This window comes from Crinia signifera, chromosome 3 (genome assembly GCF_055691185.1).
Source record: "Crinia signifera chromosome 3, ASM5569118v1, whole genome shotgun sequence".
Classification (NCBI taxonomy): Eukaryota; Metazoa; Chordata; class Amphibia; order Anura; family Myobatrachidae; genus Crinia; species Crinia signifera.
The window spans coordinates 242,116,187-242,188,275 of record NC_139219.1 but is presented as its reverse complement, the minus strand read 5'-3'; the positions used below and the strand labels follow the sequence as shown (position 1 = coordinate 242,188,275).

Here is a 72,089-nt window from a genome sequence, read left to right as displayed (position 1 = left end):
TCACAGTGAAGCCAGTGCAGTCTCACAGACTGCATCTGGCTTCACTACAGTGGCGGATTGTCCCACACAGAAGCCTAATCCCTCCCTACTGAAAGTTTAATCTCTTTGGGCCAGATGTATCAAGCTTTAAAAAGTGCTAAAGTGGAGACTGATATACAACCAGCCAATCAGCACATATTTTTCAAACCCATCATGTAACATGACAGTTGGGAGCTGATTGTCTGGTTGTTATCGCACTCCACTTTATCACTTTTTTGAAGCTTGACACATCTGTCCGTTGGTGTTCAATGGGATCAAGGAGTGCACAAGCCTGTGAGTATATGGCACTGCTGTCATTAAATGCCCTCTGAGTTCTTTCTCAGGCCAGTAAATGTCATACCTTTAATTTGATTCCCCCAGGTATTTCGCCTGTTAATTGACTGTAAAGCTTGTATGTATATATTGCATTTGGATTCCTAAATATGGTTTTTAATACGTATTGAGCGCAAGTGCTTTTTGTTTTTAAGAATGGTTCTGTAATTTTGGTCTATTTTCAGAATCACTGTTAAATTCAGCTGAATGTTCTGAGAGAGCGGCTGCTCCTGGTGGCAGAGAAGGTGAAGGCAATTGCTTGAGATGAAGTGTAGGTCAGTAGATACTAAAAAAAAACACTAGATGGCCTTGGGGAGTCATACCTGTTTGTGAACATATCTGCATGTGGCACCCCTCACTTGTATACAAGTTCTAAAATATCCCCAGATTAGGAAGTTCATATGTTTCTAACTACATATAATAACCCTTGGGTACACAATCCGGCGACTATACAAAGGGGTCGCACACGCTCTCAACTTGCTGCTTGCTGATTACCAGTCTGGAAAAAGAGGGGGTTTGAGGGAGGTCTGCACTAGGTGGGGTTAAATAATTCAAAGGAGAGATGATTGTATGCAGTAGATAACGGATTAAAGATATAACTGACTAATATGATAGAATGACTTCTAAAATTATCATTACAGTCAGACTAATGGCAAATAGCCTTTGTCTGGTTAATGTAATGGTCAGTGGTGCACCCCCGAGTTGGGTATAAGTTTAACAAGAAAAATAAAAGGAAAAGAAACTCGGGTGGGGTGCACTCTTATTATCTTAATCACAAAAAGTTGCTCAATAAAGATAATTTGAAGTTTAAAGTATTTTTTAGTGTGATTTTTTATATATGACTTGCTGAGTGTTGGGTTTAGTAACCAAAGTTACTGTTAATAAAGTTATTTAATCTATATTGGCGATTTATTTGGTCCTCTACAGGGTTAGGTATAGCTGGTGTGTGTGAATAAGCCTTTAATTAGGAGAGCTGACCATCATGTATCCTTAGTGCCTTTAACCAATAGGCAGTGTAAATGTAATCTCAATTGATATTTGAGATAAGGACTATAATCATGGGTCAGCATAACTCAAAATTTCAAGGGAATAAACAATAATTCACACATAACAGCAATCAAAATATTATTTACATATGTGCAATTCTGGTTTTTATAATAACAATTTTGAATTCAGGCAGCTTCCCTAGCTAGATTTTGATACATTCAATAATGTGATTCCCTCTTGGGTTTTGAAGTAGCAATAACTCTACTATGTGGCAGACCTGCTGTCACATATAGTAGCAGAAGGTTTTTTAATATTCTTTTAAACCAAAACGATACATGGGTTGATTAACCTGGCTACAATGTGAGTTGGTGTTTCAAAGTGCTAATAAGCTTGTGGAATATCCACACATCATATAGCATATGATAGCATGTGCATTCAGCGTTCCCAGGCAGTTTTAATCATATGTGGCAGGTGTAATTGGCGTAGAATTCACAGAGTCACATAAGTCCTATGTGTCAGACCTACTGACACATGTAGTATCAATCAAATATAAATATAAATGACCAATGAATGCAGCTGAGTTGTAATTTATTATGCGCTGATAGGTTAGCGTGGCACAGATTAGTATTGTGCCTATGACCCACAGATAGCTGTGGTGCACCTATCCACACACACCTGTGTGGTCATGTGATGCAGGTGAAAGCCCACACCACTCAGTGTCGCACTCAATTAGAAGCAAATATGCCTAAAGTAATAGTACTCGTGGCACCTTGTAATGTGCTCAAATGACCAAACTGCTCAGGTGCATAGCGCTATGTTATCCTGCAAAATTATGCGCTGCTTCACATTGATATTATCACAGAGAAAGAGTCCCTGTCATATAGACTGCACTTGTGGTTATATATACTTATGTGACAGAGTTATCAAGACGCTGAAAACACAGCGCTACAGTATATGTAGCCTCATATAAATGCACTGATTGGTATGCAAAGAATTGTCGGGAAAAGAAGAGGCTTAATTGGCACAAAAGTAAAGGCACAATACACTGTCGGGCAATAGGCTCGATTGACACAAATATTACCACACAATACACTGCCGGGCAATAAGCTCAATAAACACAACTGTTGTCACACAATGAACTGCCACGCAATAAATCAACAAAAATGTTACCGCTTGGCTGCTGTATCAATTAGAAGCAAGGGGAGGGAAAAAGTACCAACCGATGCATGGGGGAGGATTGCCAGAATCAAACAAGTGAATGCACAGATAAATAAATGAATGAATTGAAGGGCCGCTGCCCCGTGTCTGAGGCCAAGCCACTGGCCGGCACGATAGTGCTGCACGGGGAAGGGGTCCCTTGTTACCTATCCTGTAGGAAGCGAGGTCTCCGAGAGCCGCTGGTGGGTGCTTGCAGATTTTTGTGCACGGAGACGCTCCGGTGGTTCACGTGTGCACACGTGACCAGGTCTGACGCGCGTTTCGCTAAGGCTTGATCACATAGGCTGCCTATGTGATCAAGCCTTGGCGAAACGCGCGTCAGACCTGGTCACGTGTGCACACGTGAACCACCGGAGCGTCTCCGTGCACAAAAATCTGCAAGCACCCACCAGCGGCTCTCGGAGACCTCGCTTCCTACAGGATAGGTAACAAGGGACCCCTTCCCCGTGCAGCACTATCGTGCCGGCCAGTGGCTTGGCCTCAGACACGGGGCAGCGGCCCTTCAATTCATTCATTTATTTATCTGTGCATTCACTTGTTTGATTCTGGCAATCCTCCCCCATGCATCGGTTGGTACTTTTTCCCTCCCCTTGCTTCTAATTGATACAGCAGCCAAGCGGTAACATTTTTGTTGATTTATTGCGTGGCAGTTCATTGTGTGACAACAGTTGTGTTTATTGAGCTTATTGCCCGGCAGTGTATTGTGTGGTAATATTTGTGTCAATCGAGCCTATTGCCCGACAGTGTATTGTGCGGTTACTTTTGTGCCAATTAAGCCTCTTCTTTTCCCGACAATTCTTTGCATACCAATCAGTGCATTTATATGAGGCTACATATACTGTAGCGCTGTGTTTTCAGCGTCTTGATAACTCTGTCACATAAGTATATATAACCACAAGTGCAGTCTATATGACAGGGACTCTTTCTCTGTGATAATATCAATGTGAAGCAGCGCATAATTTTGCAGGATAACATAGCGCTATGCACCTGAGCAGTTTGGTCATTTGAGCACATTACAAGGTGCCACGAGTACTATTACTTTAGGCATATTTGCTTCTAATTGAGTGCGACACTGAGTGGTGTGGGCTTTCACCTGCATCACATGACCACACAGGTGTGTGTGGATAGGTGCACCACAGCTATCTGTGGGTCATAGGCACAATACTAATCTGTGCCACGCTAACCTATCAGCGCATAATAAATTACAACTCAGCTGCATTCATTGGTCATTTATATTTATATTTGATTGATACTACATGTGTCAGTAGGTCTGACACATAGGACTTATGTGACTCTGTGAATTCTACGCCAATTACACCTGCCACATATGATTAAAACTGCCTGGGAACGCTGAATGCACATGCTATCATATGCTATATGATGTGTGGATATTCCACAAGCTTATTAGCACTTTGAAACACCAACTCACATTGTAGCCAGGTTAATCAACCCATGTATCGTTTTGGTTTAAAAGAATATTAAAAAACCTTCTGCTACTATATGTGACAGCAGGTTTGCCACATAGTAGAGTTATTGCTACTTCAAAACCCAAGAGGGAATCACATTATTGAATGTATCAAAATCTAGCTAGGGAAGCTGCCTGAATTCAAAATTGTTATTATTACAGGGCAGCACGGATGGTGTAATGGTTAGCATTACTGCCTCACAGCGCTGAGGTCATGGGTTCGATCCCCACCATGGCTCTAACTGTGCGGAGTTTGTATATTCTCCCCGTGCTTGCGTGGGTTTACTCCGGGTACTCCGGTTTCCTCCCACAATCCAAAAATATACAGATAGGTTAATTGGCTTCCAACAAAATTAACCCTAGAATGTCTGTGTGTGCGTGTACATGTGGTAGGGAATGTAGATTGTAAGCTCCAGCGGGGCAGGGACTGATGTGAATGTTCAAATATTCTCTGTAAAGCGCTGCGTAATATGTATGCGCTATATAAGAAACTGTTAATAAATAATAATAATAAATATTATAAAAAACAGAATTGCACATATGTAAATAATATTTTGATTGCTGTTATGTGTGAATTATTGTTTATTCCCTTGAAATTTTGAGTTATGCTGACCCATGATTATAGTCCTTATCTCAAATATCAATTGAGATTACATTTACACTGCCTATTGGTTAAAGGCACTAAGGATATATGATGGTCAGCTCTCCTAATTAAAGGCTTATTCACACACACCAGCTATACCTAACCCTGTAGAGGACCAAATAAATCGCCAATATAGATTAAATAACTTTATTAACAGTAACTTTGGTTACTAAACCCAACACTCAGCAAGTCATATATAAAAAATCACACTAAAAAATACTTTAAACTTCAAATTATCTTTATTGAGCAACTTTTTGTGATTAAGATATTAAGAGTGCACCCCACCCGAGTTTCTTTTCCTTTTATTTTGCTTGCTGATTACCACCTGTGGTGTCGTCACTGATGCTTCCTGTCCTCGTTGCTCAGTGGCAACCCACGTTTTGTGCAGTTTATTCCATTATTTATTTTTTTACTTTTGGATTCCCCACAATCGCAACACAGATGCCGGTAAGAGTAGCGGTGACTGCTGCCCCTGGGCTGCAGCACCAAAGCCAGCCATTTAACATACACATAAAAGTAAGCTATGTTCTGGCAGCCTTACCAGGGATCAGCAGCCGCAGGACACTGGCTTACAGAGCTCAACCTATCCATAAGCTCTCTCCCCAACTCCCATTGGCTAATTTCACAGGAGTCAGGGGCTGGCTTATTGATGTAGACAGTCTTAATGCTGTAAATTGAACTAAAGTTCTAGAGTAATTACCAGGCGTGTAAATATTATTTTCTTTAGCTCCAAAGCATTATAATTTCCATAATAACATTGACCAAACCTAATTCAAATTAAGGGGGTAAATTTATCAATGGTAGCATTTGCAATGTGATCTGGGTGCAATATTAACACCTATGATCCCACTGCAGAATGTTATCATATTGGGTGAATGTTTCACCTGGCACAGACAGTTACAGGGGCCCCAGAAGGAGCCCATCTTTGTGATGTGCTGAATGCGCGCTTGAGGTTGCTGAGCATGTGCAGTTAGCCTGACCACCAAGCACAGTAGTTATATTTCCAGCGGAGGGTTCCTAGGGGAACCTTCCACAATTACCGGTGGACAGTGAAGGGCAGGCGGCGGGGACCGAAGGTGAGCTCCATCGTTAGGGGGTGCGCGAGCGTCTCGTGCGTCCGTCCCCTTCCGGAGGCTGGCGTTTGGAGATCCAACCACCAGATCCCTGCTAGATCTGGTGGTTGGATCTGTACATTGCAGGGATACATAATACTTACAGCTACCCCCTGATAACGTGTGGTTTCGGGGACTTAAGCCACAAATATTGTCAGATAACTGGGCCCCTTAATGTTCATTGAACTGAATAGAGCTGAACAATAACATTTACCAGATCCATATCTGCAAAATGCCATTCCAGCAGATTTGTACGAGCACACCCTAGCTTGCAGTGATTATCTCGTATTTCTGGAAATTATCGCACAACAGAAAGCAAGAAATATCACATTGTTGGCTTACTAACACTGGTTTAACTTGGTAACCTTTTGACAATACACTTTTGAAGAAAACAGCATAAAAAAGAGTAGATTATGATAAAACCTTCATTTATAATTGCAAACATGACTAAATAAATGGATTGTTACAAAAACGACCATGGCTAATTAAGTGTGGGTAAAGCTAGCCATATATCTTTGTGGCTATGTCGCGGGCTAAACATCACTGCTTTATTTTAGGTTTTGGTACAGATAATAGTCTGTACCATAGACACTGTACGTTTTTAACTAGATTCCATCGCATGTAGTGTAAAACTAGGTGCCATGCAGTCTAATTCAAAAAGTACGGACAGCACATACGTTATGTGCTGTGCAATGGGATGTGCGCAGGAGCGCGCATCTCATTGCACCCTTACATCGCGCAGTGTATGGCCGGCATTACATTGATCAAGGTACAGCGGTTTGTCAGTTTGTTTCTGAGAGGTTTTATGTCATTGTATAGACACAGTGATTTCTTGATAGCTGTGTAGTGTTAACATGAACACTTTACATAGGACTTTCTTTTTATAGGTTTGTCTGGAATTCTGTTCTATGCAAACAGAATATAAGCCCAAAACTTGAATCAGAGAAATGCTAAACTTTTTATTTGGGCAACCATTGTATTGGTATATCATCTTCTTATATGGGAGAACAGGAGGGGAGTGTGATTCAGGAACGCTCGTAGTGAACCAAATTTGGCCCCGGCCCCGATGGTTGGGGTCTGCGCATGCGCATTTCTGTGCATGTTACCTAGTGGATTCAGCGGCTGGGGGCGGCGGTTGGCCGGACGGCATTAAGCTGCTCGATAAGCAGCGAGCAACAGCTGCTTAGTGAACGGTAATGAATTATCCCCAGAGTTATATTAACATTAAGTAATTCAGATACATCTGATCAGATCTATGATGGATCTCTGACAGCTTCAGATCAAACTGATCTTTTGTGCAGTGCCGAAGATTTTTTTTGTCAGATGGATCTGGGGCAAAGCCACACATCTGATCTGAGGGATCTCAGATTTGTCCTGTTTTCTTCAGATTGGTTTGTCAGATCCATCTGAATCTGAATACTATGGAAGGTATGTGTAGACCTGGGAAAGTTCAGACTAGAAGGGAAAGTACTGTACATAAAAAAGATATATGTCAAAATTTTACAGGATTGCCATGTTTTTATAAGTTTCAGTATCTGCTAAGAGAATGTTTACAGTTACACAAGAAAATAATACACGTTTGAAGAATAAGAAAAACTTTTAGAATTGTGCCTTAGGGGTATAGTTACTATAAGTTCATTTTGATTAATTTCAAGTCTATTAAAATCTATCTTAATTGATGCTGGACTTCCAGGGTTAAAAAGCACATTAACTAACATTTAAAAATTTATATAAAAATTCAAATAAACTATTAGTCCATGTGTGTTTTAACTCTGGAAGCCTAACATAGAATACCATTGTTTTTCTTTGATCTGAAATCAATCAAAATTGACCTGCCGTAAGTATATCATTTAGAGTTTTGATCCCTGTGGTGCAGCTTTGTTGCTCATATATGTGTGCATCATTATACTCTGCAGCCATTTATTCAGCATGACTGCAGCTAGTAAAGACACACTTCTGCAGCTCTACAGAGTCCACTAGTGATTTGCACACAGATTACATGGTGTCAGAAGTCGAGTTGTGAGAGCACAAGGTCTCCAACTCATAGATCCACTAGTTTCCAACAAATACACCATGGATGAATCGGCCCAAGTTCAAGAAGGAATGTCACGTATACTGCTGTGTCGGACTCTCAGACGTATCAAAAAGGGTACAGGTATATACCTTGCTATGCCTAGTTGGGTATGAGGCTGTTGCTTTTGAGTGTGAAGGGAGACAATCAAAAGGATCCAAACACACTTATAAAAAAGTTATATGAGACATGTCTTTCAGTGAGAAATTGTCAGCACTGGCAAAACCTGTGTTCCCCACTGTGACCTTGGTGGGCCAGTGGATCGCACTGAAAATTGGAAACTTGGGGGTTTAATGAATCAGGATGACATATACTGAATAGCAGACAGTGGCACACAAGGGAGCAGCTGGAACAGAGGGTTGGTGGAGACCAGGAACATGGGCGCAGAGTCTAACCCACCGCTGGTCTTCGCCATGGAGCCCCGCAAGGAGCTTTGGATGAGCAGGTCAAGGCCCCCAGCATTGGTCCTCTGAACACAGCTGGCTGGCACAAGGGAAGTGAAGATCTTGAGAGTAGAAACAACGATGGAGAAGTAATCTGTATACTTGTGTTCAGCAGTTGTCGGTCTGGGAACTTATCTGGCCTGGGAGCCAGGAGGGTAAGTTGGATCTGAGAGCCAGAAGGGTACATTGGCCGGGGAGCCAATGAAGACTTCGGTCTGGGAACCGATGATATAATCTTCAGCCTGGAGCTGGGGATGCTGGTATACTTCAGCTTGGGAGGGAGCCAGGGATGCTGGTATACTTTGGCCTGGGAGCCGGAGATGCTGGTGTAATGGTCAAGGAACTGATGGTGAAGCATCCGGTCAGGGAATGGGTGATGGAACAATTGGTCTGGGAACCGATGGTGGAACGATTGGTCTGGGAACCGATAGTAAGTTGTTAGCCTAGGAGTCAATAGTGACCTCTGCTGGCCAGAGTTGGATGTGACACAGGTTACTTCAGTAGGAGGCTTGAGATGTTATAAGATAGTCTAGCAGGTGGAGGGATTTCAGGGAGCTGGATAGCAGCAGCAGCAGGTCACAGGTGCACAGGTAATGCTGGAGCAAGGATTGCCTGGAGCCTTAGAATGCTGACTCTTCAGAGTAACACACAGGGAACAGACTAGTTGTTCAAGAAAACTTGGGATGCTGGGAGCCTGATTTCTATCCCCCGTGCTTGCATGTGATTGGCTGCAAGCCACAGAATCAATTACAATAGGTAGTACCTGTGCACACCTTGATCGTATGATCAAGAACAAAGATCAGAGAATTAATGCTTGCAGGGAGACTACCTGATGTCAAGAAGCATAAACCAAGGGGAAATGATCTGCGCTAGACATAGATATTGTAACATGTGCTGTAAATAAAAGCACACTTTAATAAGAATAATATAACATAATGGAAGTAGATTTGGAATATATCATGCAATACAGTCATATAGTATATTCTATATTCACTCAATTTAGGTTCCTGTTAAATGTGTGTCCCTAACTATAATGCCTCACTATGAGATGTTCTAAATTGAAGAAAGCCTAGATTGAGAGCTTCACTTGATAGATAAGGAAGTGGAACTCTCCTACCATGTATGGCTCCAAAGTGGATGAAGATTTCCTGGTTAATGTCTGGAAAATGTCCAATGGATCGGCTGTAGTGGGAAAAACAAGTTTCTTCAGAGGCTGGTCCACTCACTTAAGGTGGTGCAGGAGGGTATACAATGGGTGGGGAATCTGCATGAATCATATACACCAATGCGTTTCGCTGTCCCAGCAGCTTTTATCAAAATGATTATCATAGTGCTGTATATGGGTTTATATACCATTGGAGATAAATGACCGAGTGTGATTTCCTACGTAATGTAATTGTTGACTTTAATTGTCATTGTCATTCTTAAACCTTGTGGCATTTGCTGAAGGTTTACAAGCCCGCATAAAACTGTAGTTATGAAATTTACATTAAGTGATGATATGCACATATCACATGTGTTTAGATGAGGCTGTTTCTTGCTGTGTATCTGGACAAATGACAGAGATGCCAAATATACAGATCTGGATGTCAGATGTGGATTTGAGCAGATCACATTGGACATGGACAAAACTAATAGTGTATGACCTTAGTGTACATTGTATTAGACCCAAACAGGAGGACTCTCAATCTCAAAAAAATAATATTATTTTAAAAATAATTAGAAAGACATACCTGTAGATGGGTAAACTCCAATCCAGACCTGGGGTGAAATATAATATGATGAGAGATTCAGAAATCTCCAGTTTTTTTTAAAGAGGCAATCATTTACACTGCAAAACCAGTTTGATTTTGCAGTGTAAATGATTGCTGCTTTAAAAAACATTGAGATTTCTTACCAAATCTCTCACTTTCTGAATCTTTCATCCTATTACATTTCACCCCAGGTGTACAGTCTGCAGCCTCAGATGGCTCCAGCAGGATGGTGTCTAACATATACAGTAAGTCTGTTTTTTTGTGTATCCAAAGGCTGTATAAATGCATTTCCCAGGTAAAATCCACCACTGTTCTCTGCCTATGAAGCCAGACACTGCGCATGCGCTGGACTCGGGAACCTGATTAAGCCTCCGGGGGCTGCTGCAAAGGTATGCATGAAGTTACTGAGCATGCGCATGCCCCGTGCAGGGTACCGGCGGCAGGGACTGGCAACGGGGAGCACAGCAGCAGCAGCAGAGGGCCGCCACTGAGTACTACCAATGGTGCAACAAACCGAGACGTGCAGAATGTGTGTCTAGGGCCAATGGTAGGGTTTTTGGAACACCCCCTGAAAACTATAATGCTTTTATTTTAGAATTACTGTGCAGACTAAGGTGCTAGTTTCATCTACCCATTACATGTGGTGGAACTCAGTTCCACTCATTCCCCCCACTTTAACCCCTGGCGGTAGCTCATTGTAGTTACACATCACAGATATAGTTCTGGAGGGTTCCCTCAAAAATGGCCGCTGCACATGCACAGTTAGTGGGACCCTGAATGCATAGAAGCCTTCAAAATTCCTTAGAGCACTTTGCAGGGATGTTCCTGTGGGTGCATGTTTATACATTTTCCCATGCAATTTGCATGCAGCAATGCAATCCTTGGTGCTAATATTGCACCCAGATAGCATTATATGAGATTAATATTAAATGGGCCCCTTAATGTTTACTGCTTTTGTGAAAGCTATGTTATACAAATGACACAGCTGCAACAAGCAGTAACCATTTAGTTTAATATTTACAGTTGACAAATCTGCTTGATATTTACTAAGATGAGACGTATTCTGGGCACAATTTAACTGTTTACCTTTTACTTAAGAAGCGTTTAGTTGTATAATCCATCGCTGATTGTGTTTATGCCTGATATTTAATGAAATGGCTAGTTAAAGCATTGCCCTTTTAAATATCAGGCATACACATGTTCAGAAGACCCAGGATTACAAACCCCTTGATCATTATCCCTGGTTGCGTTTGTACTGACAGAAACATAATGGTGCTGGTCTTGACAAGCTTGGATTGAGTCATCATGGCTATCGATGATTAAACTCATTGATCATTGCAATGTCTTTAAACTGAGCTGATGTGTTTCCATTTAGCCAAATCTGACAATTTACTGCAGCCACACTGTAAGCAATGAACCTGCCCCATAAAGTGCAAATATAACTGTAGTGCAGTGTAAATGAGTTTTACTTTTGTTAAATGACAGGTGTTGAAGTACAGTAAGTATTACTGTATGTAGCCTTAATGGCATGAAGAAGACAGTCCTGTGAAAGCATTATTAATAAACGCACAGGCACTAATACAGTACAGGCATTGTTGGATCATAGTTCTTGCTTAACTGGTTTTGTTCAGGGATGTTTGGATTACAAGACCAAATCCAAGAATCTGGAAATTTGCATATTTTTGGCATATCTGAATATCCCTATTATCCTACTGCTGCATAGTGTACATTGAACATTTTGTATATTTTTAGAGATCTAATGTATCCTTCACTTCAATCTGCTAAAATACAGGGTTTTCCAGTGTGCATGCGAGCCAGGGATCATGCTTTCTGGGTTCTCATTTGGTTCTGAGCTGTTACTTTGCTTGCGTTACTTTCATTATAAAACCAATAGCTCACCGTATTTATGGTGCACTTCCACTGGTTCCAGCAGTTATGTGCTGCAGGAGTTCACACTTTAGCGATATTTGTATTTGCAACAAACAAAAAAGAATCTAAAGTAGTCACAGTTTTATTTTGTAGCAAAAATTCCGTGTATAAAAATACAAATATAAAGTCACAAAATCTTATTGATAACAAATGGCAACAATGTTAAAGTACATTAGCTCTAAAATGATAAAGTGATTCATATGTGATCATTGTATAATTTTTTTCTATTTTACAAATTGAGGAAAGTCTGATTTAAGGTGTCCATGCAAGGAGCGATGTTCTCCATACTTTTTGTACTAGTGCATCAAGTACAAAAAGCATGCGATGTGCTACAACAGCATTGTTTTTGTACTAGATTCGATGCGATCTAGGACAAAAAGTATGGGCTGCGCTTACTTTCTGTGCTGTTTGATGCGATGTGCGCGGGGGTGCGCATCGCACCCAAAAACGCACCTTGTATTGGCACCTTTCATGACATCCATTAGTGAGCATTATTTTGCACGGTATAATACATTTATACAAATAATGATGTTCAGCAAATTGAAGGAGAGTGTGGTTTCTGTCTCAGGCAGAGCATTGGTTAGTCACACCCCTAATCAAAAGGTATAGAATATTTTACATATGTAGTATAACTGTGAATTGTACAAGAAGCTTTTATGTGTTTGTTTGTTTTGTTTATTTATATATAAAAAAAATGATTTATACAATAATTACAGTGAAATTTCTGTCTGTGTGGCTGATTCAGAGATGGACACGTTATGCACAGCAGTTATATCTTTGTATGCTACTGACACCTTCTTGTGTAAAGAAATGCCAACTTCTGTGATCACTGCTGCATCGGATCACTTGTGAGAACATCTGAGTAATCCTCATATTACTCAGGATGGAGGGTCCAGTACTGTATATCTAAACGCTCCCCGCCACACATGCAATATAAATCCTGCACATGCACAAATCTCTAAACATCTCTGAATCTGATCCTGTGTTAATACAGAGTATTTAATATTCTTAATATAAGAAAATATCATTTCCATAGGAAATAATAATAGTAATGCCATTCATCAATGGAAGATGAATGCTCACAGTTGGATAACATTCTTAAAATATTATCATATGAGTTTCACTGGAAAGAGGAAGATCATTCCCAATGGCTAACTGTAGATTTAGGAAAACAGTTCCTTGTCCAGTCCTTTGGAAGCCAGATGTCCTAGGAATGTTAGACAGCAGATACTGATGGCAAATGTATTTCATTAAGAGCAGAAATACACATTCCTAATGTTATTGGGAGGTGCAATAGAATTTGATATATCTATTGAGCACCAAATAAAAATGGATATACTTTTTATTTTAATATGATGTCATGGCAGAATGTGTTAGCAACCAGTGCTACTACAGGAAATTCCTGAGCTGATATCTCCCCATTCGCTTCCTTATATATAGTGCTGTGTTATTATTGCACCTCATTTCTGGTATCAGTATATTGCAGAAATAGAGTGGTGTACAGATGGCGTTATTGCAATTAACAGTGTCATGTGAATAAAAATGAATGGGAATCTGTGCTAACATCTTCAAATGTAAATACTTTAACAGTGAAAGAATTAGGATATTGAAGTGAATTATTTGCAATGATGCAATAAGCCTGCTTCGCCTGTATGTGGGGGATGATTTTAGCATCTGCTTCAGCACATTCAATATTTATCCGCACATAATCAGATTTCCACTTTTGAAGCTTAAGTATCTTTTTTCATGCTTTTTTTCCATTTTCTGTTCAATTTACCAGGAACGCCCCCCAAAAAGTTGCTTTTTCATCCATATCAATAATACTTATATCACTCACTGTCACAAATATTCGATCCCCTTCATACAGCTGAAAAACTCCACCTTGGTAAATGGAATGAAGTCCATATTCTGCGCTTTTTGACCAACAAGTTGTCTTCACGTTTTTCATCAGTACCAAGGGATCTGTGTATCTTGTTGTTGCTTTATAAACATACTGGACAAGCTGTTTCACTCTGGCTTCCTCTGTATCCTGGTGACGGAAATATGTCTGTGCGTAGATGTAATATAGGCCACTATTTTGTATAAGCATCTCTCCACCTTGTACTCTGATGTTGCTGAAAAATGATGGCGTATTTTCATTCCATTCAGTTATTTTATGTCCACTGTACTTTACATGTAAAGGTCCTGTAAAGAGGGGAAAATATAGGGACATGTTTGTCAAATGTTTCCATGCTTTTATTAAGACATTAAATATATATGCTTATAATAATATTAAGGCTGATACTACAAGAATAAAGGTGGCCATACACACGCAGATTTATCTGCAGATCTGGCTGGTTGGAACAAAAACATGGTTATGGATGAGAGCAAATGACAGTTGACCATTTGCTCGGAAATGTTGGAAAACTGACAAACTGTCACTCATCCATAACCATGTTTATGTTCCAACCAGCCAGATCTGCAGATAAATCTTACTAGTGTATGGGCACCTTAAGTTACAAATTATTCACAGGGAAGATTTAAAAAAAAGGTACTCTTTACTTAGAAGGGCGCCCATCATGGCCATCTCGGGCATTGAATGCACTAAAAAATCGGGTGCGATGCGACCGACGAGATGCCCGAGATTTCCCATAGGGAACAATGTTAAATGTCTCAATTGACCCGATTTTCCTGTTCAATGCCTCAATTGACACAATTTTTCCATAGGAAACAATGTAAAATGGGCCACAGAGGCCAAATAGGCACCCTGAAGTGTATAATGGCCACCCGAATTGTTAACGCCACCCCACGATCAACGTCAACCCGAAGCGTGGCGAGCGCAGCGAGCCCGCGAGGGGTGGCGGTAAGCGTCCTACGACCTTTTCATACCCCCACTATCCACGTCGGCGTGGAGTTGAGAATAGAAAGTGTGGCGAGCGCAGCGAGCCACCGAGCCCGAAGCGTGGCGAGCGCAGCGAGCCCCGCGAGGGGACGCGGATACCTTCACAGGTATCCGCGTCCCCTCGCGGGCTTCACAGCTGACCGCGTCCCCTCGCGGGGCTCGCTGCGCTCGCCACGCTTCGGGCTCGGTGGCTCGCTGCGCTCGCCACACTTTCTATTCTCAACTCCACGCCGACGTGGATAGTGGGGGTATGAAAAGGTCGTAGGACGCGTACCGCCGCCCCTCGCGGGCTCGCTGCGCTCGCCACGCTTCGGGTTGACGTTGATCGTGGGGTGGCGTTAACAATTCGGGTGGCCATTATACACTTCAGGGTGCCTATTTGGCCTCTGTGGCCCATTTAACATTGTTTCCTATGGAAAAATCGGGTCAATTGAGGCATTGAACAGGAAAATTGGGTCAATTGAGACATTTAACATTGTTCCCTATGGGAAATCGCGGGCATCTCGTCGGTCGCATCGCACCCGATTTTTTAGTGCATTCAATGCCCGAGATGGCCGAGATTTTTTACTAACGATGCCCACGATCAAAATCGTGGGCGCCGTTCTAAGTAAAAAGTACCAAAAAAAAATGATATTTAAAGTGGTCCTGTCACACAAAGTCATAGGCATGTATTCAATGCCAGTGCGAGCGGCCGGCGAGGGGGTTAAACTGCGAGGATCACAGAAAACCAGCGATCCTCGCAGTTTAACCCCCGCACCGGCCGCTCGCACTATGCAACGTTCCGGGGGAATCCTCGCCGTCACAGAACTGCGAGGATTCCCCTAAACTGCGAGAGCCGCGGCTAGTGCAGCAAACTCGCTGTAATTAGCCTCGATTCTCGCAGCTTTTGGAGGCACATACGCAAATTCCCCCTCGCTCAAAAAACGGAGCGAGGGGGAATTTGCGTATGAGGGGGGTCAGTTGAATACTGACAGGGTGAGCAGTGACTGCGAGCAAAAAGTCCTGCTCGCAGTCACCGCTCGCCCACGGCATTGAATATATGCCATAGAAGGTAGATGTGTAAGAACGTATAGAAAATAGGGAGGACCATGCTCATGAATATGAAGCATACAGTATAGTGGACTATCCTGATTTGTAATAATAACCTAGTAACATCATAATGTACAGTATACACATAACTACTGGACCATTTAATCTATCAATAAAAAATGATAAAGAATAGAGCCAGTACAGAATACTTTGGTACGCCACAGATTGCAGTTCATTCAGTCTGTAAACAGTATATTGCATTTATTCTATTCATCTTTAGACTGTAAGCTGTCATGGGTAGGGCCCTGCCAGTACTAGGTGTCATGTTGTCCCCAAACGGTTCCCCATTTGCACACTAACTGTATAATTATTATATACTTTACACATGCTGTGTAGTATAGGATTATACTTGTTTTGCAAATTGTACACATCCTGTTTTCATGTGCAGCTGTTCTCACATGACTTGTATGTTCATTCAATACAAAGTATGTTTTTTTAGGAGTCTTTTCATTTTAAAAGTTTTCTAGTAAAAGTAGTCAAGTTTATATGAAGATTCTGATGACATAAGAAAGTAGTGGGATGTTTAAATGGAAGTGACAGCAGCCAGAATGAAATTGTTGTGCAAAGATTTATCCCAATTTATTATATTGGCCCTAACAGACTATGTTGAATAAAGATAGAGCCAAATTAAGGGGGACAGAGGGGACAAGAACCACAGGCCTCCGTCTCTCAGGCACTGAGGCCCTTATTCTGATCGGTGCGGCCGGAGCCGATTATGCGGCCAGGACCGTGCGTGCGAAACTCCGCCTTCCATACGAATCGCCAACTCCGTCCGTATGCGGTAAGAAGCTGTCCGAACGGACCGCACGTGTATTTTTCACGGAATACGCCTCCTCTCTCTAAGGGAACCTCCCCCATCATTCGATGGTCGCAGACCATCGAATGCAGGACTGTGTGCTCCACCAGCACCCGCAACCTCAGACCACACGGACATTTTTCCGTGCAAAAGCAGGGATCTGGGCGGGCAGCTGACATCCGGCGATGTCATATGTCCGCCCCCTACACGTGCGTCACGGCCGCATTACCATACGTACGCCCAGCGTTTTCATGGGAACTCCCATGAAACGCGGGGCGTATGCATATGGTAATGAGCCCAAATAGCCCTTCACGCCCCTCTCCACCCCCTGTTCGGAGTGTTCACATTTCATGCGGGATTTGGCCGTACGCCCCGCTCGCACATGCGCAGAGACGCCTCTGCACATGCGCAGACACAAAACATCGGCGGGCCAAACGCACGCGGATATATCCGCACCGATCAGAATAAGGGCCTGAGTCCCAATTCTTTAGTCACAACTGTAATGCAGACCAGGCTGTGCGGGTTACACAACACTTTGTGCAATCAGCGCCAACAGCAACGTGAGAGGAGCAACAGCAATCCCACATTGATGAGGACTATACCTACAAGGTAAAAGGGACACAGGGAGGGGACACTGCCTATATATATATACTATATATATATATATATATATATATATATATATATATATATATATATATATACCACCACAAAAGTGTTATATAGTGCCCTATATTCAATAGTATTTACTTAAGTCTTTCCCAATTCTTCGAATTTTTATATCCATAGACAAGATTTTCAAATATAAAACATTTATTTAAAATATAGGCATTAAATCAAATTTTATACAATGTTCTTGTCAGAGGATTTTTCGGTACTTGTGTATTTTGGCGGCGCCCATCGCATCGCATACCATAAGGCATGCGATGGTATGCGATGCGACGCGATATCGCGCGATACTGTACAATGCCATACAATTTTAAAATTGTATGACATTGTATATGGCATACAATGCGATGCGATTAAACATTGTATAAGCACCCTAATGCACCCCCACGCCACCCCCCCACTATAAACGTGAACCCGAAGCGTGGCGAGCGCAGCAAGCCCGCGAGGGGCGGCGGTACGCGTCCTCCGACCTTTTCATACCCCCACTATCCACGTCGGCGTGGAGTTGAGAATAGAAAGTGTGGCGAGCGCAGCGAGCCACCGAGCCCGAAGCGTGGCGAGCGCAGCGAACCCCGCGAGGGGACGCGGATACCTGTGAAGCCCGCGAGGGGACTCCGATACCTGTGAAGGTATCCGCGTCCCCTCGCGGGGCTCGCTGCGCTCACCACACTTCAGGCTCGGTGGCTCGCTGCGCTCGCCACACTTTCTATTCTCAACTCCACGCCGACGTGGATAGTGGGGGTATGAAAAGTTCATACATATATATATATGTGTATTATATGTAGTGTATGACTGTATCTATTTATGTATGTATGCATGCGTGTGTGTGTGTGTGACTAAGTATTTATATGTATGTGTGAATGTATATATGTATGTATGTACACATACACAGGTGGTTGACTAGATCTATGTGTGTGTGTGTGTGTGTGACTGTATGCATGTGTGTGACACTATGGGCAGTATTCAATGCCAAATGCGAGGGGGTTTGTGCAGCCAGGATGGCTTGTTTTTGATGACGAATGTTGCTCCTAATTGGCTGCTGGACCGCAAGTGAGCTCCGACTGGCTCGCAAACCTGGCAGGTGGCAGCGCAAGATTTCAAATAGTCGGGACCTGCAGTGCTCTAAATACAGCCAGGCAGCCCCCCCACTCTCTGCCTGGTTGTCAATGGCTGTAATTTCTTCCCGGCGGCTGCTGCCCCCCCTCTTACGGCGAACATGTATTCCCCCTTGGCAACGACCATGTATTCCCACAAGGCAACAAGCATGTAATCCTACATGGCAACGAGCATGCAATCCCAAATGACAACGTTTATGTAATCCAACATGGCAATGAGCATGTAATCCCACATGGCAATGAGCATGTAATCCCAAATGGCAACAAACATATATTCTGACATTGCAATGAGCATGTAATCCCACATGGCAATGTGCATGTAATCCCACATGGCAACGAACATGGAACCCCTGGCAACGAGCATGGAATCCCTGCAATGAGCATGGAATCCCTGCAATGAGCATGTAGATAAGCAGCATTTATATAGCATAATTTGTAATAGGCATTACGGTGTTTGGCATAATATGTAATGGACATTATGGTGTGTGGTTTAACATGTAATGGGCATTACAGTGTAAATTCTTGACGTGTGCCCTTGGCGCGCAATGTCCATGTTTATGGAACATATTGTGAATTTTGGCTTTATCCATGTGACATTATGTGATTTTGGCTCATTCCATTTGGCATCATGTGTAAGAAGCAAATATAATGGTGGCTACTATTTTGTAGCATAATGTGTAAAAGTGGTATATGATGTGGTGCACTACACTCAAGGAGTGTGGCCACACAGCCTTTTCCGGTGCGCGCGCACAACCACGTCGTTCACTTTTGATGCAAAGGTGGGCCTGAGTACTTTTAATTGCCAGGGCTAGTTTTAATCCCCTTCCCGCCCTCTCTCTACTCTCCTCCTCTCTCTCTCTCTATCTGAGCGTACACACTGGTACCACAAACCCCCCCCCCCACCCATCCCATCCCCTCCCCTCCCTGGATCCGCCCCTAAGCGTAAGGCCCTGACTCCCACAGTGTTAAATTCCTGCAGTCCGCCCAAAATATAACCAAACTGATTTTACAGCTGTATTTATTGTGAGTTAGAACCACTAGTTAGACTTGATGACCGGTTTGAGATAACACTAAAGCATACAATATGTCTGTATAAATGTAGTATAATGCTAATATCATACTTTGCAGGGAACTTGTGGCTTTCACATTACTTCCAGCAACATGTGCAGCAATCAGTTGTCCAGAATATGCTTGTTTCCCAGCAGCAACCAGTGGAGGAATTTTTGCTACTTTTTCTAGATGAAAATGAAGAAATTGAATAGTTATTGAATACTGTTGTATGATGCCTGGTTTACTTAAAGTCATTGGTGCACATAATGTAGAAAAATAAAATGTAACAGTACTGTAACAATGATGGCACTGTATGTACTGTATGTACTGCACAGGTACTGTAGCATGCGGCCACAGTAAGGTTATTAAACAAGCTAGCCATCCTCACGTATTAATTATACTGTAATTAGTAATAGTAATGAGAAAATGAGCCCCTTTGCTAGTATGAGAAAGAATATACACATGAGTCATTGAAATTAAATTTAGAAAGTATTACAACATATATGTCCTTTTTCAATCTAAGTGCTGATTTTCTGAATGTTGAAAAAATTGGTACAGTTGTTTTCGACTTTGATTCTTTCTCAGTGGAAGAATCGACCACCCTCATAGCCATGGGAACGGCCAGCGTGTTCATGGCCCCATTCCGAACAGACCAGAATGAGGGCCTGAATGTGAACAGTGCTTATAACTAACTCTAACTGCAGCCTTACACTAATAGCAGCTTAACCATAACCCTAAGTGCATGAGTAAACATTGTCGACTTGTACAATGTCAAAATCATGGACACACAGAACATTTGTTAGCATTTTGATCATTAACACGGATACGGAAATGCGGACTAGAAACCCATTTTAAGGGCATGACCTTAGAGCTGTAATAAAAATATTAATATACCCAAAGATAAAAAAATAAATACCTCTAATAACTGATGTTATATCACGTCCATAATTGCTCATCAGAATCTATAAGAAAACATCCCAAATAGAAGTTTTAATAAACGCAATACAGTCAATATCAAAGTATATGTCGCTATTGTACAGACCCTATCAATAAGAAGAGTGGCAAGAAATAATTATTGTTGCTTCTTGTTTTGTAGGCACAGTAAGTTACCTTTCTGATTAAAATTTGAAGCTGTGTCTTTACTGCCCAGCAAGGGTCCTCCTTCCCATCAACATCATCAATATCTGCAGTTTGAGAGACATCTAGAAGATCTTCATCCACCAAACACGCAATATTGTTTCTGATGTAGTCTTCATGCAGCTGGGAAAAAAACAATATTGGAGGATTTTTATTTCCCTGGATGTACAAAACTCATGGTATACACATTGCCTTGTATTACTTCACAATATTACAGCCCTTAGCACTCAGAAAAATCCATGAAAGTAAAGCATTTACCAATATAGCATTTTATTACTTTTATCATTGGTCTTTAGCATCAAGGTGTGCGTGCGTGTGTGTGTGTGTGTGTGTGTGTGTGTGTGTGTGTGTGTGTCTATGGGCAGGTACATAAGGCTAAAGGGTAGGTGAATGGAGTAAAGCATGAATCACAGTCATCAATTACAACATTTTGACAGTTACAATCTCTAACATTCATATATCTCCTTATATTTCTGCTGAAATAATAACAATTTTGAAAAATCTCCATTCTTTTTATAGCTTTCCTGCTGATCCCTAATAAAGGGATTGACATTTGACAGGTGTACAGATCCTTTAAATGGGAAAATCATAAGCTGGCCATACTAGTAATTGTTCAGATCTGACCAAAGCATGACAGTTCTGAATTAGTATAGTCCAGTTTATGTACATGAACAATAGTTGTCAAAGCCCTTAAAAACGACAAAATAATTGTTTGATTTGATTATCAAACAGGTTGGATCCTCCTGATCGCCAATTCCATGCTGTGCCCATGCATCATGCAGTGTATATTACTCAACGTCACTCTTTATACATTTGGTCTGATTGTCTACATTATTGTTTAGACCAGGGGTGGGGTACCTTTTTTGTGCCAAGGGCTGTTTGTATGGGGAAAAAATCCTTCAGGGGCCATAAGTAAAAATTTCTCTTACAAATTCTCCTTCTGCAGCCGTTCCACGTTACGGCGGCTGCCGCTGAATAGGACTGACAGTCTCCGGCTGCTGTTGATTAAGAGGAATCTCGTGAGAACTACCGACCGCTTGCGAGAATTCCCCTGTACTTGACTCCCGGCAAAGCCACCGGGCAGGTGGGAGGGCCACTCAGACCGGCTACGGGGGCCACATACGGCCCCCGGGCCTGAGGTTCCCCACCCCTGGTTTAGACTATGGGCAGCATTAGTCCATGTATAAAGAGTATACGCATCAGAATAAACCTAATAATTTAATTAGCAATACTTTATAATGATATGCCACCATAGTGAATACTGTACAATAAAGCATAACAATTTGTAATATATAGTATTAATATAGTAACCACATATCTAAACTACAAATGAAAAGCAAGATTACTAATGGCTAAATTGCTAATTATTTCCTGAACATCTCAAGACTATGCAGTTCAAGAAGAGCTACTTTGTCCGAACTAGATATGTCTTTAAGACTCTTATGGTCTGAGCACCCTTAATCGACTGTATTCTGAAGACAACTGCACCTTCAGCAGATACTTAACAATACAAATGTATGCGCCAACCAGTAAGGAACAAGTTACCGTCCACAGAAATAATTTGCAGAAATCTGCCACTGCTGTGTTTTAATAGGTAGGTGAGTGATACTAAAGTTGCAGTTCAGTTAAGGTTACCATTTATCACTCTTTATCGCTCTTGCGTTTATCTCTTTTTTAAGGCTTAATACAGTACATCGGCCCCATTACCGGCTAGAGAGAGGGAGAGAGAGAAGGGGGCTCAAGCTGAAGACTGCACACTGGCCCCCTCCTCTTTTATTTTGGCCCTGATTACAATAATCAGGGCGGGAGATAATGGTGGATTAATTAGACTTTTTGCAGCGTCTTGCATATTCTGGATGTTTTTTTTTCGATGTATGTTTAAAGTCCTGCAGAGTATCCCAACCAAGCACAGCTGAGTAGCTGCTTTCATATCTATCTAAAAGGGGCCCAATAATTATGGGTCACATATTCAATGTAATCTGGGTGGGATCTTACAGCATGGCAATATGCAATCCCATTGGCGGCATGTATTACTGAGCACACACATGTGCTCTGTCTGCTGCTGGAACGTTCCACAGAAACCAAGGGGGGATGCAGCTGGGTTCGGGAATGGAGGGATCACACAGGAGTATTGGAGATATCTGATGCAGCTCCTTATTCTTACATTCAGGTGATACTTAATATTTGTGGCTACCCCCTGAAAATGGGTTTCTTCGGGGATATAACCAAATATACAGTGATAAATGGGCACAAAACAGTTATCACGTTTTCACTCATTTGTAAACAAAAGAAAAAATGAGAAATGTATGCCTGCCAATAAAAAAAAAAAAAAAGAGAGGCCCCCATTTTATTACAAGGTCCACTACTAGTTGTATAAATCATATCTCAGTAACAACTGCTGACAGGTTATCAGACTTGCAGAAAGTTGCTTCTTTCATTTTTTTTTATTGTTAACACCAGACATTACTAACTGGGTCACCTTGTCTTCAAGGGTTCATTACGAGACAAGGATGTTTTTGTTTTTTTACTTCTTAATCAATTCAAGGCTATCATACTGTATGTAAATCTGCAGTTATTGTTTTATACCAGACACACAAAGTACACATTACTGCAGTAAACAAGCCTACAAGGATCTTCAGGAAGATAAAAAACAAGGACTAAAAGAAGGGGAAAACTGAGCTGATTTAAATGTCGTTTTACTTCCTCAAAAGTCGAGATCTTATAAACTTTTAGGAGGAAATTTACTAAGATCGAATGGGTACGAATGGTAGTATTTTTACCCATTCGATGTGAAATACTTTCGTATTTCACACATTGTATAATTTACTAAGGCTGAAATGTGTACAAATCGTAATTTTCCGTTCGGATTTTCCGGCAGTTCCAAAAAAATACGAATAAATACACCATCAATAGAATACGTCCGTAAATCCCCATTTTTATTTTGGTTTACGTACATATATCAATCCTTTTACTTGCGTATTCTTTAGAAATCCGTATTTTTTCCGATTTTCAAACAGGCCATCATTGAGATCTGTGCATGGTTCTATGTTAAAATATGGGTAAAACCAGCACCGGGCTCCAAAACCCTGCGGTGTCTCGCCTCAGCCAGGGGACACTTTTTACATAAGGTCCCCGTTATCGGGTTTTTACCGCAGTTTGGGATGCTCTAGGCATCCCCCGCCGGGTTATCGCGACGGGGGGCATCGCCAGAAAAATGAAGCCTATGGGCTTCTAACGTGACCCCCCCCCCCCCCCCGTACCGACCACCCCTTACCTGTGTCTGGGCAGCACAGAGCTGTGCTGCCTGGACCTGTGACCTCCTCCTCCCTGCACTATGATCCTCTTCCGGGTGCAAGGAGGAGGAGAGCCTGGCGCAGCAGCAGCATCGCCGGGTAACGGAGGGAGGGGGACCGCTGTCTTCCACCGCAAAGGACAGCATATGTAATAATTATGTTTGCGGTAGCCAGCGATGGGCGGCGGTAAGGGGGCACGGATGTTAGAGCATCTCCCCAGGAGCTGATTGGCTGGTTGCTTATCACTCTCAATTTTATCACTTTTTGAAGCTTGATACGTCTGGCCCATGATATGGCATGGGAGGAAGGCAGTCATGTTGGATGTTCTCACTTCTTATCCTAAGTAATAATTCACATTAGTCCCTGGCCTACTGGATTTCCCTGGAACTCCGGGACAAAGGATAAGGGGCCGTTTCAGATCTGATCACTGGGCTGCGAGTTTTCGGAGCCCAGCGATCAGGTAAACTCTGTCCCATGCCGCCCCGCACACGAAAATTCCCACCCATGTGCACAGCAGCAAATTAATTTGCAGTCATGCAATCACCCTGGGAGCAGCCAGTGATGGCTTTGCACGGACAGTTCGCACAAGTGCACATCGTAACATGCGCATACACTGTTGTCCGATAATTGTTCTGGTCTGAATGTGCATACACACTGCAATCTTGCAAAATACCTAAAGATATATCTTCAGTGGCCACATCCAGCAGGATGCTGTTGATGATATCCTCAGATTGAGCTGCGTGCAAGGCCGAAGGAGAATGTTGCTGATGACACGTGGGAGCATGCATCAGCAACTACATACTGGGCCTGATTCTGGTTCACTTGCAAAAGAAGATTCACTCTCTAATGGACAAAACCATATGCACTGCAGAGTAAATATTTCTGTACAGAGAAAATATTGGCTGCTTTATTTTTATACTGCAATATAGATATCAGTTTGAAATACAAACCTCACCCAAATCTAACTCTCTCTGCACATGTTACATCTGCCCCACCTGCAGTGCATATGGTTTTGTCCATTAGAGAGTGAATTTGCTTTTGCAAGTGAAGCAGAATACGGCCCAATGTGTACACACTATCATGAGCCCAGTGCTTTACAGGGCTAATGTTTTCTATAACTGAAGGAAGCAATTTTCTTTTAAAATCAATCCAGTTTATCTTTACAATGTAAATAATCTGATTGTAGAATCAAACCAAGAGATTCCAGTAATTTTTATAAGTATTTCCTCATGTAGTGCCTGATTCAGTGTTTGTGCAGTTGGCCAATAGTTTTATACTTCTCATGCTTCACAGTTGCACTGCGTATGTGAAACGATCTGTGGCGACTTTTTCCTATGGGCTGCAGCCCCCCCAGGTAAAATCCGCCACTGTAGTGAAGCCAGATGCAGTCTGTGAGACTGCTCTGGCTTCACTGGGACTGGCAGTGACTTCCTATTGGAAGTCTGACCTGCCAGTGAAAAAGGCAGTCCCATTGGTAGATGCTCCCTCCATCTGGGACCCCTCTCTAGTTTACTATCGACCGTCAGCCCATAAAATCTGAGGGTTGCGCATGTGCAGTACCTACATCGGTTCTGCAAATGCGCCGGACCCTGCTATCTGTGTTATACAGGTGCCGGGACCAAGACATCACTTCTATGGGCTGTTGCCGAAGCAGCCCATAGAAGCTGGCTGCATGTGCAATACAGAGGTTTGTACTGCGCATGCGCCAGTCCCGTCATCATAATACAAGCACCAGGAATGCTACATCTATGGTGGGGACCATGAGGAGCAGTGGCGGCGGCAGGGGGGGGGGGGTGCATGCATCACTGCCAGCGGCAGCCCCCCTTCTGACATACGGTACAAGCAGCCACTGGTCACAATGGTTTACTGGCCACGCTCATACAGAGAATATGGATGCAGAGTGATTAACAGCTGGGGAGTGTTTATGGGAGGTAATGGGGGTGGCTAGAGAAACGTGGTCATGGCACAATCGTTTTGTTGGTATGTCACAGTCGGTCACTGGCCCTGACATCTTAGTTCTGATTGACATTCTGAGAAACCATGGGTTTGCTCAGAAGTTCAACGTTTTGTGTGTAAGAGGTGGGATGAAGGCAGAGGGGGTATATGTACAAAATACAGGGCCTACAGCATTAGCAACAACGTGATTTGCTTCCAATTCTGAATCAGGCTCACTGATCTGAGCTGAAAATGCTTGTATCCATCCAAATACTGTGGTGAAAGTGAATTGCAGCATCACATCCCACTACATCCTAAACAAAAGCTCTAGGATGCTGGGTACCCAAAATGTAATGTACGTGACTGGACCCACACACTCATGCTTTCTGACGCTGTCAATTTCTTAAGTTGTGGTGTTCATAATGCGGTGTGTGCGATATTGGAGTCATCGGGGACCCAGTGCAGTGTCGCCATCGGCAAGAGCATACACACTAGCCGATGCTGGCAGGGGGTGAGCGATGGGGGGATTAGGGGCCATGCATTAACAAGGTCTTCCGTTGTCCGTACTGAACAGAAGAGGGTGCGCACATCATTAATGATATTGGCTGTACTAGACGAGAACGTAAAGCATATTGCTCAGAAGGGCCGATCTGAGTAATAGATTTTACTTTCTTGCCTAGTGTGCATGGGGCTTTAGCATTCTGTACAATATAATGAAGTTCCATCGAAAAGCCTGTCAAAACTCTACATAAAAGGGCCGATTCAGATGCCCGTCGGGTTTCGAATTTGTACCCGTTTTTGATGGTGGGGGATCTGCGCATGCCCGTATATGCTCATGTGCAGACCCCAGTGCGAATGCCTTTGGCGAGTATCACACTTGACGATGCTTTGGCACTGTGAGGAGACGGCAGGGGACGGCAGCAGGGGAACGCAGGTGTGATGATGCCTGCGTCGGGTAGTTGGCTGACGTCATATGAGGTTAGGACCAGCCCCCAATTGGGTGATCTGCGGGCATCTGAAAAGTAAGGATAGACTTTAAAGGCTGAAGAAATCATTCGATGGTCAGCGAACATCAAATGATTTATCCTCCTTGTGGTCACATGTGAGTGGGATGTGTTTGCGTAGGCATCTCCTCGCATGTTAGCAACTGGATCTGAGGGCCGGGGGTGTACGGTCGGCCAACAGGCGGGCAGCGTTTATCTGTTTTCTAGGCTGGCAAACAGATCTGATTCAGGCCTAAAGTGCACAAAGCTGCAGCACAACTCTGAGATACCTTCAGGAATGAAGAGAAGAAATGTAAAGTTATTTATGCTTAAAAGGTTTTTAATGCACCTCTATATACCTGTATTCCCCGGCCCCTTAGTATAACTAGTTTTCTGATGCACCTCTATATACCTGCATGCCCCGGCCCCTTAGTATAACTACTTTCCTGATGCACCTCTATATTCCTGTATTCCCCGGCCCCTTAGTATAACTACTTTTCTGATGCACCTCAATATACCTGTATGCCCTGGCCCCTTAGTATACCTACTTTCCTGATGTACCTCTATATTCCTGTATGCCCCGGCCCCTTAGTATAACTACTTTCCTGATGCACCCCTATATACCTGTATGCCCTGGCCCCTTAGTATACCTACTTTCCTGATGCACCTGTATGCCTCGGCCCCTTAGTATAACTACTTTCCTGATGCACCTCTATACCTGTATGCCCCGGCCCCTTAGTATAACTACTTTCCTGATGCACCTCTATATACCTGTATGCCCCGGCCCCTTAGTATTACTACTTTTCCGATGCACCTCAATATACCTGTATGCCCTGGCCCCTTAGTATAACTACTTTTCTGATGCACCTCTATATTCCTGTATTCCCCGGCCCCTTAGTATACCTACTTTCCTGATGCACCTGTATGCCTCGGCCTCTTAGTATAACTACTTTCCTGATGCACCTCTATACCTGTATGCCCCGGCCCCTTAGTATAACTACTTTCCTGATGCACCTCTATATACCTGTATGCCCCGGCCCCTTAGTATTACTACTTTTCCGATGCACCTCAATATACCTGTATGCCCTGGCCCCTTAGTATAACTACTTTTCTGATGCACCTCTATATACCTGTAAGCCCTGGCCCCTTAGTATAACTACTTTTCTGATGCACCTCTATATTCCTGTATTCCCCGCCCCCTTAGTATACCTACTTTCCTGATGCACCTGTATGCCTCGGCCCCTTAGTATAACTACTTTCCTGATGCACCTCTATATGCCTGTATGCCCCGGCCCCTAAGTATAACTAGTTTTCTGATGAACCTCTATATTCCTGTATGCCTCTGCCCCTAAAGCTGCCCATACACGTACCAATTACCCGGTACTTTTTGTGCTAAAATAGCATTGTATCGCATGCACAATGCATGCACAACGATGCTATTTTAGCACAAAAAGTACTGGGTAATTGGTACGTGTATGGGCACCTTTAGTATAACTAGTTTTCTGATGATCTGCAATAAAATTTGTTCCATTTGATCATAAACAGCAAATTATGATTTTGGCAAAACACGTCGGTCATGTTTGCCACCATGTCTCACAATGATCTGATCAATAACTTAACCAATTACATGAAATCAATAATCGAGTTCAGGTTTAGGCATGTTAACAACATTTTTATGTCAACATAAAGAATCAGTGATCCCAAAATGGAATATTATAACAGATATTAATCTAGAAGTTGATATCTTTAATATGGTCTTTACATTTGTTATGACTAGATGCACGTTGTTCTCTGTTTCAATTTCAGATAAATGCAGTCTGATTGCAGTGTCCTTGAAAGAGATTACTGCTGTACAAAGGTAAATATCTCCCGCACAATAACAACTTTCATACCTGCCAAATTTACCTACACTGAACTTTGTTCTACCCTCCTGTGTTTGGAAATACTTTATTTAGGCCAACTTGTATTTTATGTACCATGGTAGTGATACTTGTAATACTGGACACAGGAGGGCCCTTATTCTGGTTCATTCACAAAAGCAAATTCCTTCTCAAATGGACCAAACAGATGTAACTTGTGCAGAGAGAATTAGATTTGGGTGAGTTATTTTGTTTCTGTGCAGGGTAAATACTGACTGTTTTATTTTTACACTGCAATATAGATATCAATTTGAAGTAAAATCCCACCCAAATCTAACTCTCTCTCCACATGTTACATCTGCCTCCCCTGCAGTGCACGTGGTTTTGTCCATTTGAGAAGGAATTTGCCTTTGCGAGTGAACCAGAATAATGGCCCGAGATATCCACTGGTGCACCCATGCAATGCACCAGGGCACCAGGGGATGAGTATAAATAAAAGTGTGTGGGGGGAGACAAACAAACAAACAAAAACCTGAAATATTCTGAAAACATATGGTTAATGTGCTGGCGCGTTAACACTAATAAATACAGAATCATTTGTTTTCAATTTTGAAACGGTTGTGAAACTCTGCACTTGCTACCTTCATTTTTGTTTATATGTCATAAAACTTTTATGGGAGCCTTAAATGACACAGTCGCGTCTTAATAGAGAACAGATAAGTTTGCAGTAAGTAAACATGAGGTGCACTCGGTGCTCTGACCCGAGGAAGGATACTTTCTGTTTCGTTTTGTGAAAAACAGGATAAAATGCAGACACTCCCAGGATTAATCACAGACACTCACACTGGGCAATGCAAAACATTTACTGCAAGTTTCGATTTATAATAATTTCAAACAAAACACTTGGACTTTTGTTTATGTATCATTTTGTATGTGCTCCAAGGACAATACATTTCATGGGCTTGCATGAGGAAATAAGATAGGATACCTAGGAAGTGGAAGAAAACAAGGTCATTTTTGGAGAGGTTTTTGAGCCAGATGGGCAACTCCACAGTTTTCCCAGTTCCTTGCTCCTAGCCATGTATCTACTAACAGCATGGGCCTCACTGGCTCTTTAATCTGTAGAAAAAGGCAAGCAAGGTTGATGCATAATGTAAATTACATCATAACAATCTATATTCCACACACATTCAATTGAGTGAGTTGCAAGCTGCAGCTGCTTAGATTGTTTACATAAATCTTGCTTCTTATTTATTAACAGTTTCTTATATAGCACACACATATTCAGCAGCGTTTTACAGAGAATATTTGAACATTCACATCAATCCCTGCCCCAGAGGAGCTTACAATCTATATTCCCTACCACATGTACACGCACACAGACATTCTAGGGTTAATTTTGTTGGAAGCCAATTAACCTACCTGTATATTTTTGGATTGTGGGAGGAAACCGAAGTACCCGGAGGAAACCCACGCAAGCACGGGGAGAATATACAAACTCCGCACAGTTAGAGCCATGGTGGGGATTGAACCCATGACCTCAGTGCTGTGAGGCAGTAAGGCTAACCATTACACCATCTGTGCTGCCCTGTTTGTTCTTATTGTTCACACCTACTGTATATATCAGTGATGGCTAACCTTGACACTCCAGCTGTTATTGAACTACACATCCCAGCATGCCCTGCTTTAGTTTTACTATTTGTCCATGCTAAAACTGATGCAGGGCATGCTGGGATGTGTAGTTCAACAACAGCTGGAGTGTCAAGGTTAGCCATCACTGGTATATGGGATAGGAGCTCGATTCTCTGCCCGGAAGTCCCACAATGCATTAGTTTGCAATATTCCACTGTCCACTTCTAATGCAAACATAAAGGGCCTGATTCGGCAGCAGTTGTAATTTTACTAAAATAGCAAACCTGCAACTGCTGTCTCTTGCATGCTGAGGGCCACCCAGCACAGGACAAGGCCACCCAGAATGCAAGGTCCCTCCATGCGATGTGATCCCAATTATATTATGTCTGTGACCACATCGCACATATGACCCGTGAGAGCGTGCATCATGTACACACTGGACGATATGATGCACCAAAATATTGTCATGTCACCATGACATCATTATGTCATGTAAACTACCAGTCATGTAGCACAGATAAAGTATGAAAAAGGTCAAAAATGGAAAGGGTACTCTTTACTTAGCAGGGCGCCCATCGCGGGCATCGCATGCACATCGCATGCCATTTGCGATGCGACCGACGCGATTTTCCATTGGACTCCATGTTAAAAATGTAAATCGCGTCGGTCGCATCGCATGCGGCCAAAAAACGCATGCGATGCAACAGACGCGATTACCGCAATTTTCCATAGGGAACAATGTTAAATGGGTCAATGGACCCGATTTAACATTGGGAACAATGTTAAATGGCCCACAGACCCCAAATAGCCACCCTGGTCCCCCCAATTGTTAACGCCACCCCACGATCAACATGAACTCATGAACTCGAAGCGTGGCGAGCGGCGGCGGTACGCGTCCTCCGACCTTTTCATACCCCCACTATCCACGTCGGCGTGGAGTTGAGAATAGATAGTGTGGCGAGCGCAGCGAGCCACCGAGCCCGAAGCGTGGCGAGCGCAGCGAGGGGACGCGGATACCTGTGAAGCCCGCGAAGGGACGCGTTTACCTGTGAAGGTATCTGCATCCGCTCGCCACACTATCTATTCTCAACTCCACGCCGACGTGGATAGTGGGGGTATGAAAAGGTCGGAGGACGCGTACCACCGCCCCTCGCGGGCTCGCTGCGCTCGCCACGCTTCGGGTTCACGTTGATCGTGGGGTGGCGTTAACAATTGGGGGGCCCAGGGTTAATTGACCCATTTAACATTGTTCCCTATGGAAAATCGCGTTAATCGCGGCGATCGCATCGCATGCGATTTTTTTGCCCGCATGCGATGCGATCAACGCGATTCTTTTACCTGCGATGCCCATGATCAAAATCGTGGGCGCCCTGCTAAGTAAAGAGTACCATGGAAGGTATCCCCAAAAACTCATGCCGACCTTTTAATGTGTTGATCATAGCAATGTTGACCCTTTGCTTGTTTTGATAGAAACTTTCAAATATATCAAGGGCTTTAACAAGGTACAGGTGGGAGACATTCTTCACAGGAAGAGGAGCAACAGAACACGAGGACATGCACTGAAACTAGAGGGAGGAAGATTCAGGGGAAATGTGAGGAAGAATTTTTTCACAGAAAGAGTAGTAGATAAGTGGAATAGCCTCCCATCAGAGGTGGTAGACGCAAATACAGTAGTACAATTTAAACATGCTTGGGATAGGCATATTGATATCCTTACAAAAAAATAAGGATCAAATATGGTTTGAGGTAACATGTTTAAAAAAAGGGGCAAACTAGATGGGCCAAGTGGTTCTTATCTGCCGTAAAATTCTATGTTTCTAACTGTTTGTCCGTGTTGACAATATGGTGCCCACCCATTGACTGGCGACAATGACATCGTCGACCTACCACCTGGATACCATGTAGAGGAGTAGAGAGGTCTCTGCTGGTGAGGAGGTGATAAGTGGGGCACAGGTTGGTAAAGGTGTCAAACATACAGGGTTACTGACAGGGGCGGAACTACCGCCGGTGCAGACGGTGCAGTGCATGTCAAAGTTCTGTGTTTTAAAAAATATATATGTGGCTCTACGCGCGTCCGCGGCCGGCGGAAGGTATGCTGACGGGCAGGGGGGGGTGTGCGGCCGGGCAGCGCACGGGGGGGGGGTATGTAGCGGGGGTATGCGGCTGGGCAGCGGGGGTATGCGGCCGGGCAGGGTGGCTGTCAGACAGATATATGGATGTAGAGGCAGCAGCGCCCTGTACCTCTGCATCCATTTCCGGCCGGTGACTGGAAGCTGGTCTTCAGTAGCCAAAGCAACAGGCAGCCAATCGCAAGGCTGCCTGTTGCTGCTCTCAGTCTCTGAGTCAGACAGGAAGTGATTTCTTGTCTGCTCTGAGGCTGAGCACGGGAGGACTGTCACTCGAGGAGGAGCAACAGGATAAGCGGCAATGGCAGATGCTGACCGAGGTAAGTTACTTTGAGGGGAGGGGAGGGGAGGGGGGAGGGGAGGGGAGGGGGGAGGGGGGTGACACAGCTGACACACCTCTAATTATTGGGGGGCTGGGGGTACAGAAATTAAAATACAATGGGGGACATTTCTAAAAATATGGTGGGACCAAAAATATATACTTCAAATATAACAGTGAACAGGAGGGCAGAAAAACAAATGAATAATATAATGGTGCACAAACCTTACACCCCCCACCAGCCTAACTTTAACCATACACCCCCTCCCCTGCAGCTCAGCTCTCACTATACACTCCCCACCTCTCAAGCCTAACCTTCATTATACACCCCCAGTAGCCTAAACCTATCTATACACCCACAGCCCAATTATTCACCAACCACCTGCATCCTAAACCCACGCATCCCCCCCCTCCACAGCCTAAACCCACCCATCCCGCAGCCTATTACCCCAATCCCACACATACACACACATTGCAGTCTATTTTTGGCGCACACTGTTCCCATTTTGAGGGGGGCCCAAAGCATATTTTCACACCTGGGCCCACAATGCGCTAGTTCCGCCTCTGGTTACTGATGCGCAATCATTATGATTGCATAGCAGTGCTGTGGAGATTATAGTGAATTATATGTATACAGTAAAAGCAGTATCTGGGAATTTTATTTTTTAAAGGTTTCTCATTTTTGCTATTTCATTGTCATTTATTTGTAATATCAGAAAGTAAAATTATATATTTTATTATGTTATGGAATGTGGATGCATTTCGGGGTGAGACACTGATTATTAGGCATCCTAGGCTTTTGCCTGGGGCCCAAGGGTCATTTAATTGTCACTTATTACAAAAACAAAAAAGTCCAGATAAATACTGGTTTCTCTAATAACATTGGCCCTTATTCAGATTTGATAGCAGTACAAATTTGTTCTCAAAATTGGCAAAACCATGTGCACTGCAGGTGGGGCAGATGTAACATGTGCAGAGAGAGTTACATTTGGGCGGGGTGTGTTGAAACTGAAATCTAAAAATCTAAATTGCAGTGTAAAAATAAAGCAGCCAGTATTTACCCTGCACAGAAACAAAATAACTCACCAAAATCTAACTCTCTCTGCACATGTTACATCTAACCCCACCTGCAATGCACATGGTTTTGCCAATTTTGAGAACAAATTTCTACTGAGCTCAGTTCTGAATATGGGCCATTGTGTGAATCAGCTCCTAACTGTCATGTTACTGGATTTGAATGACAGGAAGGAGCTGATTGGCTGGTTGTTTATCACTGTTCACTTTATAACTTTTTGAAGCTTGATACATCTGGCCCATAATGCCATCTCATGCATACCGGGTAAAAGATGGCAGTGGGCTCTAATGTCTTATCACAAGGTCTGTCCTGCACTTAAATATACATATGAAGATAAAAGCAAAACAAGAGGCAGCAATGTTTTCTGCTTAACTTTTCAGTAATTTAATGACATCATAAAAGCCCTTCTTACATCAGAAAAAAAGTGAGAGTGGTCTATTCTGTTGGGTGTCTAAGAGGAAACTAATGGGTCTCCCAAAAAATCCAGGAAAGGTGGCAGCTGTGCCACGTTACTGATGCTAATACTGGGGCATACTCAGGGCTATTTTTGTACAGACTCCAGCAGGAACTGAGGCCCTTATTCTAGTTCACTCTTTCAGACAAAATATTTCTTAGATGGACAAAACCATGTGCACTGCAGGTGTGGCAGGTGTTACTTGTGCAGAGATAATTAGATTTGGGTGGGGTTTTACACCTGCCTCACCTGCAGTGCACATGGTTTTGTCCATCTAAGAAATATTTTGTCAGAAAGAGTGAACTAGAATAAGGGCCTCAGGGGCAAATTTATTAAGCTCGGTGAAGTGATAAACTGTCTGATTTTTATCACCGGCCAATCAGCTCCTACTTGTGAAGTTACAGGCCTGTTTTGAAAAATTACAGGTAAGAGCTGATTGGCCGGTGATAAAAACCAGACAGATTTTCACTTCACCGGGCTTAATAAATCTACCCCTCAGTTCTTGCTGGAGCCTACTGAAAAATAGCCCTGGGCATACTAGATGGACAAATTGCCATCAACATTATGGGGGAAATGTAATAGGATGAGAGATTCAGAAAGGGAGAGATTTTGTAAGAAATCTCCAGGTTTTTTTTTAAAAAGCGGCAATCATTTACACTGCAAAACCAGTTTAATGTTGCAGCTTGATGATTGCCGCTTTAAAAAAACCTGGAGATTTCTTACCAAATCTCACACTTTCTGAATCTCTCATCCTGTTACATTTCACCCTTTTGTGCATGCAAAAACAGAAATATTGTAACACTTTACACCCTGCATACTGGACGAGAGGTGGTAATGGGCACATTTCCAGGGACTGTTGTTCAATCCCAGTACTGTGATGGAAATATGAGGCTGTCCTTAATACGGCAGACTGCAGTTAGTTGTACTTTGGCTGCTACTACCAGCATTTCTTGCCAACACTGCATATTTAAATATTCATATACAGATAAATATTATTATGCAATGCCAAAAATAAGAGAAGAAAGGGGGTAACACCAAGAAAAACTATTTTTGTCTACCCCAAAAGAGTTGTTAGAAAAAGGTTTAGACAATAATGCAGAATAATTTCCTTCTGGCATGACTACAATATGTGGATGTGGACATAGCATAGTCACTGCAGCTGTTAGGAAACAACAAGCATATTACAGGGTGGTAAGTAAAGGCAGCATACCTGTTTGATCTCATTTGTGAAGTAAACATATGTGACTGCAAAAAACACAGACTGGAGTAAAACTGCGAGAAGTACAAGTCCGCACAGGAGAGAGTGCGAGCCTGCTGCTGGGATCATGTTGCTGGTGGTGGTGCTGACTCGCAGGTCTCAGCCTCGCTCAGCACTGGGATTGGGAGCGGGACTGGACTGTACAGCTCACTTCTTCAGGTCTTTCTAAATACAAACACAGTACAGTACGTACGTGGGACAGGACTGGGGGCGGAGCTACAGTACTACTGGCAGAGGAAACAATTCCTTCCCAATAGCTATTTGTTTGCTGAGCTTTGCCTTGGTAGAAACTACTTTTACAACTTTGTTTATAAACTTTTGCAATGTCTCTTATACTACCTGGCGATATAAATGTGCAATCTATGCAGTTTTATAGTGTAGTTTATTGGTTAAAATGTTTTGAGTGTTGAAGTTAATGGTTACATCATTGTATTGTCTTTCAGTGTTTTTGCTAAAAGGTAATGAATATATATATATATTACAAAATAGCTTTTTATTAGATAGTGGTTGCCTATCCCTTACTGTAACCATTACTTTTATATAGAGTAATAGTAAAAAAAATAGTAAAATAGTAATAGTAAAAAAAAAGGGAATACAGTGAAAATATTGTATAGCAGATTCTTACCGGGGTCCGGAATCAACTCCATGCATAGTGGATAGCGAGGTTATGAACAGGTAAAAAATCACTTTGGATCGCATCGATACTGTATATCGGCCGATATCGCATCCGATACAGAAGTACCCTAAGTAAAAACCGGACAAACCCCGAAACGCCAGACCAGACATCAAACTCTGCATTCCAGAGCTTGTGGTGTCCCGACCGCGGGGTGTCTTGTCCAGGTGGGGGCAGGCAGGCTATGTGTGTGCCTGTGAAGGCTTTTACCAGGGACATGGGGAAGGGGGGATTACAGCCCCCCCAGGTGGTCCGGATTGTTACGAGTTTTATTATATCCCAGGGAGGCTGTATTCTCCCATTCTACTCTCCCTGGTGACAGGTGTCACAGCAGCCCCACCTGACGGGACATCCCCGGCAATGCGCCCCTCCGGATCAGACACTACAAGCTCTGGAACTAGAAATTGATGAATGTCCGGTCCGGCGTTCCAGGGTTCTGTCCAGTCCAGTTTTTACCCATTGACAAAGCTGACGTTTGGACAGCGAAACGCGTTGGTAGTGCTGGTGCCAGATCCTGGATAATACTTTGGAGGTTCCACCTGCTTAATCGTCTGACCACCACTCTTCCCAAACAACTACTGGAAGTCTACGGCTCAATTCAACCATCTAACTTAACCTGGACACCCGGCCACGAGGTTGAAGGTAGGCTATCATAACATCAGCCACTCCCTCGGTGCGCCTACAGGATTACAAATCGCCGTTTATCGGACTCCACCAAAATTGGGACTATCATCTAGTGTGGACAGTGCGGGTTCCTTAATCCTCCAACCCCGGATGGGGATATCCATATACACGTGAGATCTGGTCACCAGTTATTGTTCTTGTTTTTATAAACCCCTTTTTTATACTCATTCGCCAATATTTTTTCTGTAACAGTGTACACTTGAATAACATTCATTATATGTCACAAACATGCTGCTATATATGAATTATTTTTAATATTGTTTTTTAATAAATTGTTATATGAAATTTGAAATCTGATTCACTCATCATTGGTTGTGAGCGCTGCTTTTTGTGCTGTCTTTTTTTCTATATTTTGTGCGGGGACTGACCCTCCCCACTCAAGCAGCTGCTCCAATTGAGTCAGCAACTCTGTCTAAGCGCTCCCAAGGGTATACACAGTAGTGTATTTACCCATCTTTTGGTACACAGTTTTTACCCATACCTGATTCTTACCTGCTTGAATATGCACCCTTAGGGGTAGATTTACTAAGAGTTCTATTGAATAGCAACCAATTAGTTCTATTATCTTCTAGAAGGTAAAATAAATAAGTATAATCTGATTGGTTGCTATAGGCAACATCCCATCTTCAATTGAACTCCCATCCTAGTAAATGCACCCCTTAGTTTTTACATGGGGGACCTTATTCTAGTTGACTCACAAAGCTGAAAATTTCACCAAACGCCTAACGCCTAAATTTCTACAGCGCTCGCAGATGTAAGACATCTATGAGTACCCTGTGCTCGCTGGGCATTCCCATCCCTTCACCGCTGCCCCACGCCCCCCCCCCCCCCCCCCCCCCGCTCACACCAAGCATCTGCACATGCACATAAAACATCGCCCCCTGTACGAATGTGTGGGGGAGCAACTAAACCAGAATAACCTCATGGGTCCACTATGCAGCCATAATATGAATTACCATATACTGTCATTTAATGCATTTGGCTATCTAACACTAATTTGGAGGCAATGTTGAAGGTTATCTGATTCAGTTTTATGTATCCAGCCCCACAAGATAAAATGTGGAGGTGAAGAAGTTCCACAGCCATCACCTGAATTAAGTACAGAGATTAGATCAGCATTGTTCAGCCGCTGTGCTATGGACAACACTAGTGTGCTGTGAGCACTTCTCAATGGTGCCGCCAGAGATGCATTTTTAACTCTACATTAGTGGTTTAAAATCTGTGTGCTGTGATCCCCTGGCACTTGCAGGGGTTCCATCGGTTGGTGGTCCTGGACCAACTCTAATTATTTATGGTGAATTTGATAGGCGAATCCAGTGCTTGTGACTTTCAACCATAATTTAAGTTGGCAAACAGAAATGAATCCTGTCCCTCATTAGATAATTTACTCTAAGAGGGACATACAGTATAAACACAAATGACTTAATTTTTCAAAATGTCTCAATAAGAAACTTTTGGCCTAGGGGTGCCGTGAGAAAACTTTTGATTCTTGAGTCTACACCCTGGGACACGACATTGCCATAAGGTCTTTCCTGTGTTCTGCAAGCAGATAAACATGGTACAGAGTCTGTACTATACTTTACTGTGTCCATTTGGGGGCCAATGTGGGGATGCAGTGTAAATCCTGGCGGTCAGGATCCCGGCGTTCAAAATCCCGACGCCGGAATACCGACCGCCGAAATCCCGACACTTTCTCCCTCCGTGGGTGTCCACGACACCCTCGGAGGGAGAATAAATTAGTGTGCCGAGCGTAGCGAGGCACCGGGCCCACTGCGTGGCGAGCGCAGCAAGCCCGCAAGGGGAGCCGATCCACGTCCCCCCCTTGTCGGGATTTCGGCGGTTGGGATTCCGGCATCGGGATTTTGAACGCCGGGATCCCGACCGCCGGGATTTAATACTGAATCCCCAATGTGTTTTATTTTGTTTTCTATGGGGACAGTTCTTTATGTGGGGCCTAATGTAATTTTTGGGGGCCAGTGTGTGTGTGTGTGTGTGTGTGTGTGTGTGTGTGTGTTTGTGTGTTTGTGTGTGTGTGTGTGTGTGTGTTTTTTTCACCATGGTCAATAGCAAAACAAGCTGTCTGTTCCACTGCAAGAGTAGATAGTGATGCCATACATAGGGCGCAATTCAGACCTATTCGCTCTGCTGCAAAATTCACAGCATAAGCCATTATTGGATAACCGCACACGGTACACTGTGTGCATGGGCAAGCCGTCTGTACAAAGACAACCAGCAAAGGCTAGGTTTTGCTGGCTTCTTGCAGGGTGATTGACACTCTACGGCCAGGCTTGAATTGTGCCCATATTGTTCGGTGCTGTTAATGGAATATGACAGAAAAATCTCAGCTGTTGCTGTTGAATTTCTAAACCTTGGAAATTCTCTATCTGCAACCTGTAAAATGTTTGTGGCAGAAGTGAAAATTTAAATTGCTAAGTCAGGCATTCTTTTTTTCTCAGGCACGCATTTTATGTAGATCACATGGCACAGCCCCGGCCCGTGCATTGCAGCTGCTAAAACCTAAATGTCTGCTTAGTGCTTACCTAATATGAGGAATATATGTGCCAAAGAACAGGATCTCTTGGTTGCTAGCTGTGGTTAATGGGCCTAATTCAGGTTTGATAGCAGCAGTGGTGTATCTAGGTGCCACGCCCCACTCCTTCGATTTGTAGTAGGTGGTGCTCTTGTGCGGCGAAAAGGGGGCGCGGCCTAATGGAAACAGTATACCGCACACCTTTATGCCCATTGCACATTTTTGCAAACTTCAAAATATCCATTACACATAAAGCCACATGCCGTAATGCCAATTACACATAAGGCCACACATGATGCCCATTACATACTGTATAACAAACCATAATGCCCATTACATATTTGACACATAAGTGCCACTTATTTACATGATCATTGCTAGGGGCTTTATGTTCGATGCAGGGGCTTCATACTCGATGCCAAGGGGCTTCATGCTAGATGCCAAGGGGGACTGAAATTGCTTGTTGCCAAGAGGAGGGTAAAATCCTGCTGTGACCGGATCCGACAGCTGGGCAGACAGAGGGGTGCACTGCCCGGCTGTCCGCCGCTATTTTCAAATGGAACGTGCAGAGCAGTGGCAAATGCAGCAGCGCCGGAAACTCCAGGTCCATTAATTTCCAGCACCGTCCGGGTCTCCCGTTGTCACGCACGAAAGGAGAGGAGTGCACAGCAGTGGGGCTCACAGGACCAGGGCCGCCGAGAGGCAGGGGGGGCGGGTACATGTTACCTGGGCCCGGGCCTGCCAGGGGGGGCCGGGTCTGGACACACACTTTAAAAAAAATATTTATCGGGATGACAAGGACCTGTCCGCCCCGTCCGCCTGCCCATGTGTCCGGCCGCCCGCCCGCCCATGTGTCCGGCCACCCGCCCGTCAGCTGCGGCTGCCCCAGCCTTCCCCTGTCTGTCCTTCCCCTGCACACGGAGAGACAGACGCTAGAAGCACAGCTCTGCACTCCCTGGTAATGCTGCAGAGCTGTGCTCCCTGTCAGAGACGCTCGAAGTGAAAAATGACTTCTAGCGTCTGTCTCTCTGTGCGCAGGGGAAGGCAGGGTAAAGCAGGGGCAGCTGCAGCTGATGGGTGGGTGGCCGGCACATATTAACCCCTTGGCAACGAGCTAGAACCCCTGGCAACGGAAATTCCCCTTGGCAACGAGCATTAACCCCTGGCAAAAAATATTAACCCCTTGTCAACATCCAATAACCCCTGGCAATGCATATTAACCCCTTGGCAATGAGCAAGAACCCCTGGCAATGGACAATAAACCCCCCTTGGCAATGAGCAAGAACCCCTGGAAACAGACATTAACCCCCCTTGGCAATGAGCATTAACCCCTGGGAACAAATATAAACCCGTTGGCAACAAGCAATAACCCCTGGCAATGCATATTAATCCCTTGGCAACGAGCAAGAACCCCTGGCAACGCACATTAACCCCCCCTTGGCAATGAGCAAGAACCCCTGGCAACGAACATTAATCCCCCTTGGCAACGGACATTAACCACCTTGGCAACGGACATTAACCCCCTTTGCAGATGTAAGAAAACCCAGATCCGCCCGTGTACGGTCCCACCATACCGAGCAGAATAAGGCCCAAAGTGTAAATTTATCTTCTCTTTCACCTATTGTGAGGCCGCGTATAACAGGGGATTGTATAATCAAGCATGCTAGGGGTTCAATTGTGATTGCAAATAGTGCAGGTGAGAGGGGGCAACCCTGTCTAGTGCCTCGAGATAGGGGGAAAGAGGAGGATACAAAACCATTGACCAAGATTCTCGCCACAGGCCCACAATATAGAAGTTTGACATATCTAATAAATACAGGGCCAACACCCATACAGCTCATCATCTCCCAGAGGAAATCCCACTCCACAGAATCGAACGATTTAGCAGTGTCTAGGATAACTATAACCGAGGAGCGGGAGTCCCCATGGAACGACTGCAAGTGAGTAGAGAGCTGACGCAAATTGATATAAGTGGATGGATTCGGTATGAAATCCCGGCGGTCAAAATCCCGACAGGGTTCAAAATCCTGAATGGGTCATAATACCGACAAGGACAAAATCCCGACAAGGACAAAATACCGACATTTAAAATACCGACAAGGACAAAATCCCGACATTTAAAATCCCGACATGGTCAAAATACCGACATATAGAATGTGCAGGTGAAACTGTCAACATGACTTTGGGTTGACAGGTCGCAAGGTCGACATGGGTTTTTTCACTGTTTTTTTCCCCCCGAATGTCGACACAGTCGACATGGACACAGTTGGAGGTGAACCGCAGACCCTCGCTTCGCTCGCAATGCTTCGGGCATGGTGCCTCGCTACGCTCGGCACACTATTTTATTCTCCCGCCACGTCCTAGTGGATGGTAGGGCATGAAATACCGCCTGTCGGCACATGTCGGGTCAAAAAACAGTGAAAAAACCCATGTCGACCTCGCGACCTGTCGACACAAAGTCATGTTGACAGTTTCACCTGTACATTCTATATGTCGGTATTTTGACCTTGTCGGGATTTTAAATGTCGGGATTTTATCCTTGTCGGTATTTTAAATGTCGGGATTTTGTCCTTGTCGGGATTTTGTCCTTGTCGGTATTATGACCCATTTGGGATTTTGACCCTGTCGGAATTTTGACCGTCGGGATTTTAACTGCAACCCAAGTGGATTTATGGGGCATGAACCCAGTCTGATCCGAATGCGTAAGATGCTCTATGACACGGTTCAGTCTGATGGCAAGAATCTTAACATCCGTGGAGAGTATGGGGGCCTTAAGAATACATAACGTCCTGCCGAATCCGTTTTCACCTGTTGCATACAAAATGGTACAGCCCTGGGTACTTGTGTATTATCACGGCGCCCGATTTCATCTAAATCGCATACGATATCGCATCCGATTTTTTGGCCGATTCGATCTGCGATGCAATTTTTTTCTGCCATTTCCTGCCGATTTCGCATACCATCGCATAATACCTGGGGGTGTTCAAGGATGGAATCATCCTTGAACACCCCCAGGTATTATGAGATGGTATGCGATGTGATTTTCGGGAAAATGCCCCTAATTGTACAATTAAATATCGCATAGCATTGCATGCCAGCAAGTGGTATGCGATGTGATTTGCAATGTTAAATGCACCCCCATTGTTAACGCCACCCCCACTATCAATGCCAACCCGAAGCGTGGCGAGCACAGCGAGCCCGCGAGGGGCGGCGGTACGCGTCCTCCGACCTTTTCATACCCCCACTATCCACATCGCGTGGAGTTGATTTTAGATAGTGTGGCGAGCGCAGCGAGCCACCGAGCCCGAAGCGTGGTAAGCGCAGCGAGCCCCGTGAGGGGACGCGGATTACTTTACATGTATTCCGCGTCCGCTCGCCACACTTTCTATCATCAACTCCACGCCGACGTGGATAGTGGGGGTATGAAAAGGTCGAAAGGTCGCGTACCGCCGCCCCTCGAGGGCTCGCTGCGCTTGCCACGCTTCGGGTTGGCGTTGATAGTGGGGGTGGTGTTGACAATGGGGGTGCATTTAACATTGTAAGCACCCATCAGGGTGATTGTAAAATTACAAATCATATCGCTTCACATGCATCGCATGGCATGCGATGCACTACGATGGAAATCGGGGGTGTGCAAGGTTTGCAATGATGGAACAGCATGCAAATCGGAAAAAGTGAAAAATCGGTCGGAAATCGGCCGCAAAATCGCATCCGATTTTTGCATGCGATTTGCGGACGATTTTTGGCCGATTTTGTGGGCGCCGTGACAATACACAAGTACCCAGCCCTGCATATTAAAATAGATATGTCTCTAGAGGCAGAGGTATATGTAGAATGATAGGCCCATCCCACCCACGGTTTTCTGAGTGCTAAGATTTTGGTTCCGGCTAGGTGCATTTCATTTAAAGAAACTACTGTATGTCAGGAGTATATTTTTTTATGTGGGCAATACTAGGGTTCTCTTAAGTTTGTCATTTAACCCATGTACATTCCAATTGAGAAAGGTAAGCTTAGCCATAATATAAAATAAGTAGGACATAAGTAAGTTCAGGGACAGGTCCACCACTGACCACAATATCCACTCACAGTGCCAGAGACATAAGAGCATCAAGGGAAATACCATAAGAGCATCGCAAACATAAAAATAAATAAAACAGGAACCGCCCAAACCCACCCTGCAAACCCCACCCAACCCCAGGTATACCTAGATCCCGAACAAGAAAAGAAGGTACTTGTGCAGTAGCCGGGCGCCCAATTAGCATACTTACACAGCTGTAGGCTAATCTACGCTGTCAGCATAGTCCAACGGCTGCATCGTGTAGTTAGCGTAGTGACTCCGTGGCAGCCCCGCGAGGGGATGCATTATGCGTCCTCCCGACCTGTTCATACCCCCACTATCCACGTCGGCGTGGAGTTGATTTCATAAAGTGTGGTGAGCGCAGCAAGCCACCGAGCCTGAAGCATGGTGAGCGCCGCGAGCCCCGCCAGGGGACGCGGATTACTTCATATGTGTTCTGCATCCCCTCACGGGGATCACCACACTTTGTAAAATCAACTCCACGCCGACGTGGATAGTGGGGGTATGAACAGGTCGGGAGGACGCGTTTACAGTTAACAGGATTTTAGTTAATAATAAAGGAGAAAAGATAACATTAACAAATAACAATAAAATCGGTACTTGTGTAGTAGCCGGGCGCCCACTTAGCGAGAACACTACGCTACTTCTGACTGACTACGCTAACTACGCTGGCCAAGGGAACACTACGCTACTTCTGACTGACTACGCTAACTACTCTGGCCAAGGGAACACTACGCTACTTCTGACTGACTACGCTAGCTACGCTGGCCACGGGAACACTATGCTAATTCTGACAGTGCCGCTACGTTAACTACGTAACGGGCGCCCGGCTAATACACAAGTACCGAAAAGAAAAACATCCCAAAATTTGGGAAAGACGCCAGCAATCAAGATGTGATACACCCTCCCGCCCTCTACGGTCAGCTGACGACTGTCGTCTCTCCTCCACCCTGATCACTGCTTCCCATGCTAGAGTACAGGACTTTGCCCGTGCTGCACCCCTTCAGTGGAACGCACTCCCTCGCTCCATTAGACTCTCCCCGACCTTGCAAAGCTTCAAACGGGCACTGAAAACTCACCTATTCATCAAAGCGTACCCTTCCACTGCATAAACCAGCTGGTTCTCCGACCCCTTGCCTGTTTACATCCTGCTATCTAACCACCACCCCCTCGCTTGCACCTCTTGTAATCTGTCTGTCTCCCCTTCCTACTAGATTGTAAGCTCCTCCGAGTAGGGCCCTCTTCCCTCCTGTTGTCAAAGCCCACTTCTCTTCACATTTCACTCACAGCTCTCATTTACTCCAACACTCAGTGACCATCTTCATACTCATCTCCATCATTGGCCTCATGGCGCCTTATAAATAAAATTATAATAATAATAATAATAATAAGATGCCAGTTGCTGGGCAACAGCTATAAAACAGAGAAGAAAAGTAAAAGAAAAAGAAACGAAGAAGGCCAAAAATATAATTGCAACTCAGCATATGGATCTCTTCCGAAGTAGCCCAATTTATATTGAACTCCTCCCGGGGAGAGGGAACCCAAAAAATGAACAGTAGTGAAATATCAATAGAAATATTTAGAGCGTGACATATAGACCTTAAGAACAATATGTAGTTGCAGTAATATGCCTGTCATTAAACAATAGTAACCTATAACATCAGTCTTGCAACAATGAACATAGTATACTAAATTGACCTGATGCCAGAGGTGGCTGAACAGGGGGCGGATGCTGACGTCATGTGATGTCAGCCTCCTGCCCCAAGCAGGAATCGGCCCGCCTGCGTTCCCAGGGGAATGCTCACCGTTTTCATTGGGACACTCATAAAACGCTGGAAGTTCCCCTGCCCCAGCCTGCTTAACACATTTAGGATCTACCAATAGTTTAAGGGTAAAGTGACACACACATACACTAGGGGCGATTCCACTGAGATTTGGTAATTTTTCATCCAATTCCGGTGAGAAATCGGTGTTTGTCATCAGGTTTGACGCGGTTCCATGAGCATCGCATTGGAGCCTGAAGATCGCACTATAGATAAATCACAGGCTTCACTGGGATCCTACACTGGGATCTTCATATGCAAAAGGACTGCATATGGTATATTCTATGTAGTCCTGCAGGTTCAAGGGGTTTGCGGGTGACTTCTTCCTTTGGAGAACTTGCCCTAGTGTATAGTCACCATAAGATAGCCACCATAGGCTTTTTTGATTTTGTGGGGTGGGGGGGCTTGATGGTTGTTTCAATACTGAGGCATGTATGGCAATATGTGTGCCACATCATATATTTACTGAATCTTCTGTGGACTTGCCAACTGTCCTGATTATAGCTGGATAGTTCTGCTAATCATACACTGTCCCGCTGTCCCACCCGCAAGCCATATGGGCCAGGTGTATCAAGCTTCAAAAAGGTGATAAAATGGAGAGTAATAAACAGCCAGCCAATCAGTTTCTACCTTTCATGTTACAGGATGGGTTTGAAAAATGACAAGTAGTAGCTGATTGGCCGGTTGTTTATCACTCTCCACTTTATCACTTTTTGAAGCTTGATACATCTGCCCCAAAGCACCGTGGGGCTGTGGCTGGGGAGGGTGGGGGCAGAGGCTGAAGTAATCTTTAATCACCTCTGCTCTGATCTGAAAAACAATGGTTGATCTCTGAATAATAAGAATCCAGCTAGTCAGGGAGTGCTGGGCATGCCCCCAAAATGATGAAAACAGTCATAATATGAGACCACAATCCTCCCATCCAAGACGGCACCTTCCCACCTGAGACCACACCCTCTTTTTATGTAGCGTTTACCCACATTGCAAGGATCTTAATTACATGGATGCAAATGTTGGGAGGTATGCTAATGTGTATGTCAAGTGTACTTTAGATATACACCACTCAGCCATAACATTCAGACCACTGACAGGTTAAGGGAATGCTACTGAATATCTTGCTACAAAGCCACATGTCATGGGGTGGGATCAGGGCCAGATTAACAATACGGCAGATAGAGCAGAGGCTCCAGACCTCCATATAAAAATAGGCCCATAACAGCATGATGACCACCAGCTGGCCGCATGGTTGGCCAAAAAGTATTACAATTGTATTTCTATTGTCTTTACTAAATTATGCAATTTTGTACATTTATATATTTGAAATGAGCAGGTCTGCTCATTACATATGGCGGGGGCGCGGACTGTTTGACTTCAAAGGGTTAAATCCACTTTGGTAGTCACCAGAATACCTTTATACTTACTCCTAAAATGTGTATTATTGGAGCTGAAATTGAGGGGGAAATTTACTAATATGAATTCGTAAAAAATAGGTGTATTCGTAGGCAGAAATACACCTATTTTTTTACACATTTGTATTTTCGGGATTTACTATCCCGAAAATACAGCAATTCGTATTCCTAAAGATGGCACATTCGTATTTGTATTTACAAATACGAATGTCTACACCATCGATAGAATACGACAGGAATCACCATTCAAAAGAATGGTGGTTCCTGATGTACTAAGCAGCCGTATTGATAATACAGCTGCTAATTGGTGTAAAACACCCACGCAAATACGACAGGAAAATACACCTTGATTGTCCTGTCGTATTTGGCTTTAGCCTGCAAGGATCAGTCAGATCCGTGCAGGCTATAGTGTAAAAAAATAGAAAAATAAAATAAAAAACCAGCGTGGGGTCCCCCCCACAGCCGTAACCAGCACCAGGCTGAAACAGCCGGGCCGGAAATAAAAAATCAGTGAACCCGACAAATAGGGGTTCCCCGATTTTTAACAACCAGCCCCAGGCTCCAGGCCTGGGGCTGGTTCCCAAAATACGGGGGACAAAATGACTAGGGGTCCCCCGTATTTTAAGAACCAGCCCCAGGCCAAACCAGCCAGCAGGGTAATGCCACAGCCGGGGGGAGACTTTTTATACAAGTCCCCCCGGCCAAAGCATTAACCCTCTGACCAGTCAGCCTGGCCAGGGGCCCTAAACATTTTGTTTAGTCTTTCACCTTGACCCTCACTGAGATCCTACAGACTGGCCTGGGTTAGATCTCCCATGGCACAATGTTATCAAGCTTTGCATAGTTGAGTTACAATGCCATGTTCCCTGCAACACCTACTTGACCACCTGTCATATTATTAATTATTGGCTACAATAACATTTCTGGGATTATATATATTAATCAACAAATCAATAATCCTCAGGTAATATACAGTAATTATTTACTGGCTGTTACACACTGTCAGCAGAATTATTATCTTGCTTCCTTATGAGCCTTCTCCCCACACTGTGTATTTCCTGGTTGCCTTTATTTTCAGTTAGCTTATTGGAAATTGAACTGTCCCCCATGCAGGTACACATAGATAATAAAGCAGACAATATGAATACCATGAATTAAAAATAAAAAATGCGAAAAACAAATAGGAACCTTTATTAATGAACATTTGTGGGACATCCCATGCCCCGTTTTCGCTGCTGTGGGGCATGCATAGGCACGGTGCGCATTCGCACAGCATCTATTCACGGACAACAGGGGGGGACTCCCAACTGCCCCCCCCCCCCCCCCTGCTGCGGTACACTGTAGAGCGGTCGGCGTGAATGTCCACAAATACCAGGAAGTTCCCGTGGTAACCCGGAGCTGGGAGATATGGAAAAGGACTGGAGGAGACATGGGAGATCCCTCCCTAATACACCTATTGTGTGGGGCCAAGTCTTGACTCCTGCATGCATCTAGAAAGGGGACAGGTCCTCGACAAAACGTGGGATGGCTTTTTGGAAATGTTGTGATTGCGATCATGAGCCATGCTGCCAGCCCCTCAGTCTCCTATGAATAGATTATGTACGCATAGGCACTGCATCTATTTACTGCTTCTCTGCTAAGCCTCCCACCTACCCACTGCAGAACAATGAAGCACACGGATGAGACAGTGGTACGGTTACAAAAGAAGTCAGTCTACCATCTACCAAATCTGGACAGTTGGGAGGAATGTATTTGATGGCTCCTTTAATTGTACGGAATGACATTAAAAAACATTTACACCGATAATGCATCTTTATTCAACATGGCATATTCATTTAATATAACTGATTCCCCAGTTTACTGTTAGACATATTAGCCATGAGGAACAATGTTTTGACAAAACCTTGTGGCTCCCAGATTTCCCTTCCTTCCCCTTTTCTATTTGTAGACAATTATGTAAGAACCTCAGTGGACATGTGGTCCATATACAGCACATCTGTTATTCCAGAGTAGCAGGTGTCTGTCACGCTGTCAAGGAGACAGCAAATTGTAATCGCAAATCCTATTTATGATGTTTAGCCCCCACAGCGACGCAGAAATAAGCCGGGTCCCTGACATCAGAGGGGAGCGGGTCGGAGCGGTGGCACATCATTGGGGGGCGGGGGGAGTACTGACCCGGAATTAACCCTTCTTTTAACCCGGGTTGGAAAGCCGGGTAGCTGGACCCAGAAAATGTGAAAAGGCCCTTTCAGAGACCCAGGTCAACCCGAGTAATTTTTGCAATGTTAAAGAGGTATCATCTGCTTCATTCGTTAATATTTAATGATATCATTATAATCAATAATATAAGTATATTAGGACAAAATAGGGACTGTCGGTTTTGTTTTGTGATTTTGTTTCTCTATTTAATGCCTATATATGTAAACCAAGTGCTACCGAGGGAAAGCCATATGTATTCAGACTAATGGCCTGACTCATAGTTATACTCATTTTAGGAGTGGGGCTGCAGTGCTGATCACAGAGTGTGTGGGGGAACTGCATAGCATATATAAACATACATGTTATATACAGTAGTACTGTACAGTATGTGCTGGCTGGTTTCCCCAGGGATCAGCAGCACTTTGTGCATAAGGTGAAGAGCGGCCATGGGCTTTTGTGCCCAGTCTGGGACTGGAAAATCATCTGTGGTTAATTTAAAAGTAGAGTGTGGTATTGTTCTTTACAGTGGAACTACAGGTCCCTGCAATCCTGCCACAGCATTTTGGTACTTGTAGAACAACAAGTACCAGCATTCTTGGACATTAGCACCTGCTGGTTTCTGTAGTCCCATTGTGAAGAGAATATATAAAAAATGGCAGTACTCAAATGCTGTCTGGTGTTGTAGTCCCTTAATTAAAATATAATAATAATAATACAAGGCCACCCAATAGTATGCCTCCATTGTTACTGACCTCCATTGCAAACTGCTGACACCTAGCAACACCATAGGTTCTGCCAATAAATATCAATGATTAAAGTTCGGTACTTGTTTCCTAGCACGGCGCCCATTGCATACCATTGCATACTGTATTTAGCGGTGTGCTATGCGATCTTCCCGTTAAATTAACAGGAGTGGTTGTACAATGATGGGGTGGTATTGACAATGGTGTTTACAATGTTAAATGCACCCCCATTGTCAACACCACCCCCACTATCAACACCAACCCGAAGCGTGGCGAGCGGTACGCGTCCTTGGACCTTTTCATACCCCCACTATACACATCAGCGTGGAGTTGACTTTAGATAGTGTGGCGAGCGCAGCGAGCCACCGAGCCCGAAGCCTGGTGAGCGTAGCGAGCCCCGCGAGGGGACAAAGCATGGAATACATGTAAAGTAATCCGTGTCCCCTCGCGGGGCTCACTGCACTCGGCACGCTTCGGGCTCGGTGGCTCGGTGCGCTCGCGACACTATCTAAAACCACACCGACGTGGATAGTGGGGGTATGCAAAGGTCGGAGGACGTGTACCGACGCCCCCTCGTGAGCTGGCTGCGCTCGCCACGCTTCGGTTTGGCGTTGATAGTGGGGGTGGTGTTCATAATGAGGGTGCATTTAACATTGTAAGCATCCATCAGGGTGCTTGTACAATTAAAAATTGAATCGCATTACATGCCGCTATATTGCATGCGATGCGATAAGATGCACTGATCAAAATCGGGGGCGCCATGCTAGAAAACAAGTGCCTAAAGTTCCAATAGATTCACTGAAATAGTGCTGAGCCTGTAACCAAACAAGTATAACCCTAGAAAAGACACCAACCATCAGGAAGGCGGAACCCCTGCTGTAACCTGACTTCACTTTTCTATAGAATGTGGCCACAAACAACAGGAAGTCAAAATGTCTCACACAGAGCCACACAAACAGAAGACAGCATTGCGTTGTTCACTTCTGGTTTCGGCTTGCGTTCCATGGGCAAGCCAATACGTTCCAGTAGCCTGAAAACCAGCTTGGTTGTTTTAAAAGGACTAAAATAGATACCAGGAAACTCCTCAGATATTACATAGTTACATAGTTACATAGTAGGTAAGGCTAAAAAAAGACTTGCGTCCATCTAGTTCAACCTAGGTTGTAAACAGACTTGTAAAGACAGATTATATTTTTTATTTGTACCCATGGATGTTATTAACATAGGCGAATCTTGGGGGTGGTTCGGGGGTTCACCGGACCACCCATTAACCCATTTTGTAGCTGAGGGATAGGGCTTTCCAACGAGCCCAGCCCCGTGTCTCTAGCCCCCTGGGAACCGGAGATACGGCCAGGCAAAGCTGGAACGTTTTCCCTATAGGATAACTGTTAGGATCCATAGAGTCCCCGCCAACCCTAACTCCGTTGCCTCCGGATAGAATTGACGGACACGTGCAAGGGCTAAGACTTCACCTATAATAGCCGCGTTCGACAGAGCCCGTTAGTCAGGCTCCGCCCCCGATGCCACCAGGTCTTACTTGTGACAACGCGCCCGTCAAGGCCAACGGAGGACAAGGGGAACTACTAACTACAACCACAGGCGAGGACTCACTAGACTAGGAGATGATAGAACTTGCCACTTAAAGGCACTGGGAGTAACAATACTCAAATGATGGTATAAGAACAATAACAGATGTACAGGAGTAACAATACTCAAAAGATGGTACTTAACACTAAATGGCATACAGGAGTAACAATACTCAAGGATGGTATGAAAATAATACTAGAATGAACAGGAACAAATGAGATGAGGATAACCCCCACTTATCTGAGAGAGGTAGATACGGAACGGGAAGGGTTAATCCTCAGCAGCAACGCAGGAACAGATACTGGAATGCTGGAAGCAGGACAGGAGCCAAGACCACCAGGAACCAGGGAACCGGGAGCACTCTGACCAAGCAAGGAAGAACTATCACCGGCGTCAGAGAGTGGTGCCCGGGAGTTTGAATAGGGTGCCAAAAAGGCGTCCCCCGCAGCTGCTGCAAATCAGCTGCAGACTGTCCCCGCCTTCCCGCGGCCGCCTGGCGTCCCCCGCCGCCTAGGCAACCGTTGCGGCAGGGGAGGAAGGAGTTGTGAGAACACCGCTGAGTGCGCGTCAACGTCCGGCGGAAGTGCGGGGCTGATGACGCGGCGGCGTCCCGGCTGCCTAGCAACAGCCGGGGCGCTTGGAGTCAGAAGTGCCGGAGCAGCGCTACTTGCACCCGCATCCGGCGGAAGCACAGAGGGAATGACGCGACGGCGTCCTGGCCACCTAGCAACAGCCGGGGCGCGTCGCCCACGGATTACCGGAGCCGCGCAACCAGAGCTGCTCCTAACAGTACCCCCCCTTGAGGAGGGGTCACCGAACCCTCAGAACCGGGTTTGGACGGAAACCTCTTAAAGAATTCAGCCTTTAACCTGGGCGCGTGAAGAAACTTATCCAGCACCCACGACCTTTCTTCGTCCCCAAAGCCCTTCCAATGGACCAGAAACTTAAGTTTCCCCCGGACCACTTTGGAATCCAAGACACGTTCAACAATAAATTCCTTGTGTCCCTGAACAATAAGGGGCTTGCGACTTTGGAGGGGCAAGGAGCGAGAATTAATTGAAACAGGTTTGAGAAGGGAACAATGAAAGACGCTATTAATTCTTAAAGACCTGGGTAGCCATAGCCTGAACGCCACCGGATTGATTTGTTCGGTAATCAGGAAGGGCCCGATAAACTTGGGTCCCAACTTGGGACATCTTTGACGAAGTTTGACATGTCGAGTTGACAGCCAGACTCTTTGTCCAACTTGGAAAGAACACGGTCTTCGGTGTCTGTCAAAAAATATCTTGGAACGTGCTGCGGACTGTCTAAGGGCGAGATGCACCTTCTTCCAAGCCCTTTGAAGGAGAGCAACTGCAGAGGAAGAAGACCAAGAAGTATCCATGGGGACATCAAAAGCATTACACTTGGGATGAAATCCGAAATTGCACAAAAAAGGAGACTTCTTGGATGCCACATGATAGGCGTTGTTATAGGCGAACTCAGCCAAGGGTAACAGCTACGCCCAATTGCTCTGGCATTTGGACACGAAACAACGTAAATATTGTTCCAACGCCTGGTTTACTCTCTCGGTCTGCCCATTGGACTGTGGGTGATACCCTGAGGAGAGATTGAGTTGTATCCCCAACATAGAGCAAAACCGTCTCCAAAATCGTAGCCACAAACTGTGTACCCCTATCAGAGACAATATTGTCAGGGAGGCCATGCAGCCGGAAGATGTGTGTCACAAACAACTGAGCTAATTCCCTGGCTGAGGGAAGCTTGCGCAAAGGGACAAAGTGTGCCATTTTACTGAAACGGTCCACCGTGACCCAGATGGTGGTATAATGAGAAGAAGACGGAAGATCCACAATGAAGTCCATAGCCATATGAGACCATGGCCTTTTTGGAATGGACAATGGCAGAAGTTGACCCACAGGCGAGAGTAGCGAAGACTTATGTCTGGCACAAGTCTGACAAGAAGAAATAAAACGAGAGACATCCTGTTTCATGGCAGGCCACCAAACTGCACGGGACAAATGTTCAAGGGTCTTGGTTATGCCAGGATGTCCGGCGAGTCTGCTAGTATGGAAGTCCTTGATGACCAGTTCTCGTAGTTCATTGGGAACAAAAAGACGACCCTGTGGAGTGTTCTGGGGAGCCAAGGATTGAGAGTCGATGACACGGGACGCCAAGTCCTGGGCTACAGCGGCATGGATGATGGAAGACGGGAGAATGGGGGTTTCGCTGGAATTAGAAGTAAGACTGGTTAAAAAACTCTGGGAAAGAGCGTCAGCCTTAATGTTTTTGGGACCGGGTCTGAAGGTGATGAGAAAACGAAACCTGGTAAAAAACAATGCCCATCGTGCCTGGCGTGGGTTAAGTCTTTTGGCTGACTCGATATAGGCAAGGTTTTTATGATCCGTGATCACCGTGATGACATGTTTTGCACCTTCTAACCAATGGCGCCACTCTTCGAACGCCCACTTTATAGCCAGCAACTCCCGGTTCCCCACATCATAATTCCTCTCGGCCGAGGAAAACTTGCGGGAGAAGTAGGCACAAGGATGAATTTTCTGATCGAAACTATTCTTTTGAGAAAGAACAGCTCCGGCCCCTATATCCGAGGTATCCACTTCAACAATAAATGGGAAACTGGGATCCGGATGATGCAAAATGGGAGCAGAACAAAAGGCCCTTTTTAATAATTCAAAGGATTCGATAGCCCGTGGAGACCAATGACCGGGATCAGCATCCTTGCGGGTAAGCTCAACGATGGGAGCAACAATCTGAGAAAAAGACCGAATAAATTTACGATAATAATTCGCAAAGCCCAGAAATCTTTGGACTGCTTTAAGGTTGGTAGGACGAGCCCAAGATAGGATAGCCTGAACTTTACATGGATCCATAGAAAAACCCTTGGGTGAGATGATGTACCCTAAAAAAGAGATCTGACAGACTTCAAATTCACACTTATCTAATTTAGCGTACAATTGGTTCTCTCGTAGTTTTTGGAGGACCATACAAACATGTCGGTGATGTTCGGAAAGACTCTTAGAGAAAATTAAAATGTCGTCCAGGTACACCACTGTGAAAGTTCCTAAGAATGGCCGAAGCACCTCATTGATGAAATCTTGGAAGACCGCAGGCGCGTTGGCCAGTCCAAACGGCATCACCAGGTATTCATAGTGGCCAGAATGGGTATTAAACGCGGTCTTCCACTCATCACCCTGGCGAATTCTGATGAGGTTATATGCACCTCTTAAATTGATTTTTGAAAAGATGACTGCTTCACGAATCTGATCAAATAAGACTGAAATGAGAGGTAATGGATAAGAATTCTTGATAGTTATTTTGTTAAGAGCTCGAAAGTCAATACACGGGCGAAGTGACCCGTCCTTTTTTTCTACAAAGAAAAAACCTGCGCCTACCGGTGACTTAGAGGGACGAATAAACCCTTTCTCAAGACTTTCTTTGATATAACTGTCCATAGCCTGGGATTCAGGAACCGATAAGGCATAAAGCCTCCCTTTGGGCAGCCGGGAGTCAGGAATCAGGTCAATGGCACAGTCAAAAGCGCGGTGAGGGGGCAAAGTATCAGCTTCTTTTTTCGAGAGTACATCGGCAAACTCCCTATAGGGAGGAGGCAAGGAAGAGACGACCGAGTGTATGGCCCGGAGAGGAAGCATGAGACATTTGTCAGCACAAGATGAGCCCCACCACGTAATCTCCCCTGTCTCCCAGTCAATATTGGGATTATGTTTCTTTAACCATGGTAAACCCAGTACGAGAGGAGCCCATGGACAATGAAAAATGAAAAAAGAGATCTCTTCCGAATGAAGAGCTCCCACCGACAAATGAATACCAGGAGTGCATGAAGAGATGCTGCCGTTGGAGAGCGGAAGGCCGTCTAACCCACAGACCGACACGGTATTAACTAAGGGTACGGGCTTGAGCCCCAAAGCGTGAACCAGTCCAATGTCTATAAAGTTGCCAGCCGCCCCGCAATCCACAAAGGCAGAGACCTCTGATGATGTTTTACCACTAGAGACAACGGCCTGTAATAAGATCGAGTTGAGGGGAGAAAGACTAGATAGGCCCAAATGAACCCCCCCGAATTCATCTAGGCCCGGTCTTTTACTGGTTTCAAAGGACAAGCTACTGCCCGGTGACCCTGACCTCCACAGTAGAGACACAAACCCCGGGTCCTCCTACGGTTTTTTTCTGCGGTGGATAAATGAGTAGCTCCTATTTGCATGGGTTCTTCATCTAAATTCTCCAGGGCAACCCCATGCGACTGTGAGGGCAGCACCCCTGAGTCCCTCTCTCTCTGGCGTTTGCAAAAACGCCGGTCTACCTTGATGGCCAATAGTATGACCTCATCAAGGGATGTGGGAGTGGGGTAATGCACTAGGGCGTCCTTAAGACCCTCTGACAACCCTATTCTGAACTGGCTATGGAGAGCTGGGTCATTCCACCCGGAATCAATAGCCCATCTCCGAAACTGGGTGCAATATGCCTCCGCAGTTCCTATACCCTGCCGAAGGGCCCGAAGATTAGCTTCGGCGGAGGCAGCCCGGTCTGGGTCATCATATAGTACCCCTATAGCAGAGAAGAAAGAATCCCCAGACGTGAGGGCCAAGTCTCCTGAAGGGAGCCCAAAAGCCCAGGACTGGGGATCACCCTGGAGAAGAGAGACGATAATCCCCACCTTTTGAATCTCCGTACCTGAGGATATCGGCCGGAGTTTTAAAAACAATTTGCAAGCCTCCCTAAAATAAAAAACTGGGAGCGATCCCCAGAAAAACGGTCAGGAAGGTTTATTTTAGGTTCAGGGTTTCTAGCAGGAGATAAGCCCCTATGCACCCGTTCCTCCTGTATATTAACCCTGAGGGTAAGCTCCTGGAGCTTCTGGGTGAGTGTATGCATCTGCCCTGCAAGTGCGTGGCCTGCGGCCTGTTGAGCAGGATCCATGATAAAGGAACGAATCCCCAAAAATAAGCACTAAGCTGCCTTTTCTTTTTTAGGCCGGTGATAATGTTAGGATCCGTAGAGTCCCCGCCAACCCTAACTCCGTTGCCTCCGGATAGAATTGACGGACACGTGCAAGGGCTAAGACTTCACCTATAATAGCCGCGTTCGACAGAGCCCGTTAGTCAGGCTCCGCCCCCGATGCCACCAGGTCTTACTTGTGACAACGCGCCTGTCAAGGCCAACGGAGAACAAGGGGAACTACTAACTACAACCACAGGCGAGGACTCACTAGACTAGGAGATGATAGAACTTGCCACTTAAAGGCACTGGGAGTAACAATACTCAAATGATGGTATAAGAACAATAACAGATGTACAGGAGTAACAATACTCAAAAGATGGTACTTAACACTAAATGGCATACAGGAGTAACAATACTCAAGGATGGTATGAAAATAATACTAGAATGAACAAGAACAAATGAGATGAGGATAACCCCCACTTATCTGAGAGAGGTAGATACGGAACGGGAAGGGTTAATCCTCAGCAGCAACGCAGGAACAGATACTGGAATGCTGGAAGCAGGACAGGAGCCAAGACCACCAGGAACCAGGGAACCGGGAGCACTCTGACCAAGCAAGGAAGAACTATCACCGGCGTTAGAGAGTGGTGCCCGGGAGTTTAAATAGGGCGCCAAAAAGGCGTCCCCCGCAGCTGCTGCAAATCAGCTGCAGACTGTCCCCGCCTTCCCGCGGCCGCCTGGCGTCCCCCGCCGCCTAGGCAACCGTTGCGGCAGGGGAGGAAGGAGTTGTGAGAACACCGCTGAGTGCACGTCAATGTCTGGCGGAAGTGCGGGGCTGATGAAGCGGCGGCGTCCCGGCTGCCTAGCAACAGCCGGGGCGCTTGGAGTCAGAAGTGCCGGAGCAGCGCTACTTGCCCCCGCATCCGGCGGAAGCACAGAGGGAATGACGCGACGGCGTCCTGGCCACCTAGCAACAGCCGGGGCGCGTCGCCCACGGATTACCGGAGCCGCGCAACCAGAGCTGCTCCTAACAATAACATGGGACCCGCTAATGCCGACCCCACCCAGTTCAACGGCTGCCAGTTCCCCCTTCGGCATCACTGAAGCTCGAGGTTGATCTCAGTCGAACCCAAATCGCTGGGCCTTCAATCTTATACCAGGCTGGATCCATATGGATTAATTGGTTACAGGGATATTGAGGTTAAACCGTTTTTTTTTCATTTCTTAAATGTAATTTCATGACTGTTTATGTTCTTTGAGGGCAGATTTCTCCGGTACCAAACAGCCCAGTTTCACAGGACCAAAATCATTCGAAGCCAACTCAAAAGTTCTCATGTTCTACTGGTCTCATGTAAATGGATCAGTTGGTTCCGAAGATAGGCCAAGCGTTACACTCTGACTATTTGGATTACAAATAAGAAGTTTATCCACTTGGACCAACTCTCCCTCTCCCAGAATTCCCAATTGTTGGACATCTGTACACTGGACATTAGAAGGGACACCATCACCTGCTACTCACTGGAACCTTCCTTCAATAAGGACTGAACCTTTACATCCACACAAAAACAGGATCAGGTATGAAAGCTTCCAGTCAGGTTTATGGACACCCGCCATTCCAGTTTCTACAAGTACCAAAGTGGGAGATTGTGATTCCTCAAATCGGGAGACTAACAATAGGAACAAGTGAGATATTCTGTGTCTATATGCATTTATGTTCAAGTATCCATGTAATCCTAATTTGGGGGTAAACCATGTTTTAAAATCATCATATCCAATTGTTTTCTAAGTATTCTCATTGTTATATTTGCTAGAATAAAAGATTTTTATTGGTCAAACCTATTTTTATGTAGCGCTCCACCACCTTCTGTTTTTTCATTCTGGTTCTGAAGATATAGCTGGTTGGTTAAAGGGGGGTAGGGAGAGGGGAGTGGTTGTCTCTCCCCCTCACACCAGAAAACTAGGCTGGTGTATAAGGGGTCAGCCTGGGAATGTCCCTGCATGATCCTGGGACCATATTCCCGGGTAAATCCCTGCATTTTCTGTAAAGGGGTATTATTTCAAACAGCCGTGACCTGCAGTGCTCTAAATACAGCTGGGCAGCCCCCTGCTCTCTGCCCAGCTGTCGATGACTGTCACCCCTGCAGCTTCTGCTCCAATTCTTTTCCCTGCTTTCACCTCAGCCCACCCCTCCTTTAATCATGTGGTGCCGGCGCCCGGCGTGCTCCCCGACGTCACGCACAACAAAAGCGCGCACAATATTTCAAATGTCCACTCGCCTAGAGGGGACACCAGGAGGGGAGTGGGAGCGTGCTCTGCACTGCGCTCTGCTCCTCTCCCCATAGAAGCAGCTGCACCGCTCTCCATCTCTCCCTGCAGCAGCAGCGAAGGCTCATATAAAAATTTACAGTAAGTGGCACTTTTGGGGGCATTGCTTAAGGGACGTTACAAGTGGCGGTATGTGGGGGCATTACGCATAATGTGTGACTTAATGTGTAAGGGGCATTACGGTGTGCAGCATCATGTGTAAGGGGCATTATGTGTGCAGCATCATGTGTAAGGGACATTATGTGTGCGGCATCATGTGTAATGGGTACTATGGTGCGCAGCATCATGTGTAATGGGTACTATGGTGTGCGGCATCATGTGTAATGGGTACTATGGTGTGCGGCATCATGTGTAATGGGTACTATAGTGTGCAGCATTATGTGTAATGGGTACTATGGTGCCATCAAGCAAGAACCCCCTAGCAATGAGCACGTAGGTAAGCAGCACTTATGTGGCAAATATGTAATGGGCATTACGGTTTGTTATATAGTATGTAATGGGCATCATGATGTGTGGCACAATGTGTAATGGGCATTATGGTGTGTGGCCTTATGTTTATTGGCATTATGGCGTGTGGCTTTATGTGTAATGGGTATTACGGAGTTGCTAAAATGTGCAATGGGCATTACTGTGTATGGTCTAAAGTGTAATACCACACCCCTTTTTGTGATGCCACGCCTCCTTCCCATGAGGCCATGCCCCTTTTTGACGCGCGGCTACGCCGCGCAAAGGTCCCCCCTGCTGTTATGTCTAGATCTGGGACCACCCATTACCATAATTCTACATTTGCCTATGGTTATTAACCAATAAGTGTTTGTCCAACCTTATTTTGAATGTATTTATTATGTCTGCCGACACCACCTCTCCAGGAAGAGAGTTCCAAAGTTTGACTGCTCTGACCGTAAAGAATTATTTTCTTCTATCTGAACAAAATCTTTTTTCTTCTAATCTATACTCATGCCCTCGCGTCCTAGATTCCTTTCTTGTTGAAAAAAGGGTGTTTGCCAGTTCCTTATATTGGCCCCTGATATATGTGTACATGTTGAGCATGTCCCCCCTTAAATGTCTTATTTCTAATGTAAATAATCCAAAATTGCTTAATCTCTCCTCGTAGCCTAAATTCTCCATTCCCCTTATAAACTTTGTTGCTCGTCTCTGGATTTTTTCCAATTCTATGACGTCCTTTTTATAGTGTGGGGCCCAGAATTGTACTCCATATTCGAGGTGAGGTCTCACCAATGCTTTATACAGTGGCATAATTACCCTTGAGTCCCTAGGTTCAATGCCCCTTTTAATGCATGCTAAAATTTTGTTGGCCTTTTTTGTTGCTACATTACAATGGGCACTACACCCCAGTTTGCTGTCTGTCACGCTAGCAGTGGCACCAGCTGGAGTGTAACGGAGGCTAGGTGCCTTGATGTAAGGTTTTTGCATAAACGACAGAAGGGAGTGATGCAATTGGATAAAAGAAAACCAGTTTTAATAAAGATACTGTAATACAGGCGATAAATAGTGGCACAAAGGTAATACTGAAGATATGCGATGACCAAAGTCAATGATACTGTAGGAGCAGCAGTCAGTCAGGCTTAGTGTAGTTTTTAGTACATATTTTGAGGTCATCAATAAAGATGGTTAAATCAAGAAAATTAACAGAAGATGGACTGATGGTGTATGTCAATTCTATATTTTGATCATTGTTATTTAGTTACACACAGAAGTCATTTAGGGTGTCTGGACCTCCCCTCCAGACGAACAGGAGGTCATCGATGTATCTGACCCATAGCACCAGGCTGGCATTCCAAGGGTGGTTGGACCAAATCTGCTCATCCTCCCACCTTGCCATGAACAGATTAGCATAGCTTGGTGCCAGCTATGGAAAGGAGGAATAGTGGGAGACTGGAAAGAGGAGGAATAGTGAGAGATAGGAGAGAGGAGGAATAGTGAGAGATAGGAGAGAGGAGGAATAGTGAGAGATAGGAAAGGAGGAATAGTGGGATAGAGGAGGAATAGTGGGAGATGGGAGAGGAGGAATAGTGGTAGACTGGAGAAATAGTGGGAGAGAGGTGGAATAGTAGGAGACGGGAGAGGAGGAATAGTGAGAGATAGGAAAGGAGAAATAGTGGGAGACTGGTGGAATAGTGGGAGACTGGAGAAATAGTGGGAGAGAGGTGGAATAGTGGGAGATGGGAGAGGAGGAATAGTGGGAGACTGGAGAAATAGTGGGAGAGAGGTGGAATAGTGGGAGACGGGAGAGGAGGAATAGTGAGAGATAGGAAAGGAGAAATAGTGGTAGACTGGTGGAATAGTGGGAGACTGGAGAAATAGTGGGAGAGAGGTGGAATAGTGGGAGATGGGAGAGGAGGAATAGTGGGAGACTGGAGAAATAGTGGGAGAGAGGTGGAATAGTGGGAGACGGGAGAGGAGGAATAGTGAGAGATAGGAAAGGAGGAATAGTGGGAGACTGGAGAAATAGTGGGAGAGAGACGGGAGACGGGAGAGAGGTGGAAGACGGGAGAGGAGGAATAGGTATATGGGCTGTAGGACACATGGTTTGCCAGCACCCTCAGTCACCACTATTGCTACCCCTATGGCTTGCTGTTGCCCAGTGAAAAATTGCAGACAGCGCCAGCTGATAACCATATCAGCACTATAATCTAAATACACTGCTGAGCATCCTGTGGTGCCAAGGCCACTGTCTCTGATGCTGCACCCTCTGCAGGTGATTGCCACATGCAGGCTCCCTATTATAGCATGGAAAAAGGGGCTGCATAGACTGGCTGCTGCCGGGACCAGATACAATTTTGTGGGGGCCACAGGCAATTAAGCACCCCCCCCCCATAAAATTGACTCACTATGTCCTCGCATAATAGTAATAATTACACAGACACAAATGTGACAGGCATCTTTTCTGGTGTACATTGGGGCAGGGATGGTGATCTCTGGGCATCTAGGTGACATCTTGCAGTGCCATATCTCCCAACAAGACCCTCTCCAGGAGGGACACGATGCTCTGTTGCTCTTATTTATGATTACCATCACCTGTGTTGAAGCACCTTCCTTATCAATTAACCTGTTAAACACAGGTGATGGTGATCATACATTTAAAGTGACGTCCAGGAACAGAGCATTGTGTCCCTCCTGGAGAAGGTCATGTTGGGAGGTATGCAGTGCCAGGGTACTTGCTGGACTACTCCCATCACAGCTGCTGTCATTTCAGTGGGCAGGGGAGGGCAAACAAGTGTGTGCGCGCGCACACACACACACACACACACACACAGTGACAAATAGAACACACTGTACATTTCCAGGAACCAGCGGATTACCTGTCATGCCCTTAACTGAAACCTATATAACGCTGGACTGGAGCTTCACAGGAAGGACAACGTGCAGGATCCTGGGCAGGGAGAGTGTAGAGTCCCCAGCCCAGGCATACCAGTCGAGTGCCGAGCACATCAATCACCATCATCAGCTCTCTCTCTCTCTACTTACAGCAATCCGGCTCTGGCTGCTGCTGCCGGAGCTCAGTTCTGAGAGCTGACCTGGCACCTGACTGCAGTCGCTGATCTCTGGGGCTAGCTGGGGTCCCTGGATCCTGCGGGGCCTACAACGGTTGACATTGTTAAGAATCCCAGGATGGGATTCCTAAGTAATGTCCAGGGGTGTGGGCCCTTTCATTGCCACGGGCCTCGATGCACCGCTGGTATTTCCGCCCCTGACCTGAAGTAACCAATCGGGTTTCAGTATGTTTAATTGTTTAGGGTACAAATGGACATCTAGATTCAGTATGCCCCACACTTCTGAAGAAGGACGACTCATCTGAAATGCATTAAGTGAGGCGCATATTATTTGACTTGTTTGCTGGACTGCTACCCCCCCTGCCTGGACTATTGGGAGACTGAGGATACCGGTGCCCGGAGTTCCCTGAATACAACATCTAGAGCCAAGGATGGATGGGAGAAGTTTTCTTGCAGCAGCTTTGCTATTTTATCTACCGATATTGTGAGTTCCCTGTATAGAATAAAATTCTTTGTTATACTTGGATACTACACTATGATCCTTTTTTTGATATACCCTTAAATTCAATCCTATCATTAATGTGGGAAAAAGGGTATATCATTTGTGTTGTTCTAGGTACTGGGTGAACCGGGAAACAAACTCCTGTACCATGAAAGTTATGTACAATTTCATATGAATATTCAGTTAGCGCAACCAGAGCTGCTCCTAACAATAACATGGGACCCGCTAATGCCGACCCCACCCAGTTCAACGGCTGCCAGTTCCCCCTTCGGCATCACTGAAGCTCGAGGTTGATCTCAGTCGAACCCAAATCGCTGGGCCTTCAATCTTATACCAGGCTGGATCCATATGGATTAATTGGTTACAGGGATATTGAGGTTAAACCGTTTTTTTTTCATTTCTTAAATGTAATTTCATGACTGTTTATGTTCTTTGAGGGCAGATTTCTCCGGTACCAAACAGCCCAGTTTCACAGGACCAAAATCATTCGAAGCCAACTCAAAAGTTCTCATGTTCTACTGGTCTCATGTAAATGGATCAGTTGGTTCCGAAGATAGGCCAAGCGTTACACTCTGACTATTTGGATTACAAATAAGAAGTTTATCCACTTGGACCAACTCTCCCTCTCCCAGAATTCCCAATTGTTGGACATCTGTACACTGGACATTAGAAGGGACACCATCACCTGCTACTCACTGGAACCTTCCTTCAATAAGGACTGAACCTTTACATCCACACAAAAACAGGATCAGGTATGAAAGCTTCCAGTCAGGTTTATGGACACCCGCCATTCCAGTTTCTACAAGTACCAAAGTGGGAGATTGTGATTCCTCAAATCGGGAGACTAACAATAGGAACAAGTGAGATATTCTGTGTCTATATGCATTTATGTTCAAGTATCCATGTAATCCTAATTTGGGGGTAAACCATGTTTTAAAATCATCATATCCAATTGTTTTCTAAGTATTCTCATTGTTATATTTGCTAGAATAAAAGATTTTTATTGGTCAAACCTATTTTTATGTAGCGCTCCACCACCTTCTGTTTTTTCATTCTGGTTCTGAAGATATAGCTGGTTGGTTAAAGGGGGGTAGGGAGAGGGGAGTGGTTGTCTCTCCCCCTCACACCAGAAAACTAGGCTGGTGTATAAGGGGTCAGCCTGGGAATGTCCCTGCATGATCCTGGGACCATATTCCCGGGTAAATCCCTGCATTTTCTGTAAAGGGGTATTATTTCAAACAGCCGTGACCTGCAGTGCTCTAAATACAGCTGGGCAGCCCCCTGCTCTCTGCCCAGCTGTCGATGACTGTCACCCCTGCAGCTTCTGCTCCAATTCTTTTCCCTGCTTTCACCTCAGCCCACCCCTCCTTTAATCATGTGGTGCCGGCGCCCGGCGTGCTCCCCGACGTCACGCACAACAAAAGCGCGCACAATATTTCAAATGTCCACTCGCCTAGAGGGGACACCAGGAGGGGAGTGGGAGCGTGCTCTGCACTGCGCTCTGCTCCTCTCCCCATAGAAGCAGCTGCACCGCTCTCCATCTCTCCCTGCAGCAGCAGCGAAGGCTCATATAAAAATTTACAGTAAGTGGCACTTTTGGGGGCATTGCTTAAGGGACGTTACAAGTGGCGGTATGTGGGGGCATTACGCATAATGTGTGACTTAATGTGTAAGGGGCATTACGGTGTGCAGCATCATGTGTAAGGGGCATTATGTGTGCAGCATCATGTGTAAGGGACATTATGTGTGCGGCATCATGTGTAATGGGTACTATGGTGCGCAGCATCATGTGTAATGGGTACTATGGTGTGCGGCATCATGTGTAATGGGTACTATGGTGTGCGGCATCATGTGTAATGGGTACTATAGTGTGCAGCATTATGTGTAATGGGTACTATGGTGCCATCAAGCAAGAACCCCCTAGCAATGAGCACGTAGGTAAGCAGCACTTATGTGGCAAATATGTAATGGGCATTACGGTTTGTTATATAGTATGTAATGGGCATCATGATGTGTGGCACAATGTGTAATGGGCATTATGGTGTGTGGCCTTATGTTTATTGGCATTATGGCGTGTGGCTTTATGTGTAATGGGTATTACGGAGTTGCTAAAATGTGCAATGGGCATTACTGTGTATGGTCTAAAGTGTAATACCACACCCCTTTTTGTGATGCCACGCCTCCTTCCCATGAGGCCATGCCCCTTTTTGACGCGCGGCTACGCCGCGCAAAGGTCCCCCCTGCTGTTATGTCTAGATCTGGGACCACCCATTACCATAATTCTACATTTGCCTATGGTTATTAACCAATAAGTGTTTGTCCAACCTTATTTTGAATGTATTTATTATGTCTGCCGACACCACCTCTCCAGGAAGAGAGTTCCAAAGTTTGACTGCTCTGACCGTAAAGAATTATTTTCTTCTATCTGAACAAAATCTTTTTTCTTCTAATCTATACTCATGCCCTCGCGTCCTAGATTCCTTTCTTGTTGAAAAAAGGGTGTTTGCCAGTTCCTTATATTGGCCCCTGATATATGTGTACATGTTGAGCATGTCCCCCCTTAAATGTCTTATTTCTAATGTAAATAATCCAAAATTGCTTAATCTCTCCTCGTAGCCTAAATTCTCCATTCCCCTTATAAACTTTGTTGCTCGTCTCTGGATTTTTTCCAATTCTATGACGTCCTTTTTATAGTGTGGGGCCCAGAATTGTACTCCATATTCGAGGTGAGGTCTCACCAATGCTTTATACAGTGGCATAATTACCCTTGAGTCCCTAGGTTCAATGCCCCTTTTAATGCATGCTAAAATTTTGTTGGCCTTTTTTGTTGCTACATTACAATGGGCACTACACCCCAGTTTGCTGTCTGTCACGCTAGCAGTGGCACCAGCTGGAGTGTAACGGAGGCTAGGTGCCTTGATGTAAGGTTTTTGCATAAACGACAGAAGGGAGTGATGCAATTGGATAAAAGAAAACCAGTTTTAATAAAGATACTGTAATACAGGCGATAAATAGTGGCACAAAGGTAATACTGAAGATATGCGATGACCAAAGTCAATGATACTGTAGGAGCAGCAGTCAGTCAGGCTTAGTGTAGTTTTTAGTACATATTTTGAGGTCATCAATAAAGATGGTTAAATCAAGAAAATTAACAGAAGATGGACTGATGGTGTATGTCAATTCTATATTTTGATCATTGTTATTTAGTTACACACAGAAGTCATTTAGGGTGTCTGGACCTCCCCTCCAGACGAACAGGAGGTCATCGATGTATCTGACCCATAGCACCAGGCTGGCATTCCAAGGGTGGTTGGACCAAATCTGCTCATCCTCCCACCTTGCCATGAACAGATTAGCATAGCTTGGTGCCAGCTATGGAAAGGAGGAATAGTGGGAGACTGGAAAGAGGAGGAATAGTGAGAGATAGGAGAGAGGAGGAATAGTGAGAGATAGGAGAGAGGAGGAATAGTGAGAGATAGGAAAGGAGGAATAGTGGGATAGAGGAGGAATAGTGGGAGATGGGAGAGGAGGAATAGTGGTAGACTGGAGAAATAGTGGGAGAGAGGTGGAATAGTAGGAGACGGGAGAGGAGGAATAGTGAGAGATAGGAAAGGAGAAATAGTGGGAGACTGGTGGAATAGTGGGAGACTGGAGAAATAGTGGGAGAGAGGTGGAATAGTGGGAGATGGGAGAGGAGGAATAGTGGGAGACTGGAGAAATAGTGGGAGAGAGGTGGAATAGTGGGAGACGGGAGAGGAGGAATAGTGAGAGATAGGAAAGGAGAAATAGTGGTAGACTGGTGGAATAGTGGGAGACTGGAGAAATAGTGGGAGAGAGGTGGAATAGTGGGAGATGGGAGAGGAGGAATAGTGGGAGACTGGAGAAATAGTGGGAGAGAGGTGGAATAGTGGGAGACGGGAGAGGAGGAATAGTGAGAGATAGGAAAGGAGGAATAGTGGGAGACTGGAGAAATAGTGGGAGAGAGACGGGAGACGGGAGAGAGGTGGAAGACGGGAGAGGAGGAATAGGTATATGGGCTGTAGGACACATGGTTTGCCAGCACCCTCAGTCACCACTATTGCTACCCCTATGGCTTGCTGTTGCCCAGTGAAAAATTGCAGACAGCGCCAGCTGATAACCATATCAGCACTATAATCTAAATACACTGCTGAGCATCCTGTGGTGCCAAGGCCACTGTCTCTGATGCTGCACCCTCTGCAGGTGATTGCCACATGCAGGCTCCCTATTATAGCATGGAAAAAGGGGCTGCATAGACTGGCTGCTGCCGGGACCAGATACAATTTTGTGGGGGCCACAGGCAATTAAGCACCCCCCCCCCATAAAATTGACTCACTATGTCCTCGCATAATAGTAATAATTACACAGACACAAATGTGACAGGCATCTTTTCTGGTGTACATTGGGGCAGGGATGGTGATCTCTGGGCATCTAGGTGACATCTTGCAGTGCCATATCTCCCAACAAGACCCTCTCCAGGAGGGACACGATGCTCTGTTGCTCTTATTTATGATTACCATCACCTGTGTTGAAGCACCTTCCTTATCAATTAACCTGTTAAACACAGGTGATGGTGATCATACATTTAAAGTGACGTCCAGGAACAGAGCATTGTGTCCCTCCTGGAGAAGGTCATGTTGGGAGGTATGCAGTGCCAGGGTACTTGCTGGACTACTCCCATCACAGCTGCTGTCATTTCAGTGGGCAGGGGAGGGCAAACAAGTGTGTGCGCGCGCACACACACACACACACACACACACACACACAGTGACAAATAGAACACACTGTACATTTCCAGGAACCAGCGGATTACCTGTCATGCCCTTAACTGAAACCTATATAACGCTGGACTGGAGCTTCACAGGAAGGACAACGTGCAGGATCCTGGGCAGGGAGAGTGTAGAGTCCCCAGCCCAGGCATACCAGTCGAGTGCCGAGCACATCAATCACCATCATCAGCTCTCTCTCTCTCTACTTACAGCAATCCGGCTCTGGCTGCTGCTGCCGGAGCTCAGTTCTGAGAGCTGACCTGGCACCTGACTGCAGTCGCTGATCTCTGGGGCTAGCTGGGGTCCCTGGATCCTGCGGGGCCTACAACGGTTGACATTGTTAAGAATCCCAGGATGGGATTCCTAAGTAATGTCCAGGGGTGTGGGCCCTTTCATTGCCACGGGCCTCGATGCACCGCTGGTATTTCCGCCCCTGACCTGAAGTAACCAATCGGGTTTCAGTATGTTTAATTGTTTAGGGTACAAATGGACATCTAGATTCAGTATGCCCCACACTTCTGAAGAAGGACGACTCATCTGAAATGCATTAAGTGAGGCGCATATTATTTGACTTGTTTGCTGGACTGCTACCCCCCCTGCCTGGACTATTGGGAGACTGAGGATACCGGTGCCCGGAGTTCCCTGAATACAACATCTAGAGCCAAGGATGGATGGGAGAAGTTTTCTTGCAGCAGCTTTGCTATTTTATCTACCGATATTGTGAGTTCCCTGTATAGAATAAAATTCTTTGTTATACTTGGATACTACACTATGATCCTTTTTTTGATATACCCTTAAATTCAATCCTATCATTAATGTGGGAAAAAGGGTATATCATTTGGGTACTTATGTAGTAACTGGGCTGCCGATTTTTTGATTGTATGCCTTAAGTTAAGGCATACAATCAGATGCGATGCGATGCGATATCGCATCGCATCGCATCCGATATCGCATCCGATATCGGATGCGATGACCCGATTTTTCCATAGGAATCAATGTTAAAATGATTCCTATGGAAAAATGGGTCCTTTTCATACCCCTACTATCCAAGTGGGCATGGAGTTGGATATAAACCTGTGGCGAGCGTAGCGAGCCACCGAGCCCGAAGCGTGGCGAGCGAAGCCACAGGTTTATATCCAACTCCATGCCCACTTGGATAGTAGGGGTATGAAAAGGACCCATTTTTCCCATTGAATTCCATGTTAAAATGGACTCAGTCCATTTTAACATTGATTCCTATGGAAAAATCGGGTCATCGCATCGCATCGCATCGCATCGAATCGCATGGTCGCATGCGATGCGATGCGATCTCCCGATCCGACCCGATTTAGAAATCGGCAGCCCAGTTACTACATAAGTACCCTCATTTGTGTTGTTCTAGGTACTGGGTGAACCGGGAAACAAACTCCTGTACCATGAAAGTTATGTACAATTTCATATGAATATTCAGTTAGCGCTAAGTGGTGTCACCGATCTTTTTCCCACTTGTCATGTGATGTTTTTAGTGTTCTCATTGACAGGACACTTGGTGTGCACCATAAGCTGCAAAACTGTCTGATTATCTGCGCTAGTCCTGGTATAACACCTATTTGTCACCTCTTTTATTTGGCATTATGTGCTTTTTGGGGCCTAGTTTTTCAAACTGCCATCCTGTCTGCCGCTGCAGTGCCACCTCGGTGCAACCTACTGGCCTAAAAACAATTGGGAGGTGTGAGGTATTCAGGATAGGCTGGAAATGAGTGACAATTAATGTTATTGAGGTTAATAATAGCGTAGGAACAAAACAAAACAAAACAAAAAAAAAATTATGCAATTTTAGTGCTTTTTATGTTGTTTGATTTTAAATACAGATCCAAAACACCAGGGGTTCTCAAAAATGTTTATTCTAGGACCCCATCAGACAATAAAAAAGTTATTACAGGACCCCAGCAAGTTACCACAGAATGGCCGCCACATGTGTGGTCAGTGAAGTACTCGCTATTGTGACAAAAAGTGGCCGATGCATATCCCTAGTGTGTATCCATAAGAGCCACATAGCTGGTCACACTGGCTGGGCCCCGCACTGCTTTGCCTTGGTAGGAGATTTGAGCCCTGTAATTCCCCATATGAAGCTGGCATTATGTTCACAGTGTGGGGCTGCAGACTGCCCCCATCTCCAGTCCCATGGCATTTCAGTCCGTGTATGTCAGTGTATATAATAGGTGTACACAGCGCTGTGTATGTATGTCAGTATATAATAGGTGTACACAGCGCTGTGTATGTATGTCAGTACGGATGGTATAATGGTTAGCATTACTGCCTAACAGCACTGAGGTCATGGGTTCGATTCCTACCATGGCTCTAACTGTGCAGAGTTTGTATATTCTCCCCGTACTTGCGTGGGTTACCTGCAGGTACTCCGGTTTCCTCCCACAATCCAAAAATATACGCGTAGGCTAATGTGGTAGGGAATATAGATTGTAAGCTCCACTGGGGCAGGGACTGATGTGAATGTTCAAATATTCTCTGTAAAGTGCTGCGGAATATGTGTGAGCTGTAGTGTATAATCGGTGTACACAGCTTTGTGTATATATGTCAGTATATATAAGACAGAGCGAGGGCCGCATAGGCTGGAGGGAATATAAGAGCCTGTGAATTTGATGTCCATAAGCAAGAGCAGATATAGCAGCTGTGTGTAGCCCTATGGAAATAGCAGTGAGTGGCAGTTAGTTCTGGCCAATCAGGTGAGGTTATATCAGTAGGCAAGAGACAGGAAGTGAGCCTCTTTGAAGCTGGATCCCCACCCTCCCTACCCTTTTTCTCTGTGCTACCTGGCATCAAGCCGTTTCACCAAATTTGGTACTCTATTTCCATAGCTATAGTTAACAATCGGCGAGAAGGCGCTCTCGACCAGCAAACAGGTGGGGTGTCAGGTGGTCTCTGTGCGGTATTGCCCCCCCCCTTTGCCAAGAAGGCGGGCGAGTCCCCAGCTCCGGCTGGGGGCGTTGGTCCTTCATGGAAGGCCACGTCATGCAATAGAAGGGGGCGGTATGTCCGTCACAGCGCAGGCTGTACCCACAAGAAGGGGTGTGGCCATTGGGGGCGCTAAGGTCGCTACCATGGCGACACCCGGGAGTGGGCTGGTCTCAAGCGCTTTCTTTGCCATCCCTTATACAAATAGGGGTCATACCAATTAAATAAACAACTATAACCTTTTAACCTTACGCAGTTGGTGTCAGTGTCGTTATTTGTAGATAAGGTGTTTGTGTCAATTATTTTTAGGCATAAGTGTTAAGTAATGGTATGAATAGCAACAACATAATTCAATAGGCGCCTTATAGGTGTACAAAGCGCTGTGTGTATGTATGTCAGTATATATTAGGTGTACACAGCTCTTTGTATGTATGTCAGTTTATAAAAGGTGTACACAGCGCTCTGTATGTATGTCAGTGTATATAATAGGTGTACACAGTGCTATGTATGTATGTCAGTATATAAAAGGAGTACACAGCGCTGTGTATGTATGTCAGTATATAAAAGGTGTAGACAGTGCTGTGTATGTATGTCAGTATATAAAAGAAGTACACTGCGCTGTGTATGTATGTCAGCATATAATAGGTGTACACAGCGCTGTGTATGTATGTCAGTGTATATAATAGGTGTACACAGCTCTGTGTATGTATGTCAGTGTATATAATAGGTGTACACAGCGCTGTGTATGTATGGCAGTGTATGTAATAGGTGTACACAGCGCTGTGTATGTATGGCAGTGTATATAATAGGTGTACACAGCGCTGTGTATGTATGTCAGTGTATATAATAGGTGTACACAGCGCTATGTATGTATGTTAGTGTATATAATAGATGTACACAGTGCTGTGTGTCAGTATATAATAGGTGTACACAGCCCTGTGTATGTATGTCAGTGCACACAGCGCTGTGTATGTATGTCAGTGTATATAATAGGTGTACACAGCGCTGTGTATGTATATCAGTGTACACAGCACTGTGTATGTATATCAGTGTACACAGCGCTGTGTATGCATATCAGTGTACACAGCACTGTGTATGTATATAAAGGCTCAGATACACCACGGACAGTTACCGGTAACAATACATAAATCAGTAAAGAATGATCACATGTGACCTGGCTCAGTAACGCACTAACCCTTTCTCCCATTAGGATCCTGTATACGGCAGAGTGAGGCCGGGACCAAGCAGCCAGAAGCTGTATACACCTCCCAGGTTCTGCGAGTGATCTTCTCCATCCAGACGCATCCGGGAAACCTAAAATACAGAGCACAGAATAATGTGACTTCCTGCAGAATATAATACACAGAATCCCCCAGATTTCTCTATCATTATCCTGCTCCCCAATAGTACTGGGGGCCCCTATGTTCCAGCATCATTCATATAACGCACAATGCTTTTACTGGATCATCAACACCACATCTGTTACCTATGTAATATTCATGTTAGTGTAATTAGTATCTGAGGATCCGTGGGATGGGAATCAATGCACCCCCACATTGTACCCCAGATTCTTTCATGTTCCTCCCTATGTGTGATACAAGCTATGTGCAAAACTTATTTTATGGCAGAGGTGGGCAACGGGCGGCCCGCGGGCCGGATGCGGC

At 45.0% G+C, this 72,089-nt stretch overlaps 1 protein-coding gene across 2 annotated transcripts; it reads right to left on the bottom strand.

The window, feature by feature from the left end:
- Positions 1–12,039: 12,039 nt before the first annotated feature.
- Positions 12,040–71,733, bottom strand: TNFSF10 (TNF superfamily member 10). Of its 2 annotated transcripts, none has more exons than XM_083177746.1 (5): positions 71,621–71,733; positions 20,684–20,833; positions 20,490–20,535; positions 19,645–19,758; positions 12,040–14,157 (listed from the first exon to the last, which is right to left on the bottom strand). In XM_083177746.1, exons 1-5 carry the CDS (start codon positions 71,630–71,632, stop codon positions 13,742–13,744), a joined length of 738 nt encoding a protein of 245 aa, XP_083033872.1. In that variant the 5' UTR covers positions 71,633–71,733; the 3' UTR covers positions 12,040–13,741. The 2 variants fall into 2 exon arrangements, with proteins under 2 accessions (XP_083033872.1, XP_083033871.1); XM_083177745.1 differs by lacking the exon at positions 71,621–71,733 and adding an exon at positions 35,597–35,810.
- Between the last annotated feature and the right edge of the window lie 356 nt (positions 71,734–72,089).

Excerpts from the sequence above, each read along its gene's own strand:
- TNFSF10 (XM_083177745.1), bottom strand. The coding sequence starts at position 35,713 with ATGATCCCAGCAGCAGGCTCGCACTCTCTCCTGTGCGGACTTGTACTT. Across the intron at positions 20,834-35,596 it reads TCACAAATGAGATCAAACAG|CTGCATGAAGACTACATCAG; the intron begins GTATGCTGCCTT and ends TTTTTTTCCCAG. Across the intron at positions 14,158-19,644 it reads AGCCACAAGTTCCCTGCAAA|GACCTTTACATGTAAAGTAC; the intron begins GTATGATATTAG and ends CCCTCTTTACAG.